The sequence below is a fragment of the Taudactylus pleione genome, unplaced genomic scaffold (genome assembly GCF_031769625.1).
Source record: "Taudactylus pleione unplaced genomic scaffold, aTauple2 ptg000225l, whole genome shotgun sequence".
NCBI lineage: Eukaryota > Metazoa > Chordata > Amphibia > Anura > Myobatrachidae > Taudactylus > Taudactylus pleione.
The window spans coordinates 6,534,248-6,606,336 of record NW_028284627.1 but is presented as its reverse complement, the minus strand read 5'-3'; the positions used below and the strand labels follow the sequence as shown (position 1 = coordinate 6,606,336).

Genomic DNA, 72,089 nt, shown 5'->3' with positions numbered 1-72,089 from the left:
GTGCTGTACGCAAAAACTCCCAGTTTGCAGCTGTGTACATGTACAGAGTTCCGGGTGACTCAGAAACAGAAACAAACTGCGTAAATGTCATTTGTTATACAGAAATTTTTTTTGCAGTTATGGGGGTTGAATACATTTGCAAGCTACTATATCTATGGAATGTAGTTATTATCCCAGCTGTCTGGATGCGGTGCTCAGAATGCCAGCGCCATATCCTGACACCAGTCAGAATCCCACCACTGCCATCCCGAAAGGTGGTATGCAGTGGGGTTAGGGGGAGGGTTAGGCACTAGGGGGAGGGTTAGGTTTAGGCACTAGGGAGGAGAGTTAGGGTTAGGCACTAGAGGGGATGGTTAGAGTTAGGCACTAGGGAGGAGGGTTAGGGTTAGGCACTAGGGAGGAGAGTTAGGGTTAGGCACTAGGGGGGGTTAGGGTTAGGCACTAGGGGAGAGAGTTAGGGTTAGACACTAGAAGGGAAGGTTAGGGTTAGGCACTAGAGGGGATGGTTAGGGTTAGGCACTAGATTGGAGGGGAGGGTTAGGTTTAGGCACTAGGGGGAGGGTTAGGGTTAGACACTAGAGTGAAGGGTTAGGAACTAGAGGGGAAGGTTAGGGTTAGGTACTAGGGGGAGGGTTAGGGTTAGGCACTAGAGGGGAGGGTTAGGGTTAGGCACTAGAGGGGAGGGTTAGGCACTAGGGGGAGGGTTAGGGTTAGGCACTACAGGGGAGGGTTAGGGTTAGGCACTAGAGGGGAGGGTTAGGCACTAGAGGGGAGGGTTAGACACTAGAGGGGAGGGTTAGGGTTAGACACTAGAGGGGAGGGTTAGGTTTAGGCACTAGAGGGGAGGGTTAGGTTTAGGCACTAGGGGGAGGTTTAGGTTCTAGGGGGAGGTTTAGGGTTAGGCATTAGAGGGGAGGTTTAGGTTTAGGCACTAGGGGGAGGGTTAGGGTTAGGCACTAGAGGGGAGGGTTAGGCATAGGCACTAGAGGGGAGGGTTATGTTTAGGCACTAGAGGGGAGGGTTATGTTTAGGCACTAGAGGGAAGGTTATGTTTAGGCACTAGAGGGGGGTTACGATTAGACACTAGAGGAGAAGGTTAGGGTTAGACACTAGAGGGGAAGGTTAGGGTTAGGCACTAGAGGGGAAGGTTAGGGTTAGGCACTAGAGGGGAGGGTTATGTTTAGGCACTAGAGGGGAGGGTTAGGTTTAGGCACTAGGGGGAGGGTTAGGCAGTAGGGAGGAGGGTTAGGTTTAGGCACTAGAGGGGAGGGTTAGGTTTAGACACTAAGGAGAGGGTTAGGGTTAGGCACTAGGGAGGAGGGTTAGGCACTAGAGGGGAGGGTTAGGATTAGGCACTAGGGAGGAGGGTTAGGCACTAGGGGGGGTTGGGTTTAGGCACTAGAGGAGAGGGTTAGGCACTAGGGAGGAGGGTTAGGTTTAGGCACTAGGGAGGAGGGTTAGGTTTAGGCACTAGGGGGAGGGTTAGGTTTAGGCTCTAGGGGGAGGGTTAGGGTTAGGCACTAGAGGGGGGTTAGGATTAGTCACTAGAGGGGAGGGTTAGGTTTAGGCACTAGAGGGGAGGGTTAGGGTTAGGCACTAGAGGGGGGGTGTTAGGATTAGACACTAGAGGGGAAGGTTAGGGTTAGACACTAGAAGGGAGGTTTAGGTTTAGGCACTAGAGGGAGGTTTAGGGTTTGGCACTAGAGGGGAGGGTTAGACACTAGAGGGGAGGGTTAGGCACTAGCGGGAGGGTTAGGGTTAGGCACTAGAGGGGAGGGTTAGGGTTAGGCACTAGGGGGGAGGGTGAGGGTTAGACACTAGAGCGGAGGTTTAGAGTTAGGCATTAGCAGGGAGTTTTAGGTACTAGGGGGAGGGTTATGGCTAGGCACTAGGGTGAGGACTAGGGTTATGCACTAGGGGGAGGGTTAGGGTTAGGCACTAGTGGGGAGGGTTAGGGTTAGGCACTAGCGGGGAGGGTTAGGGTTAGGCACTAGAGGGGAGGGTTAGGGTTAGGCACTAGGGATGAGGGTTAGGTTTAGGCACTAGGGGTGGAGGTTAGGTTTAGGATGCGGGAACAGAGGGTTAAGTTTAGGGGTAGGGTTAGGATACTTACTGACAGGTGTCGGTATATTAACCCTGTCGGGATGCCGGTGCCGGCATCCTGTACCCAACAAATATCTATACCTATATCTATCTGTCAATCTATATTTTCTTGTTCCATTTATTTTGCTAGTCGTTCACTGGTCACATGCGCTTTTCCATCCCGAGATCCTGTCACATCAAATGTTATACATCTGTCACATAATATTTTTTTCTGTTGAAATTGCTATTGCTCAAACCCCTCACTATCACAGCGATTACTATTCGTAGTCTCTTTCATTCATGAAACATTCCTTATGTGAAACAGTTTGCACTTCTCATATCACATCTGGAGGATTTAGGGAGACTAATGTATTTATTTCTCTTTCATTACCCCAGCAGCTTTCGGAGATGAAATATTACAGCACAGGAAATGGGTTTTGCGCATTATTTTTTTTTTATAGCCTATTAATATGACTTATTTAGCTTTAAAAGTAGTCTTTGGTTCCCATGACAACGAGCATTATAATTTTTTTTTACGGTGGACTAAATAACATAGTCAGAATATATTGTCAGCTTTGGTTTATTTGTTCTGTCATTTGACTATAATAAAAAAAACAAACATAAGGAGTTTAAGAATTTTATGAAAGTTTAAAATTAGTCATGCATTCCTAAGTGTGCAAGGTTTAATGGAAGCAAATTGCTGTTACTTTTGTCGAATTATATGTAGCATGGACCTTTGGCAGTGAATATTAGAAAAGCACTATAAGCTTGGATTAAAAAAATTTAATTTATAGCTTAACACCTGGAGCAATCTATAACTGATGTCAATCTGACTCTGACTGAACAAACACTTTATAGCTACATTTAGTGAGTTTGCAAACTAACTATTTTCCTGTAAGACAGTTAAGGGCAGAAGAGGAATCTTCTTTGTGTGAGGCGTTTTGCATCATTTAATTTATACGTTTGAAGAATTGTTATTGCTTTGTGCTTAGAAGGTGTGAGAAACAATGCAGGGATTTTTTTTCTACTTAATGCTGTATGTTGTCTGTTGCAGACTTGTGAGAAACAATATATTGTCAATAAACAAAACGAATGAGGGGGAAGTGATTACGGTAGAGGGAAAATGTAATTATTTCAGCAAAGGCATTGTCTATGAAAATATGGTGCTTACTTCCGAAATATGGTGCTGTAGCTATGCTGTAGTACAGGGGTGGCCAACCACAGGCAAAGAGCCAAAAAATATCTGTAGTTAAGTGAAAGAGCCGATAGCACGTGCACGGCGTAGGCGCACATGCAAAAATGGGGCATGGCCTAGCTGTCACAAGGCCACGCCCCATTTTTGTGCACACGCCTTTGATATGACATTCGCAGGAGCATGACCCTCGTTTTTAGTCACACTGGGGACGAGCCCAGCATATTGAAAATACACAATTCACATTATCTTCCCAATATAAGTTTTTCACTTTTGAAGTGAAAGAAAAAGCCAGAGCAATATAAAAAACATTGAAATAGCCACGTTCACATAAAATACACAGAAACAAGCCATATCCACATAAAATACACATCCACATAAAATACACATTGAAATTCAGAACCACATAAAACACTTTGAAAAAGCCAGTGCCCATTATGCTGCGGCCCCCTGTAGTTGTGCCCCATATGCAATGCCCCCTGCAGTTGTGTCCATTAAGCAATGCACCTAGTAGTTGTGCCCCGTCTGCAATGCCTCCTGTAGCTGTGCCCATTATGCAGAGCCCCCCAGTAGTTGTGTCACTTTTGCAATGCCCCCTGTAGTTGTGCCCATTAAGCAATGCCCCCATTAGTTGTGGCCCTTATGGCAATGCCCCCTGTAGCTGTGCCCATTATGCAGGGCCCCCCAGTAGTTGTGCCCCTTCTGCAATGCCCCCTGTAGCAGTGCCCTTTAAGCAATGTCCCCATTAGTTGTGACCCTTATGCAATGCCCCCAGTAGTTGTGCCCCTTCTGCAATGCCCCCTGTAGCTGTGCCCATTATGCTAGTTGTGGCCCTTATGCAATGCCCCCCAGTAGTTGTGCCCCTTCTGCAATGCCCCCTGTAGCTGTGCCCATTATGCTAGTTGTGGCCCTTATGCAATGTCCCCCAGTAGTAGTGCCCCTTCTGCAATGTCCCCTCTAGCTGTGCCCATTAAGCAATGCCCCCAGTAGTTGTGGCCCTTCTGCAATGCTCCCTGTAGTCGTGCCCCCTAATATAGTGCCCCCAGTACTAGCCCCCCTTCCCCACCCACACCCCTATTAAGAAACGTAGCTGTCTTCATGCTGGCACCGCTTCTCGCCGCCAGGGGTCCCGATTCCCGCCGTTGCTGCTGCTGCCACTGCCTGCTGGATCTAAGTGGATCCAGCAGGTGCGAGGGCTCCTCACATTGTGGGTGACGTCATGACGTCACCCGCGCACTGCATCACTGGGAATGTTGGCCTCTGAAGTGATTAGAGGCTTCTTTAGTCTCTAATAGCTTCAGAGACCAGTGTTCTCAGTACTAATGGGGGTCTGCCGAGCCGCGAGCCAGGAGCCGCATCGGAAACTCAGAAGAGCCTCATGCAGCTCGAGAGCCACGGGTTGGCCACCCCTGCTGTAGTATTTCCAAAGAGATCATCAGAACAAGAACATAAACAGCAGCAGGAGAAGGTGGCTGGAATATTAGCAGGGTATGCGGTGTGGGCCACACTGGACCCATGGGCACATGCGCACCCATTATATATATGCCAATTGCTGACAAGCTTTTAACCCTTACAGGAGCATTGCTGGCTCTCTCAGTGGTCCAGGAGGTTTTCTCTCATGCAGGAGTCATTGGTTGGATTATGCAGGACTTCCTGTACGCAATCAAAATAGCTGGTATTTCAATTCAACCAACTCCAGTGTATCTGTGTGCTGGCAACTTTGGCGTGGAGGACCTATGCCAACATGTAGCCAATCCAATAATCTAAAAGTTAATAACAGCCAGAGTGATGATGCTGTCGAAGCTGGATTATTGGCTGAGATAAGATCAGTTTAAAATTGAATCGCAGTGACACCATCTTGCGACTGGCTGCAAGACGCCATTTTGCGAATGGCCGCCTAAGCGCCATTTTAGATAAACTCACACTTTAGTACATGTGGCGATATTACTATTAGCATCATGCAAATGCATCTGTGACCATCGCCATAAGTTACGGCGATTCACCAAAAGCCCATTTCATGACTTTACGTAGTTTGGGTGCTCTGGATAAAGTGTATATTATTATAATTCCCCTAAAGGATATATTTCAGAAATGGCTTTACAGTATGTCAAAATTGGATTGCATTAGCAACAACAGAGCAAATGGCCACGTGACAACTAGCCTGTGTAGACAAGCTTCCTGGATATAACGTCTGCTCTCACTCCAGGTGGCCCTGCTCGAATACACACCTTACCTTCAAAGCCAAGAGTGTTATCTTGGTTTTGGGTCTTGTAGTTGTGCTAATTTGCATTTACACAAGAGCCTGGGAGAATAAAGGACTTTACTTTTGAGCCTGGGAATGGTGGGGGCTGCTGAGAGAGGGGGGCATGTGGAACTATAAGGGTCAGCATTCCACACTGCTAGGTGTTCACTTAGTTAAGTGAGATTTAAGTGCACCATTTCTCATACACACATTAATACGCACAATTGCGCTGGTAACTAATCGCATATTAGCAAATGCATAAGATCCTATATGAAAATGCTGTTCATTAGCTTTATGCGCATGCATCTGCTCCAAGTTAAGTAGCATCTTTATATCAAACCCCGCATACTCACACATTACATATCCACATACAAGGTTCCATAAGCTTTAAGGGATAAGATTTAAGTTCGTTCATTTAGTATAAATACTGTGAATTAAAGATTATTTGGTAACTATGGTTTTATACTAAGTAAGCCGTGTTTGGTTTTGTACAGATGCGTACTCTTTCAACAGAATTCCGGTATTATCGGTGTGGAGATCGCATCATGCATTCTCAACTTATGGACCGCAGAGACTTCAAGCAACAAAATGTATATTATATGAACAACTGTTAGGATGTTGCATGGGGCGGGAAACCAGAGACCCTCAGTTGTTGGAGGCTGGGTTGTGTCTATTTGAATCAGCCTGTTAAATGCTCTGTAACAGATGCATCCCCCTTGAGGACCAATGGCATCAGCAACAAACTTCTCTATTGTGTTGTCTATTTCTGGGGGGTATAAATATGTGTGCTCCAACACTGGGTTTTAGTCTTCTTGCTGAATGCTGACTGACGAGTGGTTTATTGCTGATGCCTAACATCTGGACCAGAGAGCGCTGCGTATGTATAATTGTACTTGGGTCTGTATAATCTCCTTGCGCTTAGATTATATGAGGATCATAGCGTGTAACTGCTGTACTTTTACTTGAATAATACTTTGTGCTTTGGAACCACAGATTCTAGGTCTGAAGTCTTTATTTACTGTATGACTGCGTACGCAAAATAGCGTCATCCTTAGAGGTTTATAGGTAGGATATTAGAAGGTATAGGCAGAGGTATATAGAGGTTCAAATATAGATTCCTTAATGCCAATTGGTATGGTTTTGCGATACTACTAAAATCACCTCAACACAGTACCAGATTAAGGTGCACATGGGCCTGGAGATGAAACTGATGAAGGGCCCATTGTGTGCTGCCGGAGGGGGTGTGACCAGTGCCGCAGGGGTGCGACTAGTGATGTGGTAGGCATGACCAATGCTGGGGGTGTGTGGCCTGGGCTGCGGGGTGTGGGTAGCACATAAATGGGATGGGGAAGTGTGGGAGGCAGACCAAGGTGACCCAGGTCTCTGTACTAGTGTGCGTATTGAAATACTAGTGGACAGGATCATAAGGAGGCCCGGGCCGACTTCACAGACTTTAGGCTGCTCAGCTACTCTGTCCCTTTAGGTGCTGAGGGGGCGCTGAGACCATATGTTGTGCATGAAGAGCTTGTGAATCCTTTGGCTGCGCTGTGGTGACCGCTGTAGCATGTCCTGGACCAGGGACGTATCTAATACTTTGTGGGCCCCTTCCCCCCATAGCTTTTAATAGAGACACATTTTTCTGCAGTGTTACACCACAGTGATATGGGGGATGTCCCGGCTGCTGCCTTTCATTTTTAATGCAAGCATACAGCTGACTTTTTTGAAACTTAATAACACCATTAGTTAATAAATTATATATATATTTATATATATTACAATTATAAATTGTGCCCCAAAACTCAGCATTTCTGGGCTCTATTTCCCAATGAGACATAACCCCTTCAGCACTCGTTAAAAGGATTTATGCTCTCTGATCAGTATTTAACAAACAGGAGTAAGTTTACCATATATGTATATATATATATATATATATATATATATATATACATATATATATATATTAGGGATGTGCAGGCTCGGATAGGTTCGAGTTTGCACGTTGAGTTCGGATTTTTCCCTCCAAAAAAACGGAACTCAGAAAGAGGCTAAACGTCATCTTACATGGACGAACATCATCATTCCTGGACAAAAGTCCAGGAATGATGATGTTCGTCCATGTAAGATGACGAACATCAATGTCTTCAGTTCCTGCTTGTTCTTGGGGCATTTTCCCTTCAGTTTTGTCTTCATCAAGTGAAATGCATGCTCAATCAGATTCAGGTCAGGGGATTGACTTGGCCATTGCATAACATTCCACTTTTTAGCCTTAAAAAACTCTTTGGTTGCTTTTGCAGTATGCTTCGGGTCATTGTCCATCTGCACTGTGAAGCGCCGTCAAATGAGTTCTGAAGCATTTGACTGAATATGAGCATATAATATTGCTCGAAACACTTCAGAATTAATTCTGCTGCTTTTGACACACATCATCAATAAATACAAGGGAACCAGTTCCATTGGCAGCCATACATGCCCATGCCATGACACTACCACCACCATGCTTCACTGATGAGGTGGTATGTTTTGGATCATGAGCAGTTCCTTTCCTTCTCCATACTCTTCTCTTCCCATCACTCTGGTACAAGTTGATCTTTTTCTCATCTGTCCATAGGATGTTGTTCCAGAACTGTAATGGCTTTTTTAGATGTTGTTTGGCAAACTAATCTGGTCTTCCTGTTTTTGTGGCTCAGCAATGGTTTACATCTTGTGGTGAACCCTCTATATTCACTCTTGTGAAGTCTTCTCTTGATTGTTGACTTTGACACAGATACACCTACCTCCTGGAGAGTGTTCTTGATTTGCCCAACTGTTGTGAAGGGGTTTTTCTTCACCAGGGAAATCATTCTGCTGTCATCCACCACAGTTGTTTTCCGAGTCTTTTGGTGTTGCTGAGCTCTCCGGTGCGTTCTTTCTTTTTAACAATGTTCCAAACAGTTGATTTGACCACACCTAATGTTTTTGCTATCTCTCTGATGGGTTTGTTTTGATTTTTCAGCCTAATAATGGCTTGCTTCACTGATAGTGACAGCTCTTTGGATATTGAGAGTCGACAGCAACTGATTCCAAATGCAAATGACACATCTAGAATCAACTCCAGACCTTAATTGATAATGAAATAATGAGGGAATAGCCCACACCTGTACATGAAATAGCTTTTGAGTTGAGTCCCATTACTTTTGGACCCTTAAAAAGTGGGAGGCACATATAGAAACCGTTGTAATTCCAACACCGTTCACCTAATTTGGATGTAATTACCCTCAAATTAAATCTGAAAGTCTGCAGTTAAAGCACATCTTGTTTGTTTCATTTCAAAGACATTGTGGTGGTGAATAGAGGCCAAAATATGAAAATTTTGTCAATGTCCCAATATTTATGCACCTGACTGTATATATACATATATATATACACACACACACATGCATCTCAACTGTCCCACTTTGAGCGGGTCGGTCCCGTTTTTCTGGGACTGTCCCGCCGTCCCACCCGCGGGCCGCAGTGTCCCGCGGTGTGGGGGGGAAGTTGCATACAGGCCACATCTGCATGCCCACTCTGCACTGTTGGAGACATTTTTGCTACCTAATGTTTGCTTCAGTGCAGTGGTGTATCTGTAATTGGTGCAGAGCATGTGGTGCACACCCATTCAATATACTTACCTCGTGCAGCTTCTAGCACGTTAGAGGAACCACCAGGAAAACAGCACCAGCCCAGTTTAAAGAGTCTACCTACCATGCACATGCACTGGCACAAGGGGGGAGGGGACCACTTGGACACCACACACGGGTCCCCTCCCCTCATAAGATGTCCCTGGTCTTGAGTGGATATGAGCCAGTTATGTGATTTGCGGACTATTCCGTAAGACCTTCAGTAGCCAGAGCTCTCACAATGGCATGCTCCCATCTGGATATTAGTGTGGACTACACCACTGGACAATCAGTAGCCAGAGCTCTCACAATGGCCTGCTCCCACTCGGATACTAGTGCGGACCATCCTCACTGAGCTTTCCATCTGCCAGGATATCAACCCAGTGTCTCTCTCACTGTACAATTTTGTGGTTATCCACCATGGACAGTGCCAGCTGTTTACACCTGATACAGGGCCAGCTCAAAGCTCATTCTTCCAGGGCAGCCACACAAGGGCACCACCCCATAGTGGGGTGAGTCACTGACACAGCTGCAACGCAAGCTGAGGTGCTGAGGGCACAGTGTGACTACGGCTGGCTTTGGTGAGGTGAAGACTCTGCGGTGCTGAGACAGCTGAGCATGTGATGGATGAAATACATTGATGTTAAATGCTTTTAATAATAATAATGAATGCAGGAGATTGCAGGTGGGAAATTAGTGTGAAAATCAGGAGCAGGATGTTCTCTTATTGTGAAAAGGATCCTGGTTAGAGGGGAGCCGGCATGTTATACAGTGTAGTTCTCGAGATAAGCAACATTTTCAGAACTGTTAAGTTGAGTACAGGGCGGGTTCTAGACAAAGTGGAGCCCAGGGCAGAAATTTCCTCTGGTGCTCCATACTAAAAATGTACATATGTCAGTTTAATATAACAATATGCAGCACAAGGCATGGCGCGGGTCACTTGTATCAGGCATCTGACCTTTGTAGTTTTTTTTTACCCAGATTACGTACTTTTTTCTTGTATTTTGAGTCTTACTATAATATGAGTGTAATATATTGTTGGTACAGAGACTTATTGTAGGCTTATTCTCAATATCCATTTTCTAATATAGTTTGAAGATTTACATTACTGCAAGACAGGTTGCACTTTACATGTAATGTAAGGTATCCATAATCTCTTTCACAGGGGCCTATTCATTAACACATAAAAATCGATGGAGGTAATTAGGTTTAGAACTCGCATGGAGTTCTACCTAATTATAGGAGGAATTCATCATTCCTCCTCTCCATAACTATCTATTCCGAAAAGCTGTCATTTTTGCGATGACAGCTTTTCGGGAAATAGATAGTTTTCCCTACCTACACTGCATTACCGCAGCTGGAATCCGTGCTTCGCATGCGCTGTTACATTCGCAAACCCAGCGCATGCGCAGCACTACTTAGAGCTGCGGTAATTTTGTGTACCCCCCAACCCCCCCTCTACCCTCCGCTCAACTCCCCACCCCCCTGTCCCGCACTTACCTGTCTGTGCAGCAGCCTCCAGCTCCATCCTGCTGGTCTGTCACATGGTCTCCCAGCAGACCACAGTACAGATTAGAAAAAAAAATGTTTTTTTTTCTAATCTTTATTGTGTTCTGCTGGGAGAACACAGTGTCCAACCAGCCTCCGGAGCCAGAGGACGCATCAGAGCGCCGGAGGGAGACGTCGGGGGACCTGTCCAGCTGTAAGCAGGTAAGTTTCACCTGCTATTCGCCACCTCACAGTGGCGGATAGTACCTCCATCAAATTCCGAAAATACATAATTTTTGGAATTTGATGAATACCATAATCTCCACATCCTCATACTAATGTATGGGGAGTGTGGAAATTAACACAGGGGAACTTAACCAGGAGATATCAGTGATATCTCCTGCGTTAAGATACTTCATGAATACTAAAATAACGTTATTTAAGGAAAATGTCCTTAAAAACGTTAATTTAGTGTTGATGAATAGGCCCCACAGGCTGCTAGTAGACCTATTGCCTACCCTGACCTGCCATTTATCCAAGCACCCTGCAGGATTTATTTGATAACAGGCACATTGTTATTTGATTTTTTGTTCAGTGTCCCTTATATACATTGGAGCTACAGTGCTTAATATACCACCACATTTTTATTCCATTTTATTGATATTGGTTCTAATATGATCTTAAGATGAAACCTGTATGATACTAATGCCTCCAACGCTGTTTGGAAATGTAATGATCTATGTTTAGGTGGTCTCATAGCGCTTGCATTTCTCTATATTGCACCTAAATAAAAGCTGTCATTGGAACCCTTACCACAGCCCAAAGTTATCACATCACACCTAAGGTGTCAGTAATCCATGTGGGCTTCATACAAAGATTTTATGCAATTCAGACTCTGAGTGTCAAAGTCTTAATATAGTTTTTTTTTTATTTATGTTTCTTTTCTCTTTGTCAGATACTGTTTTGTAATTATTAATGTGACTGGACCATCTTTTGACATTTTCCCCTCAGCTCACTTTGTAAAGGAGAAAAATGAATAATCCTCATTCTGTAAGCTGCAGATTTATGCAGTGAGTATCCTGTTAAATGCTATTCATTTTACCCTTGTAAGTATTATTTTCACGTATTGCTAATCACACATTGTAACCTATGAAGTGCACCCAAGATGGCTGCCTCGCCTTGTGCTCTCTTGTGTAGAATAAACAATGCATGGTTCTGATGATTTAGCAAGGATCTCTCTTAGTATTTTTTTATCTCTAGTGCGCCTAAAATGGCTGCCTCACCTGGATCCTTTGTGGGTAGGATGAATAATCCTTGGAAATGATGACCCAAAATGGCTGCTATTTGTATTTTATTCATGGTTTCTAAAATCTAAAGCTCTGTATTATGTTCATAGTATCTGTAAAGCGCCTTGAGTTCTATTGGAGAAAAGTGCTATATAAGTGTAATATTATTATTTTGTATTTTATTTATTATTGTTACTACTTAGCAGGAGTTTTTCACCCATTTATGGTATTGTTGACTTGCATTAGTCTCTCACATACAAATATAATGTTTCCCTACCAATTCTTGATCACATATTACTCAGAGGCATCGATCCATTCTCACAATTTCTCCATAAAGCCCTCTCATTTGCATTGTCACCTCAGTGTTTAGGCTCTAAGCCTGCAGATCTCACACCTTTACCTATACTTTATCTAAGCTGTGACTTCATCCCCTCAGCCTTCCCACCACCATACCATTACCATTCCATTCCATTACCAACTCTGCTCTCATTTACCTCGCCAGACCTCACTTTAGCTTCTTCACGTTGTGAGAGCATTTATTAATAAAAATAACGACAACTTCAAGCAAAATATGTTTAAAAAAATAATGTAAGCCTTTATTTAAAGTAAAATGTAAGCCTTTATTTAAAGTATTCTGCATTATAAAATAGAGAATTCTGGACCAATGTTGATCCAGAATTCCTAAGGTGATTATCCACTACACGAGTGTAGAATGACTGTACGATCACTACATTGTAATCATTTAATTGTTCATCATCCTGTGCAGTGGATAATGTGCCCACACTGGATGATATGTAATTCAGTGCAGGCTCCCTCCCTCATCCCCGAACATGCACAACCTGTCGATGACAGATTTCGACTATGACCAGCGGGAGCGCGCATCGCTGGTCATTGCCGGCATATTTACTGCATGATTAATGAACGATTGAATGATAACGATGTCATAATCGTTCAATCACTCAATTTTATCGTGTAGTGGATATGCACCTTTACACTCTTGTCCTATAAGAGGAACAAGATGGCGGAAACTTCATGACTCACAAAGAATCATCCTTCAGCACTCAGGAGAGGAAAAACCCCTTGTGGAGGAAACCTCTGGGGACCCATGGCTGAAGGACTGCCTGTCCCTCTAGGCATTAAGAGTCTACGCAGAGTTTGCCCAAATCACCCGCCCACCACTTTCCGTGAATAACCCGTCATCCCTTCGGTCACCTCAATCTGCTACTTTGACCTATTACCCGGCCAGTGATAAATGCATTTGCACATCGATGTTGAGCGCATGTCCACAGTGAGAGATAGAAAAGAGTGTGACAGACAGGGGAAGTGGGCATGGGAGGGGGAGAGACAAGACAGAGAGGTGAAGATGGGGGTGGGAAGAAAACACCCTAGCACCCCCTTAGTATTTAGAGCTCCATGTAAGAAAGAGTCATGACTCCTTTAGTACTCATTTCTGGTGCTAAAACGGGTGATGATTGCAATGCTATATTCAGCAAACAGCTCTAACGCTGTTTCTGAAGTCCCCACAGGGTTTGAGCTCTATGCGCATACACAGATGGTCATCACGTATGTACATTAGTCAGTGACCCATCGCCGGCAGCGTTAGGCTGCCAGCAACACAGCAGAGGATGCAGTGGAGGAGGAGGACACCGCTGGAGCTCTCTGGGCAGGTAAGTGATGGTAAATACCAGCCTAAGCTGCCCTTATCTTTGTCCAGTCACTAACCTTATGGAGTATCTCCTGCAGGTGTGTGGTGCAGTGTCAGTGATCTGGTAGCGTATGAGAGAGGCAGCAACAGCAAAGCCCTGATACAGGCAGTTACCATTATGACATCACAGCATGACCTCACAGACTCCAACAGACAGGCCAAGACTGGTTATTTCTGGTTTGAGGCCCCTGGTGTCTTTTGTATGACTGACCTAAGGGAAATGTGATGTCACTTCTTATTTACACCTATTACATTCACATCAGATTATTATTATTTTTATGGCAGGGTTTCCCTATTAATCTTTGGCTACTGTATATAGGGCTTTGTATAAACCCAATTTCACTGTGGTTATATTGTTTTTTAATGTTACAGTGATCACCTCAATTAAGGATTAATCACTGATTATGGCACTGACCTCCCTCAAAAGTGTTGTGATACTTTTAATTAAACATCATATTAGCCAGAAAACTCAACTCCCCATCCTCTCCCGTCCCCATTAAGATCTGCAGAGCAACTATGAAAAGTGTTGCAGAACTTTATTTAAAAAAAATATTATAATAATTAATAACAGTTGTCAAAAGCAGTACCACAGTAAGGTGCACATCGGCCTGGAGTTGAAATTTATGAAGGGCCTATTATTTGCTGCTGGGGGTGTGACCAGCGCCACAGGGGTTCAACTAGTGATGTGGTAGGCATGACCAATGCTGTGGGGGTGTGGCCTGTGCTGCGGGGTGTGGGTAGCACATAAATGGGATGGGGCAGTGAGGGAGGCAGACCGAGGTGACCCGGGTCTCTTTATTAGTGTGTGTATTGACACTCTAGTGGACAGGGGCATAAGGAGGCCCGGGCCGACTTCACAGACTTTAGGCTGCTCAGCCACTCTGTCTCTTTAGGTACTGAGGGGGCGCTGAGACCTTATGTTGCGCATGGAGAGCTTGTGAAGCCTTTCACTGCACCGCGGCAACATCTGTATTATGTCCCAGACAAGGGACGTTACTAGAAGTTTGTGGGCCCCTGCAGTGTTTGATCACAGTGATATGGGGGTGTGCTTATGTGATACCCCCAAACCTGCAGTGTTTTCTCCAGCATGGAAGGGGTTAATGGCCAGGAGTTGGGACCCTGCTGATCCCTTGGAGATGGTTCTGCCAGCCTTAAGGAGGAAAACTAGAGAGAGGCTGTTGGGGGTGGAGCTAGAGAAGCCCAGTGAGTTCTGCACAAGACTGAGAGAGGAGCGTGGCAGGAGCCATGGTGTGTGCTGGAGAGTGCTGTGACTGAGGGCACAGAGAGCAGGGATCAGCAGCTGATCGGGGTGACTGTGAGGAGAAGACCCCTCTCATGTAAGGCAGCAGGACAAGAGAAGCTGACAGGACACATATCTATTAAAGCTGCTGCAGCCCAAAGGAGAGGAGAGAGTGTGCATGCTGCAAAGACAAGTGCTGGCATCTGGACAGGTAGCCCAAGCATTACAGCACATGGCAAGTAAAAAGCACCCCAGTAAAGACTGAGATCAGTCAGCACATAGAAGTCAGTGATCTCAGGGCATCCAGCTTACTGCTGTACAGTGAGAGAAGCCTGCAGCAGGATATACAGCAGTAGTGCATAACACAGAACTGTGCAGGATATACAGCAGTAGTGCATAACACAGAACTGTGCAGGATATACAGCAGTAGTGCATAACACAGAACAGGCAGAGACAGTGACACCATTTTGGATACCAGTAATACAGTTCAGTATCATCTATAAAGTTTGTGCACCAACGAAAGGCTGTACAGTGAATTCTGAGTACTCACAGGGACATTGTGCTTTCTATCTATTGAATTTATAGTTGAACCATTTGAGATTCTGCCAACTACAACTGCAACTTGGTATATTTAGTTTAACTACCTCTAACACATAGAGGGAGCAGGTTGGCATTCATATGTTTAGCATGAGGTTTTATTAGAAGTACACAGTATGTATAGAGTGAACCTAAGCTTATTAATGTGATATCCTCAGGCTTGGACTGGCCCAGCGGGGAGCCGGGTAATTCCCCGGTGGGCCCGACTGCTCTGAGGCCACGCCCCTTTCAGTGAGGAGGCGGGGCTTAGCGGGCCGCGATCGCGGCAGCGGGGAAGGAGGGGGAGGCCGGGTGATGCTGCACAGCATGTGTCATGGACACTGTGTCAGAAGCGCAGCGGAGGTAAAATAATAGGCTGTATACATTGCTGCTTGTGTGTTTTAGTCCAATCAGCAGCAGAGATTAAAAACAGGCATGCCTGTCAACCATTTAGCACAGTAGGGGGAGTGGCCTCAGCACAGGATGGTGTGGGACGGGTCCTCTCCTCTGAGAACTGGCAGGCGGAGACAGAGACAGTTCATGTTGAGAAAAAAAGTATTTGTATGCAGAGTCCTAGCAACAGTGAAATTGCCCAATAACCTATTGGCAATAGGTGAATCACACACAGTGGACACATTAGAGGTTACCGCGTTAGACACATACTGAGGGCACTACAGGGGAGATTCCTGCTGCTCTCACATCAGCCCGTCCTGTCAGCATCAGTCCTAGCAGCCAGCAATATTGTCCTATAGCCCTCAGTGACCTGACTCCCTCTCACTGTGAGCACTACACTCACAGTGTCTTGTCTGTCTTGTCTCATGGCTGCTCCTCCTCCTCACAGCTGCGGGACCTGTTACCTCCTTCTGCCTGCTCAGTGACTGCAGATGAAAGATCCTTCTGCAAGAGGTGAGTGGGGGAAGGGGTGGGGGTTGAATTGAGGCATTAGGTACACTGTTATATATGTGTATGTGTGCTGGGTGATAAATATGCATTGCTATAGGTGTTTGTGTTCTGTATTGTCTAGTGTGATCTGTATATTGTTATATATGTTTATATTAGGGGTGTGCACCGGCCACTTTTCGTGTTTTGTGTTTTGGTTTTGGATCTGGATCTTTCTTCGTGTTTTGGATCTGGATTGGTTTTGCCAAAACCACCCTTCCGTGTTTTGGGTTCTGGGTTTTGTGTTTTGGATCTGTATTTTTTTTAAAAAAAGCATAAAAACAGCTAAAATCACAGAATTTGTTGGTTTCTCTGCTCCTATGCTATTATTAACCTCAATAACCTTAATTTCCACTCATTTCCAGTCTATTCTGAACACCTCACACCTCACAATAGTGTTTTCATGTCCAAAAGGTTGCACCGAGGTAGCTGGATGACTATGCTAAGCGACACGAGTGGGCGGCACAAACACGTGACCCATCTAGGAGTGACACTGCAGTGGCAGACAGGATGGCAGTTAGAAAAACTAGGCCCCAAACTGTACATAATGCAAAGAAAAAAAAGAAGTGCAAGATGGAATTGTCCTTGGGCCCTCCCACCCACCCTTATGTTGTATAAACAGGACATGCACACTTTAACAAATCAATAATTTCAGCACCAGGGTCTGCCACACAACTGTGGCTGAAATGATTGGTTCGTTTGGGCCCCCACAAAACAAGCTGGCAATTAATGTGTCCCTGCACAAACTGGCTCTACGGAGGCAAGATGTCATCCTCATCCTCCTCATCCACCGATTCCTCACCCTCTTCAGTGTGTACATCCTCATCCTCACAAAGTATTAACTCGTCCCCACTTGAATCCACCACCACAGGTCCCTCTGTACCTTCTGGAGGCTGGTCTCCCTGGAAGAGCTGATAATTCATTTTGATGAACATCATCTTCTCCACATTCTGTGGAAGCAACCTCCTACGCCTTTCGCTGACAAGGTTCCCGGCTGCACTAAACACTCTTTCGGAGTACACACTGGAGGGGGGGCAACTCAGGTAAAATAGAGCCAGCTTGTACAGGGGCCTCCAAATTGCCTCTTTTTCCTGCCAGTACAGGTATGGACTGTCTGACATGCCTACTTGGATGCTGTCACCGATGTAATCCTCCACCATTCTGTCAATGGTGACAGTATCATATGCAGTGACAGTAGACATGTCAGAAATTGTTGCCAGGTCCTTCAGTCCGGACCAGATGTCCAAACTTGGTCCTGCCTGCCCTGCATCACCGCCAGCGGGTTGCTTAGGATACCTAAGTTTTTTCCTGGCAGCCCCAGTTGCGGGAGAAAATGAAGAAGGAGCCGTTGACGTGTCACGTTCCGCTTCAGCTGACAGTGTGTTCACCAGCAGGTCTTTGCACCTCTGCAGGCTTGTGTCGGCCGGAAAGAGAGACACCACATAGGCTTTAAACCTAGGATCAAGCACGGTGGCCAAAATGTAGTGGTCTGATTTCAACAGATTGACCACCCTGGAATCCTGGCAAAGCGAATGAAGGGCTTCATCCACAAGTCCCACATGCCGAGCGGAATCGCTCCGTCTTAGCTCCTCCTTCACTTTCTCCAGCTGCTTCTGCAAAAGCCTGATGAGGGGAATGACCTGACTCAAGCTGGCTGTGTCTGAACTGACTTCACGTGTGGCAAGTTCGAAGGGCTGGAGAACCTTGCACAACACGGAAATCATTCTCCACTGCGCTTGAGTCAGGTGCATACCCCCTCCTTTGCCTATGTCATAGGTGGATGTATAGGCTTGTATGGCCTTTTGCTGCTCCTCCATCCTCTGAAGCATATAGAGGGTTGAGTTCCACCGCGTCACAACCTCTTGCTTCAGGTGATGGCGGGGCAGGTTCAAGAGTGTTTGCTGGCGCTCCAGTCTTCGGCACGCAGTCGCTGAATGGCGAAAGTGGCCAGAAATTTTTCGGGCCACCCAAAGCGTCTCCTGCACGCCCCTGTCGCTTTTCAGAAAATTCTGCACCACCAAGTTTATTGTGTGAGCAAAACATGGGACGTGCTGGAATTTGCCCAGATGTAATGCCCGCACAATATTGGTGGCGTTGTCAGATATCACAAATCCCCAGGAGAGTCTAAGTGGGGTAAGCCACTGGGCGATGATTTCCCTCAGTTTCTCTAAGAGGTTGTCGGCGGTGTGCCTCTTACTGAAACCGGTGATACACAGCGTAGCCTGCCTTGTAAAGAGCTGGCGTTTCTGAGATGCTGCTACTGGTGACGCTGCTGCTGTTGCTGCGTAAGGTGATACATCTACCCAGTGGGCTGTCACAGTCATATAGTCCTTAGTCTGCCCTGTTCCACTTGTCCACATGTCCGTGCTTAAGTGGACATTGTGTACAACGGCATTTTTCAGGACACTGAGGACACTTTTTCTGACGTTTCTGTACAGTCTCGGTATCGCCTGCCTAGTGAAGTGGAATCTAGACGGGATTTGGAACCGGGGACACACTACCTCCATCAATTGTCTAAATCCCACTGCACTAATGGCGGATACCGGACGCACGTCTAACACCAACATAGCAGTCAAGGCCTCAGTTATACGTTTTGCTTCAGGATGACTGCTGTCGTACTTCATCCTCCTCGCTAAGGACTGTTGGAGGGTCAATTGTTTAGTAAAAGTAGTGGTGTTCCTACTTCCTCTCTGGGATGATGAACGACTCCCAGCAGCAGCAACAGCAGCGGCAGCAGTAGGCGTAGCAATGCAGGATCCTCCAGAGGAATCCCGGATAGGAGAGTCAGTCATGCCAGTGACATGGCCTGCAGGACTACTTCTGATCCTGACTAAGGAGGAAATTGACGAGGAGGGAGTTGACGGTGTGGTTTGCAGGCGCTTGGATACAACAGGACAACGGGATTTAGGTGTCCCTGGACTGCTTACGGTCTTAGCCAAAGTTTCTGAACTTGACAGTAACTTTTTATGAACGCGCTGCAGGTGCCGTATAAGGGAGGATGTTCCTAGGTGGTTGACGTCCCTACCCCTACTTATTTCACCTTTACATATGGTACATATGGCAAGACAGTTGTTGTCCGGATTTGGATAGAAATATTGCCAGACCAAAGAGGTGGAATGTTTGGTCTTCTGCCCAGGCATGACCGTGATGGGCTTTTTCATCCCACGGACAACAACTGTCTCCCCCGGAGCCTGATTTAAACAAACCACATCACCATCAGAATCCTCCTCGCCAACTTCCTCCTCAGCGCCAGCTACACCAGTATCCTCATCCTGTTGTACTTCAACAGTGACATCTTCAATTTGCATATCAGCAAGTGGACTGTGGGTGCTCCTTTCAGCACTTGCAGGGGGCGTGCAAATGGTGGAAAGAGCCACCTCTTCCCGTCCAGTGCTGGGAAGGTCAGGCATCGCAACCACCACCACACTTGGACTCTCCTTGGGGATTTGTGATATCTTCTTAGAAAGCACAGTTCTTCGCTGTGCTTTTGCCAGCTTAACTCTTTTGATTTTTTTAGTGGGAGGAGGGCTTCCATCGTCATGTGAAGCTGAACCACTAGTCATGAACATACTAGGGATCGACCTTAGCCGTTCCTTGCCACTCCGTGTCGTAAATGGCATATTGGCAAGTTTACGTTTCTCTTCAGCTGATTTAAATGTCTTTTTCAAGGTCATTTTCCTGAACTTTGCCATTTGGGATTGTATGTGCCCTCTACTATGACATTGGGCATCGGCCTTGGCAGACGACGTTGATGGCATGTTATCGTCTATGTCATGACTAGTGGCAGCAGCTTCAGCACTAGGAGGAAGTGGTTCTTGATCTTTCTCTATTTTATTTTTATCGGAGAAAGTTTGGTCCTCCATTTATGTTATATCGATTTGATATATACGTGCGGCTAAACACAGAAAATAATTTTTTTTTTGGTTTGGACTGGAGTGTACTTTGGGGGTTACAGCACCCTTTAACAGTCAAGCCAGTCGGCCCTTTACTTATGACACAGGCGCACGCTTGGCACTACTTTGTTGATGCACGTGCGGCTACTGCGCACACAATTCACAAACACAGAAAATAATTTTTTTTTGGTTTGGACTGGAGTGTACTTTCGGGGGTTACAGCACCCTTTAACGGTCAAGCCAGCTGGCCCTTTACTTATGACACAGGCGCACGCTTGGCACTACTTTGTTGATGCACGTGCGGCTACTGCGCACACAATTCACAAACACAGAAAATAATTTTTTTTTTGGTTTGGACTGGAGTGTACTTTGGGGGTTACAGCACCCTTTAACGGTCAAGCCAGCCGGCCCTTTACTTATGACACAGGCGCACGCTTGGCACTACTTTGTTGATGCACGTGCGGCTACTGCGCACACAATTCACAAACACAGAAAATAATTTTTTTTTTGGTTTGGAGTGGAGTGTACTTTGGGGGTTACAGCACCCTTTAACGGTAAAGCCAGCCGGCCCTTTACTTATGACACAGGCGCACGCTTGGCACTACTTTGTTGATGCACGTGCGGCTACTGCGCACACAATTCACAAACACAGAAAATTATTTTTTTTTGGTTTGGACTGGAGTGTACTTTCGGGGGTTACAGCACCCTTTAACGGTCAAGCCAGCCGGCCCTTTACTTATGACACAGGCGCACGCTTGGCACTACTTTGTTGATGCACGTGCGGCTACTGCGCACACAATCACAAACACAGAAAATAATTTTTTTTTTGGTTTGGACTGGAGTGTACTTTGGGGGTTACAGCACCCTTTAACGGTCAAGCCAGCCGGCCCTTTACTTATGACACAGGCGCACGCTTGGCACTACTTTGTTGATGCACGTGCGGCTACTGCGCACACAATTCACAAACACAGAAAATATTTTTTTTTTGGTTTGGACTGGAGTGTACTTTCGGGGGTTACAGCACCCTTAACGGTCAAGCCAGCCGGCCCTTTACTTATGACACAGGCGCACGCTTGGCACTACTTTGTTGATGCACGTGCGGCTACTGCGCACACAATTCACAAACACAGAAAATATTTTTTTTTTTGGTTTGGACTGGAGTGTACTTTCGGGGGTTACAGCACCCTTAACGGTCAAGCCAGCCGGCCCTTTACTTATGACACAGGCGCACGCTTGGCACTACTTTGTTGATGCACGTTCGGCTACTGCGCACACAATTCACAAACACAGAAAATAATTTTTTTTTTGGTTTGGACTGGAGTGTACTTTCTGGGGTTACAGCACCCTTAACGGTCAAGCCAGCCGGCCCTTTACTTATGACACAGGTGCACGCTTGGCACTACTTTGTTGATGCACGTGCGGCTACTGCGCACACAATTCACAAACACAGAAAATATTTTTTTTTTTGGTTTGGACTGGAGTGTACTTTCGGGGGTTACAGCACCCTTAACGGTCAAGCCAGCCAGCCCTTTACTTATGACACAGGCGCACGCTTGGCACTACTTTGTTGATGCACGTGCGGCTACTGCGCACACAATTCACAAACACAGAAAATAATTTTTTTTTTGGTTTGGACTGGAGTGTACTTTCTGGGGTTACAGCACCCTTAACGGTCAAGCCAGCCGGCCCTTTACTTATGACACAGGCGCACGCTTGGCACTACTTTGTTGATGCACGTGCGGCTACTGCGCACACAATTCACAAACACAGAAAATAATTTTTTTTTGGTTTGGACTGGAGTGTACTTTCGGGGGTTACAGCACCCTTTAACGGTCAAGCCAGCCGGCCCTTTACTTATGACACAGGCGCACGCTTGGCACTACTTTGTTGATGCACGTGCGGCTACTGCGCACACAATTCACAAACACAGAAAATAATTTTTTTTTGGTTTGGACTGGAGTGTACTTTCGGGGGTTACAGCACCCTTTAACGGTCAAGCCAGCCGGCCCTTTACTTATGACACAGGCGCACGCTTGGCACTACTTTGTTGATGCACGTGCGGCTACTGCGCACACAATTCACAAACACAGAAAATAATTTTTTTTTTGGTTTGGACTGGAGTGTACTTTGGGGGTTACAGCACCCTTTAACGGTCAAGCCAGCCGGCCCTTTACTTATGACACAGGCGCACGCTTGGCACTACTTTGTTGATGCACGTGCGGCTACTGCGCACACAATTCACAAACACAGAAAATAATTTTTTTTTTGGTTTGGACTGGAGTGTACTTTGGGGGTTACAGCACCCTTTAACGGTCAAGCCAGCCGGCCCTTTACTTATGACACAGGCGCACGCTTGGCACTACTTTGTTGATGCACGTGCGGCTACTGCGCACACAATTCACAAACACAGAAAATAATTTTTTTTTTGGTTTGGACTGGAGTGTACTTTCGGGGGTTACAGCACCCTTAACGGTCAAGCCAGCCGGCCCTTTACTTATGACACAGGCGCACGCTTGGCACTACTTTGTTGATGCACGTGCGGCTACTGCGCACACAATTCACAAACACAGAAAATAATTTTTTTTTTGGTTTGGACTGGAGTGTACTTTCGGGGGTTACAGCACCCTTAACGGTCAAGCCAGCCGGCCCTTTACTTATGACACAGGCGCACGCTTGGCACTACTTTGTTGATGCACGTGCGGCTACTGCGCACACAATTCACAAACACAGAAAATAATTTTTTTTTTGGTTTGGACTGGAGTGTACTTTGGGGGTTACAGCACCCTTTAACGGTCAAGCCAGCCGGCCCTTTACTTATGACACAGGCGCACGCTTGGCACTACTTTGTTGATGCACGTGCGGCTACTGCGCACACAATTCACAAACACAGAAAATAATTTTTTTTTTGGTTTGGACTGGAGTGTACTTTGGGGGTTACAGCACCCTTTAACGGTAAAGCCAGCCGGCCCTTTACTTATGACACAGGCGCACGCTTGGCACTACTTTGTTGATGCACGTGCGGCTACTGCGCACACAATTCACAAACACAGAAAATAATTTTTTTTTTGGTTTGGACTGGAGTGTACTTTCGGGGGTTACAGCACCCTTAACGGTCAAGCCAGCCGGCTCTTTACTTATGACACAGGCGCACGCTTGGCACTACTTTGTTGATGCACGTGCGGCTACTGCGCACACAATTCACAAACACAGAAAATAATTTTTTTTTTGGTTTGGACTGGAGTGTATTTTCGGGGGTTACAGCACCCTTAACGGTCAAGCCAGCCGGCCCTTTACTTATGAAACAGGCGCACGCTTGGCACTACTTTGTTGATGCACGTGTTGCTACTGCGCACACAATTCACAAACACAGAAAATAATATTTTTTTTGGTTTGGACTGGAGTGTACTTTCGGGGGTTACAGCACCCTTAACGGTCAAGCCAGCCGGCTCTTTACTTATGACACAGGCGCACGCTTGGCACTACTTTGTTGATGCACGTGCGGCTACTGCGCACACAATTCACAAACACAGAAAATAATTTTTTTTTTGGTTTGGACTGGAGTGTACTTTCGGGGGTTACAGCACCCTTAACGGTCAAGCCAGCCGGCCCTTTACTTATGAAACAGGCGCACGCTTGGCACTACTTTGTTGATGCACGTTCGGCTACTGCGCACACAATTCACAAACACAGAAAATAATTTTTTTTTTGGTTTGGACTGGAGTGTACTTTCGGGGGTTACAGCACCCTTAACGGTCAAGCCAGCCGGCCCTTTACTTATGACACAGGCGCACGCTTGGCACTACTTTGTTGATGCACGTGCGGCTACTGCGCACACAATTCACAAACACAGGAAATAATTTTTTTTTGGTTTGGACTGGAGTGTACTTTCGGGGGTTACAGCACCCTTTAACGGTCAAGCCAGCCGGCCCTTTACTTATGACACAGGCGCACGCTTGGCACTACTTTGTTGATGCACGTGCGGCTACTGCGCACACAATTCACAAACACAGAAAATATATTATTTTTTTAGCACTTGGGGGGAGCACCCCTGATGGACAGAGCACCCCCTGGACAACACTACAGCACTCCTTTAGGACTGGGACACTGCACAGGACTTTGGAGTGGACACAGCCCCTATGGAAAACTGACTGCACAACACAGTCCAGCCAGCCCCTATGGACTTTGAAGTAGTGGACACAGCCCCTATTAACAACAGCAGCACAGCACAACACAGCCAGCCCCTATGGACTTTGAAGTAGTGGACAACAGCAGCACTACACTACACTACACTACACAGCCCTAACTCCCACCCTCCCTCTTCACTGTCCACAGCCGAGTGAGAAAATGGCGCCGACGCGGGTACCTTATATAGGATCCAAAACCTGCGAGACTCGGAAGGCGGGATGATGACGTTTTGCCTCGATTTCAGATCCAAGTCAGGCGGGAAAAGTCGAGCCTGACTCGGATCAGACTCGGATCGGGGGGGCTCGGGGGGGTTTGGATTTCAGAAATCCGAACCCGCTCACCCCTAGTTTATATGTATTGTACACTAGGACCTTTGCATTGTTATGTGATTGTGTAGTGTGACCTATACCTTGTTATACAGTATACTGTATGTCTATGTGTGTTTTACACTCTAGTGCAGGCTTGCTGACAATCTGGCTGCCTTTTCCGGGAGAGAGAGGCAGCTCGGCATAGTAAGCGGGGGAGTGACGCAGTTTTGTGGGTGGGACTGCAGGATTACATCATCGTGGCCCCCCCCCTGCTTCACAATGCTGAGATTACCGGCAATGTGTAGGCGGGAGCGGGGCCATGATGACGCGATTCTACACGAATCTCATCATCAGTTCCCACCGGACCGGTCACCTATGCAAGGTGAGAACGGTCGCCGGCAGGGGTTGCGGCCGGGAGACTTGCGCACTCTTCCGGGGGGCTGTGAGTGACACCCGATTTTCGGGAGGCTCCCGACAATTTCTGGAGAGTAGTCAAGTATGATCTAGTGATGCCTATGCATTGCTATAGGTGTTTATGTTGTGTACTGTCTCTAGTGTAACCTGTTTATTTGTATTGTACACTAGGACCTTTGCATTGTTATATATGTGATTGTGTAGTGTGACCTGCCTATTGCTATAGATGTGTGTTGCTGTACACTGTGTAGTGTGTCCTGTACAATTTATATATATATATATATATATATATATATATATATATATATAAAATATATACCTTTGTATTGTCTGTTGTGCACAGTCTATTGTGGCCTGTGCAGTATGTGCTATTTAGAGTGTAGTAGGGATGGACATCAAAATGCGGTGGTTGCAGACCATCAGTTATACCTGCTGTGCTCTGGCAGAGGGGAGGAGACTGGAGATGCTTGCAATGGACTGTACTATTATAGAACTGCTCTCCAATTGGCTGACTTGGTGATGCCACTCTGCCATTACACAGACGCAAGGCATGCTGGGAATTGTAGTGTTTCCGTATTCTGCCCACGGTTCTAGGAAGTAGTGTTGTCTGGGCGTAAAGCTCGCAAAGCTATGTGCATACACAGACAGCGACACAGTGCTTCATTCACACATGCTACTGCTGTCTGCCCAGAAATAACTGTGCTGTGGGAGTCTGACTGGGACCTGCGGGCAGCAACAGGCTCACAGTCACTGCTTTGGGCTGTGTGTGTGCGCATGGTGGTGGGGATTGTATTCATATCTGTGTTATATTATGGGTCACTGTTGGCATTTAACTGCATGCTCCCTGTATTATATGGCAATAACTGCTCTCTGGATAATATGATGGTCACTGCATTGTCTCTGTATTATATAACGGCCACTGCAATGCACTCTGTATAATACTGGCACTGTAACACTTTCTGCCACAACCCTCAGTTTGCTAGCCACACCTTAAGCTTTATGCCATCGCACCCCAGTGGGCCCTACCATTGCATTCTCCCTGTGGGCCCTTCATGACCCAGTCCGACACTGGATATCTGTATGTGAACCTTTTGCATTGCAACAATATTGCATGTTCTAATGTTCATTTAGAATTGTCCTAGTAGAATAGTGATTCAGAGTAATAAACCCCCATTTCTTTATATTGGTCTGGTTTCTGCGCTGGGTTCTGGGGGTTCTCCTGTCTCTCTGCTGTGATAGGAGGAGCCTGAAAGAGGAACTGCACTGATCTACGCCCAAGCAGGTTCCAGAAGAAAAGCAGGTACGATCCACTCAATGACATCCCACCAAATTGGGGGTGTTACATTTTGGCGTCTACGAACAGGATCGACCATGGAACTGCAAGAAGGCAACCCAGCTGCAGATGACAACAGGATCAGGGAAATGACTGACAGGGTTGCAGGACTCAACCAGTTGCTCACCGAGATGAGAAAGGAAATAAGAGACCTGAGACAGGAACGGGCTGTAACCAGACGTGAGGAGTGGTGTCCAGACTGCAGAGTGCGAAACCAACCCCAATGGGATGTTTACCAAGAGACCGGAAGACGAGTAATTAATCAGTTCGACGCTCGAGGGAGACCTATATGCCGACGATGCAAACGAAGCGGTCACATTGAGTGGAACTGCCGACAGCCCTCAAGAAGAGATGTAGGTCCAATTGCAGTAAGACAGGACCAAGTTACAGTGTCTAATGTACTGTATACTGGTGACGATCAGCGAGCCAGCCCAAGAAGATTTTCAGGTCAAGTCGTACGGTTCAATGTACCACGTGGCTACGGATTTATAAAGCGAATCGACACTAAAAGGAGAGTATACGTGCATTATACTGGCATTCAGAAGGCCAACCAGAAAAAGTGCTTCCGGAGCCTGGGAAGTGGTGAAATGGTCGAGTTTGAATTGGCGAATGGAAAGAAAGGCATAAAAGCCGTTAACGTGACTGCTCCAGGTGGTGTTCCGGTACGAGATAGCAAATTTGCAACAGATCGCAAGCAACATTGGCGTTATCCATGTCATGGAGTTACTGTACTTAATATTCAGCAACATGATCAAAACAGTGATGGTGGAGAAAGGACAAGAGCAGTTGAAAGTGCAACTGATAGATGGAACGATCATCTTCCACAGTCTCACCGGAGGTGTCGGCACCTACCATATCACCAGATGATACCAGCTGAACACAGACAGCAAGAACCCAAAGCCCCAGTGCAGAGTGAATCGTTGGGGAGAACCCCAGAGCAGAGTGAATGCTTGAGACGAACGGCATGTGAAGGAACCTAGTGAAATGGTGCAACTGAGCCTACAGGATGTAGTTAGGCTGCAACCCCCTTCAGAGCCGGAATATGAGAGCAGACTGAAAGTGAAAAATACAGATTCCAGTCTGGCTGACCCCAGTCAAGCAGATTCAAATACCACTGACCAGGAAAGAGACACTAAAGAAGTTATCCACATGGCCACGGCAGAGGGATCAAGACCCCTTAAACTCAATAGTCTAGATTTTCTAATGTCACAGTCTGAATCTAATGTCCCTGTAGAAACCCCTAGTGTAGCTAAAGAGGTTGTGACATATCTTTACCCAGAGAAACATGGCCCAGATAGTGAGTACACCACTATAAGCGGTGAGGAGTTCACTTTCATGTTGCAGCAGGCTATATATAGGTCCAGGAAGAGTCACAAAGGTGTGTTACCTGCTCATTGTAGAGTCTAAACTGCTGTTTTCAACTTTGATGTGAATGTTATGTTGTTGATTATGCAGTGATGTTCAAGAGACTATTCTTTGCTGGACTTTGCAAATGTGTTTATTGCGTGAGGACACGCAATATTTAAGCCGGGAGGCATGTGATACCCCCAAACCTGCAGTGTTTTCTCCAGCATGGAAGGGGTTAATGGCCAGGAGTTGGGACCCTGCTGATCCCCTGGAGATGGTTCTGCCAGCCTTAAGGAGGGAAACTAGAGAGAGGCTGTTGGGGGTGGAGCTAGAGAAGCCCAGTGAGTTCTGCACAAGACTGAGAGAGGAGCGTGGCAGGAGCCATGGTGTGTGCTGAAGAGTGCTGTGACTGAGGGCACAGAGAGCAGGGATCAGCAGCTGATCGGGGTGACTGTGAGGAGAAGACCCCTCTCATGTAAGGCAGCAGGACAAGAGAAGCTGACAGGACACAGATCTATTAAAGCTGCTGCAGCCCAAAGGAGAGGAGAGAGTGTGCATGCTGCAAAGACAAGTGCTGGCATCTGGACAGGTAGCCCAAGCATTACAGCACATGGCAAGTAAAAAGCACCCCAGTAAAGACTGAGATCAGTCAGCACATAGCAGTCTGTGATCTCAGGGCATCCAGCTTACTGCTGTACAGTGAGAGAAGCCTGCAGCAGGATATACAGCAGTAGTGCATAACACAGAACTGTGCAGGATATACAGCAGTAGTGCATAACACAGAACAGGCAGAGACAGTGACACCATTTTGGATACCAGTAGTACAGTTCAGTATCATCTATAAAGTTTGTGCACCAACGAAAGGCTGTACAGTGAATTCTGAGTACTCATAGGGACATTGTGCTTTCTATCTATTGAATTTATAGTTGAACCATTTGAGATTCTGCCAACTACAACTTGGTATATTTAGTTTAACTACCTCTAACACATAGAGGGAGCAGGTTGGCATTCATATGTTTAACATGAGGTTTTATTAGAAGTATACAGTATGTATAGAGTGAACCTAAGCTTATTAATGTGATATCCTGTATGTGTACCTTTTGCATTGCAACAATATTGCATGTTCTAATGTTCATTTAGAATTGTCCTAGTAGAATAGTGATTCAGAGTAATAAACCCCCATTTCTTTATATTGGTCTGGTTTCTGCACTGGGTTCTGGGGGTTCTCCTGCCTCTCTGCTGTGATAGGAGGAGCCTGAAAGAGGAACTGCACTGATCTACGCCCAAGCAGGTTCCAGAAGAAAAGCAGGTACGATCCACTCACTGACATCCCACCAAATTGGGGGTGTTACACTTACTGCTGCCTATCATTATTAATGCAAGCATCAAACCAGGCTTGGTTGAAACTGAATAACCCCATTAATTATAAATTTTGCCTCAAAAGAAACATTTCTAAATGTAATAATATTATAATAAATCACTCATATAGAGAAGCGCTAGCCCAGATCCTTTAGTACCTACCAAAGCCGGGCCTGTCTGCCACAAGGATTTCTGCAGTGCTCAGTCTCTCTCTGACTCTGGGCTCCATTTCCCAATGAGACATAACCCCTTTAGCACTCGTTACATGGGTTATGTTCTCCATTCAGTATTTATAAAACAACAGTAAGCTTACCTTACAGCTGTCTGTCACTGGATAAGGGGGAGATTTAATAAAGTTTGGAGAGAGATAAAATTGTGAGAGATAAAGCACCAGCCAATCAGATAGATAGATAGACAGATATGAAAGTTTCTGCATATATAGAGATTTCTTGGTACCTTATGCAAGTTGCTGGAGTTGCTTCCATAGGCATGATAATATCTTCAACATTATATTATAATGTCACTGCTGGGTTCAATCCACAGCCATTGTGCTCCTACAGTCAGAACCACAGTCAGGATGGCAGGCCGAGATAATGACATTCAGCGACCAGCAAAGTCTGAAACAACATCAAATGCAGGAAGTGCCCAGCCTGTCACTTACTGTGGGGGCCCTGCTGCTGATAAACCGTCACTGGGCAGTGGGTAGAGATCGCAGGGAGGCGGCCATCACACAGTGCCTCCCACAAGACTCAGGCAGTTGTGTTCTGTTTGATGACGTGACAGGGTGCAGAGGGGACGGCAGGCCTTGGAGGCAGTGCGGACCCAGTAAGCAGTAGTAATTGCACCCACGCCACGGTAGTTATGCCTAGAGCTCCCAAGTGAGATGACTGGACAGGATGGGGATAGCGATAGTGGCACAGCGGAGTCTCAGTGGGTCGGGCCATGGACACCACATAGCAGCTGGCAGGAAAAATAAAAATTCTTGTCAACACTGCCAGCAGATACTGTGGCCCTATTTCCAATATGGCCCTGGAGCTGCAGCTCCACCTGTCCCATTATTAATCAGGCCCTGCCTCAACATATCTATAATGTTTGTAAAATTCTGATTTAGGACATGGCCGCAGGGTCCATGCCTAGAGCTTTCAAAGTGGTACACTGTCCCAGCACTGTCTTCCTTCCCCTAAACTCATCTCTTCAATGCCACTGTAGCATATTTTGGAATAGAAAGAGCAAAAGTTGGGAACGTACCATTTTGCCTCATTATACATTATATTGCATCTATTGTAAACCCAGCACTCATGTTAAATGATTGCATATTGTAAGTCTCTTCTCTATAAGGATAGATGGACCTTATTGCAAATGTCATTTCACAGTGTGGTAGATGCAGCTTTGATAGAACAGGTACATAAGAGTTTGCATGACCTAAAAAGTACCTTAAGAAGAGCAAACAGTGAAGGTACAGGCCAAGATATACTGTAGACTTGGAACAGGTTATAAATTATATACACAGGGTGTCATCTACAGTACGTCAGTAATGTTCTACATAAAATGTAATTCCCTGTTGTTCTATCATGTTCCCATGAGGAGTTTGTGTAATGTCAGGCCAGGGACTGTATACTGATATCTAATAGGAGAGAACTATAGATGCTATGTCTAGCCACACTAGTGAACTGTGATTGACCAAACCTGGATTAAAGTGTTAAGTATGGACCATAACTCTTCAGCATAGGAACTGTGGCAAGTTATATTTTACGAGGAGCTTTAACTGTCAGTAAATGATCATCCACAAGTATGGCTGGGACTGCTAGACAAAAGGAAATGTTGATGAGACTGGTATACTCTATTCCCTGAGATTAGACCAGAACAAACCAAGACTATAGTTCTATCTTAGCTGTCTGAGTACTGAATAGATCTTCTCGTAAAGTAGCTGTGTTAATGATGACAATGAGAAAAGCCCCCAACACTTTTAATCTGACCCTAAAATATTGAGTAAAGTTATTGAACTTGAACAAAAGTGCCCTGTACCCTATTTATTATGCTCCTCATTATATTTTATTATTATTACCAGTTATTTATATAGCGCACACATATTACGCAGCGCTTTACAGAGCAGATTTGGCCATTCACATCAGTCCCTGCCTCAGTGGAGCTTACAATCTATGGACCTGCTCGATAGTATGCAATCGCATTGTGCCTGCGCAAACCACTGCGATCAGATCAGGAAGCACTCGCTCGCTCAGCATAGACAGCCGAGTTGAATGAGTGACAGGAGAGGCCATTTATGGGTGGAAACAGGGGCAGGCACTAGAAACGGGGGAGTGTGAACACAGGCGTGACTGTGTGTTTCAATGCCGTTTCATAGGCATGCATAATTAACAGGCAGCGTCATTGTAAACGTCACCTGCTTGTATTTCACACTGAAGGGATCGCAGTGCTTGCGGCCAGGTATAGTCAACCTCAAGCGCTGCGAGCACATCCGATGGTGCTCGATGTACCAATGTTTTCATGTACTTCCTGGAGATGACGTGCGCAAGTGGGCGTCTTATGAATGGGTGGTAGGCATCTGCATACACAAAGTGATCGCACGCCAAGACATAGTAGGCATGCTAATGCCTTGCCGTGTGATAGCCTGCCTCACTGGATGTGCGCTGGATTTGTATACGCTGGGAGCGAGCGGCCGCATCTCGCGAGCAGCCGCATCTCACGAGCGGCTCTGAATCAGGTCCTATATTTCCTACCACATGTTCACACACACAAACTAGGGTTAGTTTTTGTTGGGTGCCAATTAACCTACTAGTATATTTTTGGAGTCTGGGAGGAAACCCACGAGTACAGGGAGAATATACAAACTCTGCACAGTTAGGGCCATGGTAGGAATCGAACCCACGACCTCAGTGCTGTGAAGCAGTACTGCATTGCAAACCTTTGCACCATCTGTGCGGCCCATCAGTTGGGAACTCACTGATTGCCTACCTAAAAACGGTATACTTTCCCTGATACATTTCTGCTGCTTTTCTTTGCATGGTTTATACTGTGGTGATTATGCAGTTGGGAAGGCCATCGAAGGCTTAACCATCGATGGTCTCCATTGATGGTGCAATCGGTGCTTAGCATCGATGGCATGAAAGCATTGACAGCAAACTATTGATAGTTTCACCTGGGCAGCGGTCCAGTAAAGGAAGAGGGCTGGGCCATCGAACATTGGTGGCTAACTAATGATGGCCATCCCTATTATGCAAGACTGATATCCATTACCTATTGTTGATAAGGTTTTAAAGATAATATTCATGACATGATCATATCGTTTACATATCTGTAATTTCCCTGCAATACAGCAATCTATATAATATTGACAGATAAAAAATATGTAATCGCATTATTATGGAAGTCGTGTCAATATATTATGAAATATGGAAGGTGTTTCTGTACTGTACATGACATATAAAAGGTGTGTTTACTCTATTATGACTTAAGGAAGCAGAGTCTGTATATTATGACATATGGGGCCTGATTTAGAAGTCGACGTGAATGCACTGTACTGCTGGTAATATGCAAATGCCAATTTTAGCCTTCCACTTGTATGCTAGCGTACAACGGACTGTGCAATCTCTGAGAAACACACTTTCAATGCTCATGGACAGTGCATTTCTGATGGTAGAACCAAACATTCCAACATTGGTGCACCATCACTTGCACCATCAACACTTATGATGTCCTATGGCTGGCAATTTCTCCTGAAAATTCTCTAAACATGGTCTCTGTGGCTGTGGCTCTGTGTTTGGGACTGCAGCCACGTTCACTGACACGTTCGTGATCAGCACCTTATCTGGACGGCAGTGCGCCCTGTGCTGCACTGCTGCCCTTCTCGCCCTCCCCCTCCCCCTGAGCCCATACCATTACCGCCAGGGGGTGGGTGGAGGGATGAAATCTTAATCGGTTTTGCTCTGCGATCAGCAAGCAGCAGTGCAGGAGGTCTCTTTATGCAGACCTCTGGAGCCGGGCATTTTGCGGCCAGTGACCTTAGAGGATTCCGCACTGTGCGGAGGCACCGGCCGTACTGCCCTCCCTACTGCCCTGCTCGTGATACTCCCATAAAATACCCATTCCCTACAGGCCACCTCCCAGCCACCGACCAGGAACGCCCATGACTTTCCACCGCCAACTACAATCGGAGTTCCAGTAGCAAATAATAGCTCAACTGTGCAAACATCAGCACTGCGTCCACTTCTGAATCAGACCCATGTATAGGTGTGTCTGTATATTATGTCATACACTGAGCTGCGGACACCATTTCCAGGTGTTCGCAGCTAAAAAAAAACAGTCAGCCAGATGGGCATCGGAAAGCAGCATCCGAGGACTGGCAACCATTGAAAACACGGAATTCGATGAAAAAAGTACTTCCATCGGATCCGGAATATGGATGGTTGCTAATCAAAAGCTGATGTTGGACAAATGATGTGGGACAGGTATGTGGAGATGTATATGAGGTGGGGACAGGTATGTGGAGATGTAAATGATGTGGGACAGGTATGTGGAGGGGTAAATAATGTGGGACAGGTATGTGGAGGTGTATATGATGTGGGGACAAGTATGTGGAGGTGTAAATGATGTGGGACAGGTATGTGGAGGTGTAAATGATGTGGGACAGGTATGTGGAGGTGTAAATGATGTGGGACAGGTATGTGGAGGTGTAAATGATGTGGGACAGGTATGTGGATGTGTATATGATGTGGGGACAGGTATGTGGAGGTGTAAATGATGTGGGACAAGTATGTGGAGGTGTAAATGATGTGAGACAGGTATGTGGAGGTGTAAATGATGTGGGACAGATATTGGGAGGTGTAAATGGTATGGGGCAGGTATGTGGTGGTGTAAATGATGTGGGACAGGTAAGTGGAGGAGTAAATAATGAGGGACAGGTATGTGGAGGTGTAAATGACGCAGGACAGGTATGCAGAGGTGTAAATGATGTGGGGCAGGTATGTGAAGATGTAAATGATGTGGGACATGTATGTGGAGGTCTAAATTACATAGGCCAGATATGGGGAGGTGTAAATGATGTGGGACAGATATGTGGAGGTATAAATGATGTGGGACAGGCATGTGGAGGTGTAAATGATGTGGGACAGGTATGTGGAGGTGTAAATGATGTGGGGCAGGTATGGTGTGGTGCATGTGATGTGGGACAGGTATGGCGAGGTGTAGGTGATGTGGTGCAGTTATAGTGAGGTGTAAGTGATGTGGGACGGGTATGGTGAGGTGTTGTATTGATGGGAAATGGGTTTTTCCCCAACATTTTGCAAACTTTATAAAACTAGAGATGAGCAGGTTGGGATCCCAGATATCCAAACTCACCCGAACTTAGGGGATCCGAGTCAGATCCGAGTCGGCTCTGGTTTTCCTGTCTGACTCGGATCTCAAAACAAGGCAAAATGTCATCATCCCGCTGTCAGATTCTCGTGGGTTTTGGATTGTATAAAAGGTTTCGCGATCGCCGACATTTTTCATTCCGGCTGTGGAGAGTGAAGAGGGAGGGAGTTGTGCTGCTGTGCATAGGGGCTGGCTGCAATTGTCATTGTCAGTCACTCAGGGGCTGGCTGCATAATGTCCATAGGGGCTGGCTGTTGTCCATATAGGGGCTGGCTGATGTGAGGTTGTCCTGTCCATAGGGGCTGGCTGTTGTCCATAACATAATCGATATATAGGGGCTGGCTGGCTGTTGTCCTGTCCATAGGGGCTGGCTGTTCTGTTGTGTTGTCCAGGGGGTGCTCTGTCCATCAGGGGTGCTCTTCACCCCCAGTGTGAAAAAAATAAAAATATTTTTTTTTATTTCTGTGTGTGCGTTAGCCACACTTATTATTATCAGCAACGTAGGTGCGCTGGTATGCTGCCTGTGTCTCATTTATCAAGGGGCTGCTGCCTCATTCAGGGGTGCTTCCCCCCTCCCCCTCTAGTTTGAAAAAAATAAAACCAATGTTTTGTGTGTGCGTGTTAGCCACACCTGCCGTGTGTAAAAATAAAAACAATTTTTTGTGTGAGTGAGTGTGTAAAAATAAAACCAATTTTTAGTGTGTGTTAGCCCCACCTGCTGTGTGAAAAAATAAAACCAATTTTTTGTGTGTGCGTGTTAGCCACACCTCCAGTGTAAAAAATAAAACCAATGTTTTGTGTGTGCGTGTTAGCCACACCCGCCGTGTGAAAAAAATAAATACAATTTTTTGTGTGTGCATGTTAGCCACACTTATCAGCAACGTAGGTGCGCAGGAGTGCTGTGCTGCCTGTGTCATTTATCAAGAGGCTGCTACCTCATTCGGGTGCTCTCCCTCCCAAGTGCCCCCAAAAAATGTATTAAATCAATCAAACAATAAATGTGTTTTGTTTTGTGTGCGCATTAGCCACACTTATCTCCAGCAACGTAGCTGCGCAGGTGTGCTGCCTGTGTCATTTATCAAGAGGCTGGTGCCTCGTTCAGGAGCTAAAAATTAATTCAATCAATCAATCAATGTTTTTTTTTGTGAGTGTCTGCGCGTTAGCCACACTTATCACCAGCAATGTAGCTGCGCAGGGGTGCTGCCTGCGTTGTTCATCAAGAGGCTGCTGCCTCGTTCGGGTGTTAAAAATTAATTAAATCAATCAATCAAAATCAATCAATCAATGTGTTTTTTTTGTGTGTGTGTGAGCGTTAGCCACACTGATCACCAACAACGTAGCTGCACAGGGGTGCTGCCTGTGTCGTTTAACAAGAGGCTGCTGCCTTGCTCGGGTGCTCTCTCTCCCAAGTGCCCCCAAAAAATGATTTCAATCAATCTTTTTTTTTTGTGTGTGTGTGTGCGCGTTAGCCACATTTATCAGCAACGTAGCTGTGCAGGGGTGCTGTCTGTGTCGTTTATCAAGAGGCTGGTGCCTTGTTTCGGTGCTCTCCCTCCCAAGTGCCGCCCCCAAAAGAATTAATTAATCAATCAATCAATGTGTTTTTTTTTCTGTGTGTGTGCGCGTTAACCATGGCATCACAAAACGCCTCTGCTGAGATTTGCATAAACATTTTCAAAGGTGAAAATAGAGGATATGATTTAAAAAATGGAATAAAGCAGCTAAAACTGCGTTCTCTGATTATAGTGTCCCTACTCTCTACCCATGGCCCCTCTACCTGAATTTCAGTGAGTCAAAGGGGCAACTCCATGCAACTGTATTCCAGAGTGCAGCTGCTCCTCTTGTAGCCCAGGTCAGAAGATGTGTAGGGATGTGGTGATGATATGGACTAAACTGGAGCTCACATCCACCAAAGTGGACAATGAATCCCCAATCTAACAACACAGGATGGGATGACGATATAGGCTTGGGTGATGGTATAATATGGGGTGATGTATACATCATCTTCTTCGCACAATATTTATTTGCCCCGCTGGAATCCACCATTACAGGTGCCTCTGTAATTTTTGCACGTTATTGACCGTAAAGGTCTTTCTCGTAGAATTTGTAGTTCATTTTGATGGGCATCATCTTTTCCACATTTTGGGGAAGTAGTCTCAGGCCGATCACTGACAAAGTTCCTGGCTGTGCTGAAAACTCTTTCTGAGTACACACTGGAAGGTGGGCAGCTCAAGTAAAGCAAAGGCAGTTTTGTGTAAGGGCCTCCAAATTGCCTCTTTTTCCTGTCAGTAGTTATTTTACATCTCTTCAGATCTGTGTCTGTTGGGAAGAAAAAACAATGTCTTCATCCCTTCTGGGATGAAAATCCACTCCCAGCAGCAGGCATGGCGCTCAAGACACAGCGTAAGACTTAAACTTTAAATCTTAAATGTTGCATTTGCTACTCTGTTCCGCTTGTCCACAATATCTGCTCCAGTTAAGTGGACAGTGGGTACAACAGCAGTTTGAACTGAAGGCCACTAACTATGTTTTTTTAATGTCCCTGTACAGGTTGGGAAATGCTTTTTCGGAAGGTTTGCAAAGGATTATTTAATAGTCAATTGTTTTTGGAAAGCACTCTTCCTGGTCCCCTTCTGGGATGAAAATCCACTCCTAGCCACAGAAGCAGGTGCAGGATTCTCAAGAAAGACACAACGTAAGGCCTTAAATCAGGGGTAGCCAACCTTGGTCCTCGAGAGCTACTAACAGTTCACGTTTTCCAGACCACCTAGCTGGTGCACAGGTGTATTCATTACTCAGAAACATATTTGAAAAGATCCACAGCTGGAGTTAATTATTATACTTGAGATTCTATGAGGAGACCTGGAAAACATGCACTGTTGGTAGCTCTCGAGGACCAGGGTTGGCTACACTTACCTTAAATCATAGATCTTACGCTTGTCCACATATCTGTGCTGGTTAAGTGGCACTTTGAGGCCATTAACTACCTATGGTTTTTTTATGTCCCTGTACAGGTTGGGAAATGTTCAATGTGGATGCTTTGCAAAGGATTATTTTAAAGTCAATTGTTTTGGAAAGCAGTCTTCCTGTTCCCCTTCTGGGATGAAAAATCCACTCCTAGCAGCAGAAGTTGGTGCAGGTTTCTCAAGAAAGACACAACGTAAGACCTTAAGGAGTAAATTTAATTTACTTAAGTGAGTTTTTAGAAGTGAGTTTTAATAGTGATGTTGCTTGCCCATAGAAAATAATCAGATTTTAGCTATTATCTTCTTCAAAGTGCTAGGTAAATGATGTTAAGTAGAATCTGATTGGTTGCCATGGGCAACATAACTTCTAAAACGCACTTGTAAAAACTCTAACTTTAGTAAATTAAATTTACCCCTTAATATCTTTATGCTGGTTAAGTGGCAGTTTGGAGGCCACTAACTATGTTTATTGTAATAGGACTGATGTGAATGATTAAAATATTTTTTGTAAATGCCTCCTCCCCTCCCCTTCTCCCTCATAAATTTACTTCGGAATAAAAAAATTAAATTAAATTTACTACCAAACCCTTCCTGTCCCTGCCTTCAACTACATACATACTCTAACTCCCTCAGGCCTCTCTTGAATAATAAAAACATTTGTTTCCTGATGTGCCATGTTGGAAGTTGAACTGCCACGTTTTTGTGCCACCCACTGCTGCCGCATAGCTTAGTCAGCCAGCTAGCTGGGTGCTAATTTTGGGCCTAAACTGGATGAAAACAATATAGTGAGCTGTGAGGTAGTCAAAATTGACTGGAAACTAGTCGAAATAAATGTTATTGAGGTTAATAATACTGTAGGAACAAAAACAGGCCCATTTTATGTGATTTCAGCTGTTTTTATGATTTTTTAAGAAGAAATCCAGATCCAAAACCAAAACCGAAAAACAAAACACGGAGGTGAGGTTTTGGCAAAACCAATCCAGATTCAAACCAGGGGAGATTTAGATCCAAAACTAAAACATGGGAGTCGGCGCACATCTCTATATAAAACAACTGAAAAATCATATTAAACACATTTTAGTGTACCCCAAAATACTGTAAATACTTTCATTTCCTGAAAAACACTTGCTTTCTATCATTTTTCTACCATTTATAAAAACAATTTAAAAAATCAGCCATTTGACACCTTTTAAGAACCTCCATTATTATTTAGCTTATGACCACTTACAGCATTCTATATGGTCTTGTTATCTCAGTTGCCACTTTTTGGGGTTTCAGGATGATTCCCCCACTTTTTCATGCATTTCTTCCAGGCTGCTTGTCATATAATTTTGCATGTCTCGGGTGCGCTTATTGTTGTGATGAGTGCGCGGTTTTATGAAGCGAGTTCACTGATGCAAACTCGCATCTAATTGAACTGACCCCATGGAAGGATGGTCTTTAGGTTATGATATATTAAAGGAGTGTCAGATGGTATTTTCATTTAATACACTCAATTCCATATTGCTCATTGACTTTGAAAACGACCTTTTAACATTGGGGCAAAAATTGATCCAGCAGCAAAAGTGTTAATGAGAGACGATATAAACACTGATAAATGGCCGTTTGCTCTTACACACCTGCTTGAGCGTGATCTACGGGCGTGATATTTTTAGATTGGAGCACATCAATTGTGGCTTGCGAAACTTTTTAATTAAACAGTGTTGACAATATTGGATGCTGTGAAGTGGTAAATGAAACCGGCAGAGTGAATGTATTTAATAAAATCTCCAAGCTAGGGATCTAAAGTTATACTTAACTCTTTCGCTCAGAAGGGCACTTGCCAAAATGTGCACCACACAATTTATTTCCCATTTTTGCAACGTGTAATTTTTTTTTCCCTTTTCATATTTTCATACCAAATTTTATATATTATATATATAGTTTTCAGGTCAGCTAGAGCTTCCTTTCCCTACAATAGCCAAGTAGATGGGGCTTATGTAATAGGTTGCGAGCTGCAGTCGCTGCGGGAACTCCTGTGAGTTTTCCTATATTTTTAAAGCCAACACCAAGCCGCTTTATACAGTAAATACGGGAAGCTCGCAACCTGTTACATAAGCCCTGATATCTTTTTCATTTGTACAAAATACACTTGTCAGGTTTCCTTTGTTAGCTACTTTTATAACATGAATGAAATTCATGATATAAATGACCTATTTTATTCTATTTTACTCTATGACACGTGTATATCACATATATGCTCGTTATCGGAAGTTCAGTGTATATTTGTGTCAGGTTTTTTTTACATACATTTCTTTTTTATTCTTTTACATACTTTCACATTACTTTTTATTTTTATATTAAATTATTTTATATAATACGAGCTAACATGCAATACCGTGCAGTTGGACGTCATTGACAACAACTTAAACGCACCAGAACTGAGAGAACTGAATAATGTTGCTCCTGCTTTTCCCCTTGATCATGCAGAGTCACAGATCATATTTAGCCGCACTTTAGCAGAAATGTTAGGGAGGTTCCTGAACGGTGACTGGTAAGTAACAGGGCGTTAGCTAAAAAAGATCCACGTAGATGTTGCTTCTTATGGGAGTGTCGCAGGCGTGTCACTGAAAGCAGTTACGCATAGAGGTGCACAGCCACTCACATAGGAGGCCATACAGAGACTGAGAAACTGCACCTGCCATAGGACTGATACAAGTTTCGATAGTGTAACCGATGATGCGTTTAAAAGACACACCAGATGGTAATGCAGCGTCTATAGCCGCTGACAGTGGGCACATCAGTCCTTGCAGATTCGGACATACAAATGTACACCAAGAAAGGACTTTGTAGCGGCATTAGCATAGAGTTGCAGATGCAACTGCAACAAAAGATGCAAGGACGAGTGTGATTGTGTCCGACTCAGAATCAGGCCCTAATGCTGGAAACACACTATGCAATATGCAGTTCATACAGCCGATGAATGACATATCACATAATGCATCAGCAGGTGACATCGTTCACAGACCTATCAGGTGGGCCCTGCAGCACAGCTATTTAGGCTTCCTGGCCATCCACCAGTAAACCACAAGTCTACTGCGCTCAGCAGATAACATTATGTACTCACGTCTTGTGCAAAGATCACACGGGGTCATTCAGATCCGTTCGCGAGCAAAGGAAACTCGCTAACGGGTCGATGTTGCCCCACTGCGCATGCGCACGACGGAGGGAGCTCCGTCGTGCGCATGCGCGAGACCCGGATAGCGACGGGCTCTCCGTCGCTCCGGGTCTCGCACCAAAGGGGGCGTGCTGTCGATGTTGATTGACAGCACGCCCCCTTTGGTGGGCGTGCCGGGGGCGTAACTGCCAGACGGAGGCGTTCCCATGGGAACGCCTACCGTCTGAGGCCGGCCCCACTGACATCAGTAATGATGTCTGTGGAAGTGATTTTGGCTCTGATAGAGCCAAAATCACTCCTGGTCTTGCAGAAGCGAGACCCTACCGCAGGGTCTCGTCGCAAGCCCGATGGTCGCGATGGTCTTTGACCATCGCGACCATCTTTTTGGCCGCTCGCATAAGCTGTGGGTGGTCACCCACAGCTATGCGAGCGGCCAGGAGGCCGCTCCAAATTTAGCTGGGACGGCCCTGATTCAGAGTGAGCGCTTTGGTCAGAGTGTTCAGCTCTGAATCAGGCCCACAGTTCCAGCAACTAAACAGAATGCAAAGAGGGAAACAGTACTGATGAGATGTATTACATCATATCTGCCGGAGTGGAGGAGTGAAAACTTTCCTTTGGTAGTGCCCTCAGTATTCATGCCCCCAGTTGTAATGCCCCCTGCGGTAGTGTCCCCTGTGGTGGTGCCCCCAATACTAATGCCCCCTGTATAAATTCCCCTTGTAGTAGTGCCCCCAATAGTAATGCTCCCTGTAGTAGTGCCCCAGTAGTAATGCCCCAATAGTAATACCCCAGTAGTAATGCCCCCAATAGTAATGCCCCGCAGTAGTAGTGTCCCCAGTAGTAATGACGTCTCTCCCATATTGCACTGCGGGAGCCGGAAGCTGGAGCTCACGAGGGAGCCGTGCGGTCGCTGGTAACAAAAAGCGCCTGCTGACAGCGAATGGAGCCTCTCTTCGGTGTCGGGCTGAGGTGGCCCGGAGGAGGCGGAACTGGTTCAGTCTCATCCGGCCCACTTTAACCACGATAGGCGTGGGGGCCCTTTGAGTGTGGGGCTCCAGGGACGACCGCCCCTGTCGCCATAGACCTGGAAGTCCTCACTCGCATCGTGTTTATAGCTGGCATGCATGCGCCCCAAGGATTAATACACATGACACTGTAACCCTGGTTTTCAGTGGCAGTTCTGCTATCGCCAGTGATGCTCAAATTTCTGGTGACCGAAAAAACATGATGGAAATTGTTACTGTGTTACAGCTAGAGTACTGAGTATCACCAATCATGGTTTGTGCCAGGGTTTCTTAAGATTTGTTTTGTACCATATACCTTAATGTGTGTCGAGTATGCATTTCCGTACTGTGCACAAACACCAAAAATGTGTATGCATGCCTCATTGTATAGATTTTAGTGTATCCTGGACTTGCACATCCTTACATCTAGAGAGGTAGAACAGGTCCTAGAGGGGACACACAATGGCAAGGATTTCCATCAACAACAATACAGTATCTAACCCCCTCTGATTGGCTGCAGGAAAGGAGATTCCCATTTGATTTTTAAAGGATAAACAACAAATGTTTGTATTTCATTAAATGTCATTTGTGTTTATATTTTATTACATTCGTAAATTGAAAATGAAACTCACATATATTAATAACTGTCTAGACAATTGGCCTGATTCACTATGGATCGTTATTCTGCTTATACGCACACAATGCAGCGGGAATATGTCAATGTTTGCATTCGCATTGTGATCGCAGCCTGACATAAGGACGCCCACTTCCCCTTACTCACATCCATATAGTTTGGCAACAATCGGTAATATCGAGTAACATCGGACCCATATGCACAGTTAAGGCAGGTCAGACCTCAATCAGGAATTGCTTACTTCAGCGCACGCCATGAGGCCTCAGGCTGAGTATGGTATCGCAGTGGATAATTTATGCACGCCCCTGCAACGTCCTCCCTACGCACTGGCACGCCTGCATTTGTCCGGCCCACCCCCGCACGGCACTTCCTATCAATCACTCTGCATGGGTCTGCGTAGCCTCTGCGATCGCAGTGCCGACCGCAGTAGCTAGTTCATGCATGCGCAGTACGCAACAATTGGCCGATTGCGTGCGTATGAGCAACTGCAATCCTTGTTGAATCAGGCCCAATATTCTCTCTTGTCTAGTATAGGTCACTGTATTACATTATCTTACTGTGTACAAGTAGAGTAATGTGACTTTACAACTAACACTGGGCCTCAGTCAGATATCTACGCAATGCTGATATTAATGCAGATGAGCGATTATCGGCTGACTGAGCATGTGTCACGGTCGCATTACACACGCGCTAAGATAGCTTAGCGATGCTGCTCGCAGTGGGGATATTTTTGCAACGTGAGTGACATTGGAGAGTGGTGGGAAACGCCCAGGCGTGTTGCGTCCGTTTTCAGGGGCGTGTCTCAGGCTACAACTGCGATCCCATTTGCAGATAATGTAGTTCCGATATTGTAGTTCAAACGGCCATTCTGCTCGACCGTAGGGCTACTCAGATGGCCGATTATCAAATGATCTGTGATGGCGGCTGAGTATGTGTACGCAGTTGCTTGGATTTGCGATGGTCCCAGCGGGCGTCTCTACACATATCCCAGTGTCTGCAACATTTGCATATTTACGCCCAGCAGCTGCCTGTATGGCCACATTAGCATACATCTGAGTCAGGCCGCCTGCCATACCATGTCTCATCACTACACTTTTATCAGTTGTCTTCTCTAGTGAGTGCTCATCACTAAAGAACAACTCCGGACTCCTTGTGCTTCTTGTCTCAAGTCATAGAGGTCTATTTACAAAGCAGTGTTAGGAAAAGTGAAGAGTGAAAAGTGATAAGGTGCCAGCCAATCAGCTCCTAACTGCCATCTCACAGGCTGTGTTTGAAAAATGACAGTTGGGAGCTGATTGGCTGGCACCTTATCACTTATCACTCTTCACTTTTCACTTCTCCTGACACTGCTTAGTAAAGAGACCCCATAGCTACTCAATCTAAACTGTATTATTTGGCTGTAATGACAAAGAGCCACATGGATTTAGGGTTCAGACTGCTCCTAGGCATCATAGTATTGTCCGCCCCACCATAGCATAGTGTACTACGGACCTGATTCAGAAGGGATCGCAACTGCAACAGCGTATGCAGATCGGCTGATGGTGCATACTGCACATGCGTATGTATGCATCACAGTGCACGTGCGCATATTAGGATTGCGGTCGCACTGCGATCACGCACGCAGATACAAAGTCATTTCAGAGTGAGTGACGGGACGTCAGCATTTGGGGCTGGTGATGGGGGTGGTCAGAGAAACGCAGGCGTCTGTCCGGTTTAACGCCATTTCCTTGGCGTGCATAAATTAGCCACTGTGACAGCATACGCAGCTTGTGTACTCACTGCGTGCGGCGAGACTTGCAATTTCTAAGACAGGTCAGAGCTGCTGTAATTCTACGTGAGGGGCCGATGTTACTCGATGTTACCGATGTGTACGCAGGACTGCGAGGTATTACGGATGTGAGATAGCGGTAGTGGGCGTTTCTATGCTGGCTAAACAGTTGCTAACATTAGCATATTTTCGCAGCAGAACTGCGTACGGAATCACAGCTGCGATCGCAATAGCGATCAGTAATGAATCAGGCCCTATGTTACTTAGGAGTGCCTCATCATATTACACTATACTGTACTGGATGTTATATTATATTGTACATAACAATCTGATCATTATTAGACATGTTGGAAAGTACCTTAAAAAATCTACAAGTAACAAACTTACTAGTCAAAATGGCAGCTATTAAATTTACTAAACACCTTTCCTTGCAAAAAATAAAGGTGTAATTTGGAAATATCCTAAGATGTGAAAAAATCTTATCGCATATAATAAAGTCAGACTCCTATCCCTTGATTGTATGTTGTATTATTATACTAAATCTAAAATTTTTGTTGTCATCTTTAATCTTATATTATTACCTTATTATTACGGGATGTGGTGCCACCAAGCTCATTTGAATAAAGTGTCAGGGAGGCATATTCACATATGAATTAAAGCTGAATCATTAAAGGGCAGGGAATAAGGTGGAACCTTCAATGTAACAACAGATATTTAATATCAATATTAACTCACCTAACCCTAGCCTGAATGTTTAAACGCAAATAACCTAGCTGTAATATTAATTATGTTGGTCTGAGGGCTGGACACTTACTCTATAGCTATCATTTAAACACATGCCAGCTGTAAAGCTGGACACTGAATATTCCAGTCACAATAAACATACTATCTCTATTTAAGAAGTGATTTGTAGGATGATCTAACATATTGTATATGAATCCTTATAAGTCACCCATAGTTTTATTATTTTACCATACTTAAATTAAACTTATCACTAAAATAAAGACACTGACAACGATATAGATTGCAAAAAAGAGGTCGCAGCCAAATTTATTGAAATCAGATTATGAATTAAGGCCCTCATTCAGAGCCGTACGCTCTGAATGAGGGCCGCCCTCCATAAAAATGGAGCGTCCTCCTGGACGCTCGTATAGCTGTGGGTCACCACCCACAGCCTATATGAGCGTGCAGTTTGATGGCCACGATGGTCGTGACCATCGCGACCATCGAAACTGCGAGCCGGAGCCTGCGGTTGAGGTTTTCAACCGCAAGCCCCGGAGTGATTTTGGCTCTATCAGAGCAAAATCACTCCCACTGACATCACTAGTGATGTCAGTGGGCCGGCTTCTGGCGGGAGGCATTCCCATGGGAACGCCCCCGTCAGGGAGGCACTCCCACCAAAGGGGGCGTGTTGTCAATCAACATCGACAGCATGCCCCCTTTGATCAGACACAACGAGCGAAGGACTTTCCTTCGCTCGTCGCGTCTGGCGCATGCGCACGACGGAGCTCCCTGTGTCGTGCGCATGCTCAGTGCAGACCATCGACCCACTTGCGAGAGGACAGCCGCTTGCGAGTGGGTCTGAATCAGGGCCTAAGATTGTAATGATCGAGCATGGTGGCGAAAAAGCAGTGCTACCTCGGCTACAGCCCATCTAAGAGTATTACTAAGAATGAGGTGGAAAATCCACCACCTGATGTGAGCTGCCTTGAGTAGTACCATCCCCCCTTAATCTAGCACAGTGCTGATCCCTCCATAAGATGGAGACCTGGTCCTCCCCTAAGGCAGCAACCGACTCGCCTCTCTCAAAGGGGGGATGCTAGCCAAGTTCAGCTGCACTAAATTGAGCCACCGAGGAGCACTGCTTTCCGCCTGCTGCGCCTCCCCTGTTGGAAGAAAAACATATAAAACAACATTCCAACGAAACACATCGGCCCAAGCCGATTCAATAAACCTAGGGTGGGTGGGTGGGATCACAACTGGAAAAGAGAAAGGTGACTCCTCCCAGCGCCCTAATATTCATAAACAGAGCCCGCCCAAACAGGTCTCTGATAGGCTGACACAACTGATTGACCCACTAACCTATAACGAAACTGCAACCCCCCAAACCAGTTTTAACCAGTATTAGCACAATAAAAAACAGGGTGCTTATGTCCTCTCATGCCTATTCTAGCATTCGCGTGCTTTAAGTCACCCATAGTTTTATTATTTTACCATACTTAAATTAAACTTATCACTAAAATAAAGACACCGACAACGATATAGATTGCAAAAAAGAGGTCGCAGCCAAATTTATTGAAATCAGATTATGAATTAAGATTGTAATGATCGAGCATGGTGGCGAAAAAGCAGTGCTACCTCGGCTACAGCCCATCTAAGAGTATTACTAAGAAGGAGGTGGATAATCCACCACCCGATGTGAGCTGCCTTGAGTAGTACCATCCCCCCTTAATCTAGCACAGTGCTGATCCCTCCATAAAATGGAGACCTGGTCCTCCCCTAAGGCAGCAACCGACTCGCCTCTCTCAAAGGTTGGATGCTAGCCAAGTTCAGCTGCACTAAATTGAGCCGTCGAGGAGCACTGCTTTCCGCCAAACGGTGTCCCTAGACAACGAACCGCCACCAGATAACAGGACCACTAACTTCTAGCAATACCCGACAAAAGAGCCGAAACAAACAATGTCAAACCTTCCCCTGCCAAATGCACTCCATCATCCCTGTAAAAATCAACCTCGAAACGTATACGGGAGTGTTTAATGACGCGCCCCCCCAAACCCTCTACAAGACGAGACACTGCGGCATTCAATTTCCTCCTCACCCTATCCAAAGCCGCGCCACCCTGCTCCCCTCGCCAAAACCTACGAGGGATAACTTCCGACCACACCAAATGCACCTGCGGCCAACGTTCGGCAATTACTTGGAAATCTTTTTTAATGGCCAGGATAACCTCAACGCCCTTACAAGTGCCCAAATCATTGCCGCCTAGATGTATAACTAAGCAATCCGGGGCACCCCATTTCCTCTCTGAGTCCCAAAGAAGAGACAAAAGACCACTCCACCGAAGTCCTCGCACCCCTATCCAGCGCACATTACCGTGGCCAACACGAGCAAGGGGGTGCCTGCAAGCCCAAAAAACATACGAATGGCCTACTTTCCACACCCTATCAAACACCCTACCACCACCTGTAAGGGGAAATTATTAAAAGAACATTAGTATTTAAGTCGCATCTCAAATAACCAACAACAGGTCAGGGAAACTGAGTTATTTCAGTGACCCAGATGGAGGTGAACAACACCAAAACCTCAATGGAGGGCAAAAGGTGAAAAGAACTCCAATCCCCCCTAGCGGCGGGTAGCTTAAGGCACTGGGTTTCCCAAGCAACAAACTCGCCAGAAGCGCTGTCTAATTTGGCAGCATGTCGCCTCTCACATAACCTTTATAAGCGGAAGATCTCCAACGACCCAACCGTTTGATTGCGTCACTGGAAGAGCCCGCTGCTGCCGCACAAGTAGCCGCGCCAATCCTAAACGAGTGTGTGCCGTAAAGCTCAACCGGCAGATCCAACGCCACCAAACATCGCTTAAAAATTGCAGCAAACTGAAAACGCGTCAGTGGCGAAAGGTCCTTATGAACAAGCAATTGCAAACCGCCTTGCGGCCGCTGTAAGTTGTATCGCCTAGCTATGCTTACTGGACATATGCTCGGGTCCGGATGCGCAGGGATCGACAGCCAATGCCCCCTACCTAATTGGTCGATCTTTGATCTTTGAACTTTTAGCAAGATCAAATCCGACTTAACCATCACATTCTTAAGCAGAATCCCCGAGCCTGTTGCCCTCTTGCTAGCGGCCGCTAACTCGCCTACCCGCAGCGCTCCGAAGAAAGCCAAAACAAAAGCTAATTGAAACAAGAATGCCTCATACTGTCCTAAGGCTACTCCCGATACTGCCACCAGTAGATTTCCCAACAAACCGGTGTCAACCGGCCTCCGAGAATCACCTGGCCCTGCCTGTTCTCTAGCCCATCCTTTCAAAGCCTTGGTCAAAAGGAACGACTTAGTTGGATCTACCAAACCCCGCAAGCGCGAAAAATATGAGATGCCAGCTAATGCGCCGGACATTGAGGCCCTAGACCGGCCCCTCTCATGCCACATCCAAACAAATTGCAACATGCTATCGACAATATTCTTACCCCGATCTACTTCGGCTAAGAAAGCCAGCCACGAATCCCACGCTGCCGTATACGATTTTAAGGTGCTTGGTGCCAAAGCTCTCAATGCGAGTCCATCGATGCCAGCCCGATGATCTGCCAGACATGAGCGGGACAAGGTAAGCCATTAACGCTAGCTGCAGGCGCCAATAACCTAAACCTATTCCATTGAAAACGAGATAAAGCATCCGCTATCTCGTTGTCAACGCCCGGGACGTGCCGCGCCCTGAAATCGATGTTCCCCTGGAGACACAAGAGTATCAGATGCCTCAGTAAACTGAGAGCCTGAGGGCAGACTGACCTCTGATTGTTAATGGCCTGGACTACCCCCAAGTTATCGCACCAAAAACTTATGCTCCGATTGCTAAGCTGGGCAGCCCAAATCTCCACTGCCACCACAATCGGGAAAAGCTCCAAAAGGAGCATATTAGATATCCAACCGGCATCCTGCCAGCTTTTTGGCCATGGCTCGGCGCACCACTGCCCCTCGAAAAAGGCCCCAAAACCGCAAGCCCCGGACGCATCAGTATAAAGCTGGAGCTCGGAGTTGGCCACCAATTTGGGTAACCAAATCCTAACACCATTGAAATCCCGTAAAAAGGCACACCACAACCGTACGTCCTCCTTAAGCTCCCTGGTCAAACAAATTAAATGATGTGCCTTTTTAACGCCCGCCGTGGCCCTCTCCAACCGACGGCAGAATATCCTACCCATAGGGATCACTCGGCAAGAGAAATTAAGAAGGCCGAGCAATGACTGCAACTGCCTCAATTAAATTTTCTTTGCAGAGAGGCATAGCCCTAAGTACTCGCGCGACTTAATGACTTTATCCTGGGGCAACCGACATAAACCCGACGTGGTATCGATCTCGATACCTAAATAGGACAAAACTGTGGTAGGCCCCTCCGTCTTTTTCGACGCAATGGGTACGCCCATGACGCGAAAAAGAGCCTGCACCGATAAAAGCAGCTCTCCGCAAACAATGCTATCAGCTGGCCCAACTAACAAAAAATCATCTAAGTAATGGGCTATCCCAGTTTCTCCCGAACCCGCTCGAATGCACCATTGCAGGAATGAACTAAAGCATTCGAAAAAGGCACAGGAAATGGAACAACCCATTGGCAAACATTTGTCCACGAAATATGAACCCTCGAACTTAAAACCCATGAATCTAAAAGAGTCGGGGTGCAATGGAAGTAACCTGAAAGCCGCCTCTATATCTATTTTTGCCAATAGTGCTCCCCTACCAAACCCCTGCACCATCTGGAGGGCGTCCTCAAAAGACTGGTAAACGACGCTGCAGTCCTTTGGGTCCAAAGCGTCGTTAACCGATCCCCCCTCCGGGTAGGACAGGTGCTGAATCAACCGAAATTTGCCCACCTCCTTCTTGGGAACAACTCCCAAGGGAGCAATGCACAAATCCGCCAGAGGAGGAGATGAAAAAGGGCCGGCCATGCGGCCCAAGTCCACCTCCGCCATTACTTTGGCCCTCACGATATCAGGATAGTCCCTAGCCGATTTAAGGTTCCTTTTTGCCAACGCCGCAACTGTCCTAACTATTGGTAAACGAAAACCCTCCCGAAAACCTTGCAACAAAAAGCCTGCTTCCGTCCTAAACGGATAGCGGCCCAACCAACGCTCCAACACATCTAACTGTATTGGTGAAAGGGCTCTATTTAGTATTTCGCTGCTCGCCCTGCCCAGCTGCCTGTCCGCCCGTGCGCTTGCACTCTTTAACTGCGTGATTGCTTCCACACGACAGACAGATGTGCTTAAAACGGCAGTTGGCTCCTCTGTTACATTGCCCGTTATTAAAGGCAAAGCACTTTCCCTTTTCTGCCGTGTTAAAACCTGGACGGGCAACAAAGGGCTGCTTACGGCCCACTGGTGCTTCTGCGGTGGGTTTGTTCTGCTGAGTGACCTCAAGCCAGACCTCCACATCCTTAAAGCCGAGGCTAAGAATTTTCTGGCCATCCTGTTTTTTACGGAAAGCCTCGTCGTACTGACGCCACACGTTGTGCCTAGCGGACAACTGGATGCTGTGCACGAGGTGTAAATACTTTAGGATGTTCAGAAACTCGGCAGGCCTAGTTTCGGTATAGCAAGCCGCGAAAATATACATCCCGCAAAGCCAATTGGCGTAGCTGCGCCGCGCTTCCTCCGCTGCCGCCCCCCCGGATTTAGCTGTATCCAACGCTTTTTTGGCGTCATGCGTAATGGCAAACATGTCTACGTATTTGCCCTTTCTAATACGCTCCCTCACTTTCGACCTAACTCCTCTTAAAATGGCCGTGTTAGAGCAGTGGACTGGGTCACCCGTCGCGTCCGGAACCGAGCTGCTTGCAGAACTACACGTTCTATTCGGGCTTTTACGCTTCCCTTTCAACTGCTGAACGAAATAGCGCATTAGCTTACGCAGTTTATCAGCTGAACTGGAAGAGTCAGAGAAATCCTCCGAGTGTGACAACTCAATGTGGCTGTGGTGCAATGGTATCTCACCTGCTCCTGAAGTCGACGGGGTAGCTGACACCACGGCGGAAACCGCCTCCTGACTTGCGTTGCCCGTTCGATCCATCACGTTCGGGGTTGACGACTGCTGGCCATCCTCACCACAGCGTCACCAGCAATTACGGCCGAGGTAGATGAACCCTGTGGACTTGGGACGACAGCGTTAGACACAATGTTGAGCGCAACCGCGGCCGCTGCAGGGGCTTGGGTTGGGACCACAGCTAACGGGGAAGCCCTCGCCTGCGCGTGGTTTACGCAAGGGGGGGTGGGTGGCCTAACCGGAGGGGGGCCGCCGGCAGAGGGGGCTGCTGCATTGGTTCCCGCCGTACAACATAGTCCGGCGCCTGGTGTGAAACCGGATGTTGCAATTGGAACCATGAAGGGGCAGAATAAAAATGCTGCCCCGCATAGGGCGGCATCACCTGATGCGTGAACTGACCCACGGTCTGGGGCAGCCGCGGGTCGAAACCTTGCTGCGTAAACGCTGGCGGGATGGTTGGAAGCACCTGCTGCGCTAGGCCCTGAGCAAAGTAAGGGGACCACTGCGCCCCCAATGCCGTGCTGTGCAAAGTCAAATTATGCCGCGCCGGGCCATAAAACGCGACGCTGGGAGCCTGCGGCAATGGCGCAGCGAGAGGTAACCCATACTGCTTATTTATGGGGGTGCTGCGAGCGGAGACACCACCGCGTCCATCCGCCGCAGCACCACGCCTAATAGAAGGCGCCTGCAGCCCAGCCGGGCTGGAAAAAAGCACCATACCCGAGAGGGTTAGCGCTCTGCCAGGGGTGTTGTGCTCTGTCCTCCCTGCCCCTAAAGCAGTGGAGGTCGCGGAAAAAGGGCTGCGCAAATAATGTGGCTCCGCGGACGCTTGTGGACTAAAGCCTGCGGGGCCGGGTAGTGGGGTCAGCGATCCCGCCCTCCCCACATCCTGACAGCCGGCGGCCATTAACTGTGGGCTCTGCTGTCCCTGCCTATCTAAAATGGCCGCCGCTGTAATGTGGGCGGGGCCAACGACGGGAGCCGCGGCCACCGCGATTACGCTCCCGCCGCCAGCCCCTGGTGTGTTGATAACATGGGGGGGGAAGGGCCCTCCCGGCGGAACAGCCAACCATGTGGGCCCGGCGGTGAGGGCGCAAATCCCCCCATTCCGGCGCTGCCAGCCGGGTCCTGTCGGCCGGCGGCCATTAACGCAGGGCTCTGCGAACCCTGCGCACCTAAAATGGCCACCGCCGCCACCAGGGCGGGGCCAGCGACGGGAGCCGCGGCCGCCACAGCGACGCTCCCGCCGCCAACCCCTGATGCCTGGGATGGGCTCGGGGAAGGCTCCCCACCGCGGGCCAGCCATGCCTGCAGGCCCGACGGTGAGGGCGCCAAGACACCGCTGCCCTCGTTGATAGCTAGGCACGTTTCCATGGTGATACCCCGCCGCTAAGCTCTCATTCGGGAAGTACCGTTCTATAGAACGGTACTAAGTTCATTTTGTTTTTTTGCCAAGTCCGGGGATGCCTACTTTGGAACGAAGAGGACAGAACCTCGCATAGGAGATGGTGAGTATGTTTTTTTTCACAGGTCCCCTATGGATACTTTACCGGACAAGTGGACGATGTTACATAGGTGAGTATGTGTACGTACGTGTGTGTGTGTATGTATGTTTAATAAACTTATACTGTCACGGTGTGTGTGTCCTGTGTTTTTTTAAACATTTTTTTTACAGGTGAACTACAGGTACTAGTGGGCCCTTAATGCCCTGCATGCTGGTACTTGTGGTTCTCCAAGTACCAGCATGCGGGGCAGGCTAGCTGGGACTTGCAGTTCTACTTGTAAAGACAATGGCCCTCATTCAGAGCCGTACGCTCTGAGCAGAGCGCACGCTCTGAATGAGGGCCGGGCTCCATGAAAATGGAGCGTCCTCCTGGACACTCGTATAGCTGTGGGTCACCACCCACAGGCTATACGAGCGTGCATTGTGATGGCCGCGATGGTCGTGACCATCGCGACCATCGAAATTGCGAGCCGGAGCCTGCGGTTGAGGTTTTCAACCGCAAGCTCCGGAGTGATTTTGGCTCTATCAGAGCCAAAATCACTCCCACTGACATCACTAGTGATGTCAGTGGGCCGGCTTTTGACGGGAGGCGTTCCCGTGGGAACGCCCCCGTCAGGGAGGCACGCCCCCGGCACGCCCACCAAAGGGGGCGTGCTGTCAATCAACATTGATAGCATGCCCCCTTTGATCGGACACAACGAGCGAAGGACTTTCCTTCGCTCGTCGCGTCTGGCGCATGCGCACGACGGAGCTCCCTCCGTCGTGCGCATGCTCAGTCCATAACATCGACCCACTTGCGAGCGGACAGCCGCTCGCGAGTGGGTCTGAATCAGGCCCAATGTTTGTTATTCTTTATTTACACCACACCACACAATCAACCCGCCATCCACCGCCACCAGGGGTGGCGGGGATAGCCCCGGGCTATCAGCCTGGGCCTGGGGTGCCCTGGAGAGTGTGACCCCTTTATTGGGGGGGTCCCCAGCTCTCCAGGGATCCCCGGCCTGGGCTGACTAGCGGTCAGGGCTGATGCTGCGGCTGGGGGGCCCGGTGAAAGGGCTCCCCTGGCTGTGGCATCAGCCCCCCGCTAGAAAAAGTCCAGTGCTGGTTCTGGAACATACAGGGGAACCCTACAAATTTTTTTCCCCTGTATTTCCAGAACCAGGACCGGATCAGAGCCCAGAGCTGGTTGCGCAGAATACGGGGGACCCCTACGTCGTTTGTCCCCCGTATTTTGGCAACCAGCGCTGGTTCTGACTAGCCCGGTGCTGGTTGTGCTTAAGTACAGGGGACCCCTACGTCGTTTGTCCCCTGTATTTAAGCACACCCAGCACTGGGTCACTAATGCCCGGGGCTGGTTGCTCTTTTTTTGGGGGGGGGCACGCCATTTTTTTCTTTTTTTACACAGGTTTTTTTTTTTTTTTTACCACAGCAGCACAGACGGGTCTCACGGACCCGTCAGTGCTCTGTGTCAATGACACAGATGCAAGTAGCATGGATCTCCTGGTCCGTGCGTGCATCTGTGTCATTGAAATACACAGCAGCACAGACGGGTCTCACTGACCCATCTGTGCTCTGTGTCACTGTCAGTCACACAGATGCATGTAGCACGGATCTCACGAGTCCGTGCTACATGCAAATGAGCACCATAATGCTGATTGGCTGAGAGCCGTGACAGACGGCTCTGTCAGCCAATCAGCACTTTGCCCATTAAAGGCAAAGGCATTTTTTTTAAATGGCCGCTAGAGGCAAAACCTTCGAGATCCGACAGCAGATCTCGAGGTTTTGCCTCGGGAGAGGGATCCGGGGCAGACAGGGATATCCGAGCTTGGGCTCGGATCGCCCCGGATCCCCGAAGTTCGGGTGGGTTCGGTTCTCAGGGAACCGAACCCGCTCATCCCTAATAGGATAGCAAAGGAAGGTAAACAAAACAGTGGCAAGAATTACTAATAAATATTAAGACACTGAGGTACTTATCCAGAGGAGATCACAACTGGAAAAGAGAAAGCTGACTCCTCCCAGCGCCCTAATATTCATAAACAGAGCCCGCCCAAACAGGTCTCTGATAGGCTGACACAACTGATTGACCCACTAACCTATAACGAAACTGCAACCCCCCAAACCAGTTTTAACCAGTATTAGCACAATAAAAAACAGGGTGCTTATGTCCTCTCATGCTTATTCTAGCATTCGCGTGCTTTAAACAGATGACCTGGAGCGGGTTACAGCAAGCTTGCTGAATTTCAGAGAGTGTTCAATACAAAGTGTCAATTTCTCAGACACAAAGGCGTAAATTTACTAAGGGTCCAGTTTGTGCGAGTTTGCAAACTCACGTGAGTTTAGCCATTTTTTTTTTTTATTTCACAAATTTATTAAAGTCAAACTCGTTAAAACACATGTGAGTTTGCAAACTCGAAAAAAACTCACCATCGGCCAAAATAGGAAGTACTTTAGATGAAAAAGATCCAACTCGCAAATTTACTAAGATTCGAGTTTCCAATCTTGTGTGGGACAAAAGGTGAATATTGGATCTTTTTTTACAGGTACAACCATTGGATACTTTCTGTTGAGAAGGAGACATGAACATCTGGGAGCAGGTGAGTATGTATGTAATAAAACTATTTTCACGGTGTGTGTGTCTGTTTTTTTTAAAAACATTTAGTTACAGGTGAACTACAGGTACCAGTGGCCCCTTAATGCCCCGCATGCTGGTACTTGTGGTTCTCCAAGTACCAGTATGCGGGGGAGGCTTGCTGGGACCTGCTGTTCTACTGTAAAGACAATGTTGTTAACTACATTTTTAACACTACACCTACAATATCAACCAGCCACCCACCGCCCAGGGGTGGCGGGGATAGCCCCGGGCTATCAGCCTAGGCCAGGGGAGCCCTGGAGAGGGGCTCCCCTTTATTGGAGGGGTCCCCAACTCCCCAGGGATCCCTGGCCTGGGCTGACTAGCGGTCAGGGCTGATGTTGCGGCTGGGGGGGCCGCTGGTTTTAATTTTAGGGGTACCCCTATGCAAATTTTTTACCCCTATAATTAAAACCAGGACTGGCCCTGCAGCCTGGTGCTGGTACCTAATTTACTGTGGAACCCTATTCGTTTTGTTCCCCATAATTTTAGGCTGGCAAGTCCGGGGCTGGTTAAGCGTTAGGGGGACGGGGGGGGACTTACTGTATGTCTTTTTTTTTTTATTATTTAAACCATTTTTTACAAGTCTTAACACACAAGCAGCTTACACATATCTTACTGATATGTGCAGGCTGCTTGCTCGGGTGATTTTGTAAGAGAAAAAATACTGTAATCTCAGGTGAGTAATCTCCTCTAAACTCTCCTCTAAACTCTCAATTTGGAAGAAAAAACTAGATCTGCTTCACCATCGAAAAACTCACTTTCAGCTAAACTCACTTCTTAGTAAATTTGCGAGTTTGATAAGGGAAACTCACTCGAGTTTTGGTGAAGCAAAGTGAGTTTAAAAACTAAAAAACTCGACCAGACTCGAATCTTAGTAAATTTACCGCAAAGATTACGATTTTGAACAATATGCTACATATATCTTTGAACACACTATTTTAGATTGTAGCTAATCATCTGATACATAAAAGATCAGCACATCCATTCAGCCAGCAATACAGTGCACTGTAATAGCAACAACAGGATTAATTATATATCACCAATATAGGTACTCATTAACAAAAGACACAAACACACAGTGGATAAGAAATAAATTGTTTAATATAATTTAATTCACATTTTTTCTCAATCTTTTTTCGCTTTCTTTATAATTTTATTAAAGTTTGCCAACAATGATTAATAAAAGGCCTTCTTTTTTAACCAAACACCAATATTAAAGGTTATATTTTAAAATAATACAATACATTATTACCATCATCATTTATTTATATGGCGCCACAAGTGTTCCGCAGCGCCTTACATAGTACATGGGGCCTGATTCAGAGCCGTTCGCTATTTGCGGTCGTTCGTTCAAAAACAAGGGGTGGCTATTCAAATGATCAGTTCGCAAATTGCAGTCTGTTCACACCTCTAAGTCTGAATGAGCGAGCAAAACATACGCTCGTTTATTTGTTAAAAACGCCCCCTGGCCGCACGCACCATACGTCATGTCCGCTATTTATTAGATTAATCGAGTACATCGACCAGCGTATGAACTGCTCGCTATTCTTGTGGTTGGTTTTTGCTACCACAATCTTGCGAGCAGTTCTGGCTATAAAATAACCCAGTGACGTGGTCAATGACGCTGCTGTATTAATTATGCACACCCATAAAACGCCCGTTTTGACCTTTAAGCACGCCTGCGTTCGGATCTCCACTCCCCATTTTCAAGCACCTTCCCCTGTTACCACCCACATACGCCTCATTCTGTCACTCAAAATAGCAGGCATTCGCTATATTGCGAGCACATGAATTTCGGCTGCACTGACTGGTTCGCTCATGCGTATAACGATCCATGCGCAGATGTGCGAACATCGCTCGGAACGAGCGTACTGCCGCTAGCGAGTGGCTCTGAATGAGGGCCATAGACAACTAAGTAACCATTGACTTACAATACAGGACATGGATAAACATTGCTATATTAGCGACCTTTACGCCCGCATAAGCAGCCAAGTATTAGTTGCCCTAGTGGGGAGTAAGAGATAAATGAAATTACAGTAGGGAGAAGCACAAGAGGGTAGAGGGCCCTGCTCGAAAGAGCTTACATTCTTTAAGGGAGGGGAAGACAAACAGGAGCGACACAGAATGGGGCAGGCGGAGAGGAAGGAAGATGTAGCAGCAAGTTAGGATGAGAGCTGGAAGGCTTTAATGAAGTAGTGGGTCTTAAGAGCTCATTTAAAACACTGTAGAGAGGTGCTGCAGAGTCTGATGGGGAGAGGGAGGGAGTTCCAAAGGTGAGGAGCAGCACGGGCAAAATCTTGGAGGCGGGAGTGGGAGGAATTAATCAATTGGCATGAAAGGCGGCGTGTATTAAGTGAACAAAGAGAGCGGACAGAAGAGTGAAGGGAGATGAGATCAGAGATGTAAATGGGAGAGGGATGGGTGAGGGCTTTGTAAGTGAGTGTGAGAGCCTTGAATTGGGTTCTGAAAGGGAATGGGAGCCAGTGGAGGGCTTGCAAAAGAGGGGAGGCAGATGTAGAGCGTTTGGAGAGGAAGATGAGCCAAGCAGCAGCATTGAGCACAGACTGGAGAGGGGAGAGATGGGAGTTGGGGAGGCCAGCTAGGAGAAGGTTACAGTAGTCCAATCTGGACATGACCAGTGAATGTACAAGGATTTTGGTAGCATCCTGGGTGAGAAAGGGTCTGATCTTGGAAATATTCTTGAGATGAAAACGACAGGACTGCGAGAGGTTCTAAATGTGTGGTTTGAAGGAGAGGGAAGAGTCCAGGATGACTCCAAGACAACGCACTTTCAAAAATATATCATTCAAAAATAAAATTGGCAGAACAACTCCTAGAGTGCACCAAATAATCTAGTTTCTTTTCTTTTTGTATCTGCTAATTTGGAAATAAAAAGTTCAGTGGCACTTATGAATGCTGGAAATTGTAAAAAATATGTGTAGAATATGCTCTATGAGTTCTGTATAAATACAGTAAATATTTATTAAACAGTATTTATCGTTCATGTCACTGCCGGCTCTGCCCAATTTATGTCGGACCTGATGCCTCTGGACAGCCATGGTAGTCCCAATCCCACCCCTCCACCACCATAATTTGTCACCTGCAACCCCTCCCCCCTTGCCCAGTTGTGATGTCAGCCACTGGCGGCCTCTGCAGCAAGTGTGCAAGCGGTCGGCTGACTGCCCATACACAGCATGTTGTGGCCAATATATCTGCATATATATCACCCAGCTGGCGTGATATGTCTGTGAATCAGGGGCAGGACTATGGAAGACAATGGATGCGCCTGCCGCCGGGTGTCAGCACTGAAGAGGCACCTTCTCCGTTTCCCACAATATAATCACCCCACTTAAGGCTGTAAATATGTTCCTGGAGTGTGCCGTCATGGCCACCCAATATATGGCACCTCTTCCCGGCACTTCCGTCTATCTATAGCCTGTTCCCGCTCATTGGTGTCACTGCTCCTCAGCAGCTTCTTATGCTAGTGTGATACATCCGGTGCCCCCCTCACCCACAACTCCCCGTCCCACTCCTTGGCAGAAGCTCTAGGTGCAGACCTGTGCTGCCAAGACAAGCATAAGCACGGCTGCAGATCTTCTAGGAGCTGGATGTCAAGAAGGATGAACCAAACGGGCATAGGAGGTGGGGTCCTGTGGCACCAGTGACTGAATCTGGTGACAGATCTTTGGTGTAGCAACTTCCCGGCATGTGAAGCAGTAGACAGTATACTAGGCATTTTGTGATTTGTAGCCCCACCACTGTCTTACAGTATCTTGACTCAAACTCAGTCCTCAAAGCCCCCACATCAGGTGGCTTTCACCTGCATCAGGAGGAATCTGAGCCTCATGCTAATTGATATGAGATAGATAGATAGATAGAGTGCCAGGGAGGGATGTTAGCCCATAAGCAACAGCAGCTAACGTCACCTTGAGATAAATATGAGATAGATAGATAAATAGATCGATATGAGAGAGATAGAACGATAGATATGAGATAGATAGATATGAGATAGACAGATCGATATGACATAGATAGCTCGATATGACATAGATCGATATGAGACAGATCGATATGAGATAGATCGATATGAGACAGATCGATATGAGATAGATAGATAGATCGATAGATAGATAGTGAACACGACCAGATTTGGGGTCCCTCTCCTGGGGTAGATGGACTCCCTCTTCAAACACACAGCAGCAGGAAAAATAGTACATCAATCTGGAGTCTCGGGCCAACTGGTCAGCACCAGTCTTTATTGTGCAATGAAAAAGGAAAACAAAACATTAAAGTAAACGCTAGCCCGTCTGGGTTCTAAATAAACAAGAGGTTCCCTCTCTAAGGAAATAGTGGGGCCTACTGCCTCCACTATCAACACAAGCGCATGAACAAAACTTACAGGTATTTTTCACCAAGTGCCTCTGAGCCAGCCTGCTTGCTCTCCCAGGTATGAGACACCAGCTTACAATCAGACACAGCCTATATCAGCTGGTTCCAGGTGCAGAGCCTAATGAGCCTGCTAACAGGCCAAAAACCAAAACCTGGAGTGGGTTGTGGATGGAGCCCTCCCTCTCCTCACATCCACACCCCCAGGTCCCAAACCAGCTTTTCTAAAAGCCAATACTCAAATCTACTTCACTGCAGACTTTCTCCTGGGGGTTTTAGAACACATAGGTCAAAAACCTAGGACAAATGTATCTACCACTGACCACTTTACCAGTGATCCTATCACATATCCCCCCCTTTGTTTCGACCTGTGGGCCTGAACAACTGAAGCCCCCAAGCAATGAACGCATGGCAATGCATCTGCATTGGCCAGCTGGCTTCCTGGCCTGTGCTCTACTGAAAATTTAAAGGTTTGTAGCGCCAAGAACCATCTCATTATTCTTGTGTTACTGTCCTTTTTTTCGGACATCCATTTTAGAGGGGCATGGTCAGTAATCAATTTAAAATTTCTTCCCACGAAGTAGTACCTGAGAGTTTCTAATGCCCATTTTATGGCCAAAGCTTCCTTTTCCATTATGGCATAGTTTCTCTCATGGATATTCAATTTCCTGCTCAAGTAAAAAATAGGGTGTTCCTCACCCTCTCTGCCTACACCGGACGCATCAGTTTGTACCACAAACTCTTTGTCAAAATCAGGGGTTACCAGAACAGGTTGGGTACATAAGGTTAATTTTAATTCTTGGAAAGCTTTCTCCTCTTCCAGACCCCATTCCACCATGGTTTTTTGTTTGCCCTTGGTAAGGTCAGTAAGTGGGACCGCAATGGTGGCAAAACTGGGTATGAACCTCCTATAGTATCCAGTGATCCCTAAGAAGGCTGTCACCTGCTTCTTATTGAGGGGTCGTGGCCAGTTCTGTATTGCCTCAATCTTATTGAGCTGTGGTTTTATCAAACCTCTGCCAATGGTGTATCCCAGCTATTTTACTTCCTCCATCCCTAGACAACACTTTTTCGGGTTGGCCGTCAGACCTGCCTTAAAGATGGAGTGTAACACTGCCTGTACTCTGGGTAAGTGAGACTGCCAATCAGGACTATGTATGATCACATCATCCAGATAAGCCGCAGCATATCGTCTATGGGGTCTTGGAATCCTATCCATCATTCTTTGGAAGGTAGCAGGAGCCCCATGTAGCCCAAAGGGTAACATATTGTAATGAAATAACCCTTCTGGCACTTTTTTCTTTGGCGTTTTCGGTTAATGGCACTTGCCAATACCCTTTGCTTAGGTCCAGAGTGCTTAAATACCTTGCTGTCCACAGCCTTTCAATTAGTTCATCCACCCTTGGCATTGGGTAGGCATCAAATTTTGAAACACTGTTCAGCTTTCGGAAGTCATTACAAAAATGAACACTCCCATCGGGCTTTGGAATTAATACAATGGGACTGGACTGGACTATGTGACTCTTCAATTACCCCCAATTCTAGCATTTTTAAAATTTCCTTTGACACAGATTCCCTTTGGGCTTCAGGCAACCTATAGGGTTTTAGGTTAACCTTAACCCCCGGGTCAGTGACTATGTCATGTTTGATGACCGTGGTTTTTCCTGGCAGGTCAGAAAACAGTACCCTATTTCGGATCAAAATTCCTTGACCTCCTGCTGTTGATTTGCTGACAGGGTTTTTGTCACAGTCACTTCGGGTACCAGGGAACCAGGTTTTCATGGAGGGGCTGGGACAGCTGACAGTGCTGCTCTATCCTTCCAGGGTTTTATCAGGTTCACATGATATATTTGTTCTGGTTTTCTTTTCCCCCGGCTGGTAAACTTTATAGTTGACCTTTCCCACTTTTTCTAAGATCTTAAAGGGCCCTTGCCACTTAGCCAACAGTTTATTTTCTACCGTGGGAACCAACACCCTGTCCTCAGGAGCAAAGTTTCTTAACTGTGCATTGTGGTTATATACCCTCTGCTGTGCTAGTTGGGCCTGTTCCAAGTGCTCCTTAACTATCGGCAATACAGCCGCAATTCTCTCTTGCATCTGGGAAACATGTTCAATCACTGTTTAATAAGGACTGGACTGCCCTTCTCACGTCTCCTTGGCAATGTCTAGTAACCCTCTTGGATGCCTCCCAAATAACAGGTCGAAAGGTGAAAACCCGGTGGAGGATTGGGGAACTTCTCTTATGGTCAACAGCAGATAAGGCAACAAATAATCCCAATTTTTACCATCTTTGTCGACTACTTTTCCTTAACATATGTTTTAAGCTTGTTAAACCTCTCGACCAGTCCATCGGTTTGGGGGTGATAAACCGAGGTCCTTAACTGGTTAATCTTAAACAGGCGGCATAACTCCTTCATAACTTTTGACATGAACGGGGTACCCTGATCGGCTAGCATTTCTTTAGGTATTCCCAACCTGCTAAAAACATGGACCAGCTCTCTAGCAATGGACTTGGTAGAAGTATTGCGTAGCGGTATCACTTCCGGGTATCTGGTAGCGTACTCCAGAATTACTAGAATATTTGAGTCCATAGCTATCCGAATTGTGGTCAGTGTCTCGGGCTTTAGCCACTTGGTGGATAGATGGGCGAGGTCGTGCATCTGCGAGCGTGGAGGTCTGTCCATTTGGAACTCCCAGCGGTGGACTCGTGGGGCACGAACACAGGTGGTGTCCCCCAAGCGAGTTAGGATCTTCCATTTCAACTTCACATAGTCTTTAGCATCGGCCAGGCATAAATCAGAATAGGCCTTTTGTGGCTCCCCAGACAGAAAAGGTGCCACTAGACTTGCCCATTGCTCCTTGGGCTAACTCTCCCTTTCGGCCGTTCTCTCAAAAGCGGTAAGATATGCCTCCACATCATCGCCCGTAGTCATCTTTTGGAGCAAGTGACTGGCTCGTATGTAGTGAGTGGTGGTGGAAGGACCAGTATTAGCATCTCCTGGCTGGACTACTAACTGTTGTACGTGTCTTTTAAGGTCTGGCGGGTTTCCTCTATGGCAACTTGTTTTTGCCTCAGGGCTTCCTCCATGGTGACTTGTTGTTTTCTCTGGGCTGCCTCCATGGCCATTAATTGCACATTGGTAGATTCCTGCTGCGCACCGGTAGCTTCCTGCTGGGCTCTGGTAGCCTCTTGCAGAGTTTATTGGATTGGAGCAAGGCCTTAACGATGTCCTCCATTTTACCTCCAGGTGCTGGTTGGAAGCTGAACCTTGCTTCTCTGAGCATTGGCTGACGCCACCTTCAGGGATTCAACAATCACATGTCTGCCCCTTTAAATTTTAAAGGACAAATTTTCCTTGCTGCATTTTCCAGTGTGTGCTTGCCCGCATTTTCCACCAAATTATAACACGACCAGATTAGGGGTCCCTCTCCTGGGGTAGATGGACTCCCTCTTCAAACACACAGCAGCAGGAAAAATAGTACACCAGTCTGGAGTCTCTTGCCAACTGGTCAGCGCCAGTCTTTATTGATAGATAGATAGATAGATAGATAGATAGATATGCACCATATCTATTTTCCCTTTTTTTTGGGGGGGGGGAGGTGGTGGTGTCACCAAATTATAACTTGCCTCCGGGCTTCTGGGATGAACTTACGTTACTGTTGTGAATGACATCATTCACAGACATATTGCTGGTACAGAGAATTGAAAGGCTGATGTACCCATCTATGTTTAGATCAAGGAAAATGCTTAAAAGTTTCTTTTGGTACATGCAGGGCCGGATTATCAATGGGCCGGGTGGAGCTGCAGCTCAAGGCCGCCCATCAAAATAGGCCCACAGCAGAATCGGCTGTGCTGCTGAAGCCAGGTTTTTTTATTTTTTTCTACTGCCGCACCAGCCTGCCTTGCCAGCGGCCGACCAAATTTCTGCCCACTGAGATCCCGCCACCCGCTATTCAAACGCCAGTGAACCAGAGATGAGACGCGGAGGAAGGCATCACTAACTGTCCCTCAATGCTTCCTCCGCGGCGCGCGATTTTGTGAGTGCCGCTCCCACCACCACATCCCCGCTAAGCAGGAACTTATCTCTGGGAAGGGGACAGGGCCAGCTGACTGGGTTCCTGATACTGTCTCTCCAGTATTAATCTTGCAGTGCAGCTGAGACGCTGACTGCTGATCAGAAATGTCCTGCTGGTTGCTGATCACTGAGCCTCAGTCAGTGCTTCTGTAAGGTATGCAACCTCTCACAAAAATTATTGTTCTTTTTATCTAGTTTTATAAATGTGTGGATAATGTGTTGTGTATGTACATAGAGAGAGATACTGTTTGTGTGTGTGTATATATATATATATATATATATAATATGTATATATATATATATATATATATATATATTTATATTAGTTTGACTGCCAAGCCAGCTCTGTCTCCCCCCCGCTCAGCCCCACCATCTTTCTGCTGGCCTCCTCCAGAACTCCCCCCCTCTTCACTGTGACTCCATGCATCCCACTCCCTGCCATGGCTCCATCCTGATCCCCCATCTACCCCTTCGCGGCTCCTCCACAACACACCCCGGGCTCCCTTAGTTACTCCAGCACAGGCCCTATCCAAAGGCTGGGAACAGTTGGGGTTTGTGCATTAAGAACATGTGATAGCCTTGTGGAAGGCTGTGCTGGGATCACGTGTTTGATCCCAGCATCAGCCGAGGTGCAGGGGCAGGCAGGGGGGATGTGTCCTCTGCGGGACACATCCGTTGCCGGCGCTGGGACAGTAATGTCCCTAGCGTCGGTGCAGATACCGCGGGCACCTGGTGAAGGGACCACCTGGTCCCTTTCACCAGTGCCAACAGTACTTTGGCGCCGGGAGAAGCTTGGCTCCGGGCGCAAGCTCAGCGGAGCTTGGTGCCCGGCAGCCAAGAAGCGGCGGGTAGCCGGCGCTGGGAGAGAGTACCTGCTCCCAGCGCCGGTCAGGCGTTGGGCGCGGCGGGCGTTTGGCTCTGGCCGCGAGCCAAACCTGGCTCGCGGGCCAGCAGCCAATCAGAGGCGGACGCGACGAGCCAATCGCGGCTCGCCGCATCATAGCCCCGCCCACTCGCGCCGTCTTGTATTAGACGGCGCCGAGCGGGAAAGTGCAGTTCGGCGGCGGAGAGGGAGGAGAGAAGACCTCCTGAAGAGCGGAAGATCGGCGCGGCAACAGGGGCGGCGGCCGCGGAAGAGGCCAGAAGACGCCGCTGTCAAGAGAGAAGACAGGCAGCGCCGGCTGGAGGAAAAGAAGAAGAGGCGGCGCTGCTGGCCAGGACGGGCCAGCGGCAGAAGAATGCGGCTGAGGACCGGAGAGGACGAGCATGAGCTTCGAGATTGTCCGTGGGACGAAGACCGGATGATCTTGGATGGCAGAGCCCAGAAGTGGATAGAAGAAGCCAGGGAAGTGGTGCAGAAGAGCCTGCTGGAAGTACGTTCGCAGGTGCCCATTGTTCCTGAGCAGGAGCCAAAGGGTAGAGACCCCTTTGTGATGAAGATGGCAACAGCACCCCCGTGCTGGAAGTGTCGGCGGCAGGGACACTTGGCCCATGAGTGTCCCTGGGAAGATGCAGTGGCACTGTTATGCCCCGAAGAGGTCCCAGTGAAGAAGAATCCTTGCCCGCAGAGGACGGATGTGGATGACTGGGAGGTGAAGATGCCACGCTATAAGGAAGAGCGTGAAGACCCAGTGGCAAAGAAGTCTAGGATCTCCCCATGCTAGGAGAGTCCGAGACCTGGATACCCGGAGATGTCAGCGGAAGAGATGGAGTATGCTGAAGAAGGAAAGTGTCGCTTGCTGCAGGAGTCTGTGGAGAAGAGTCCAGACTCATGGAAAATGTCGGCGGAGACCCGGGAGGAAGAGGATGCCCCAGAGGAATCGACTATTGGGTGGTGGTTAGTGCCACACCCTGAATTCAGTGAAGATGCCCCAGACAAGTTGGAAGAAGAGTGGGTGGCTGCGGCACCCTTAGAAGAAAATTCCCCATGGTGGCCCATCGTGAGTGGCACTTCCGAGTTGCCACTCCCACAGAGGATCCGCAGAGTGAAGTCAGGAGGTACGAAGATGGAGAGCCCGGAGCCAGTGGAGAAGGAATGTGGGGTTATGGTCGGTCCCGGCTGGGCCCTTGAACAGATCCTCGCTGGAGGGACCATAGAATACCCTGACCCGCGGACGATGGAGATGGAAGAAGACTTTGTAGGGACTACAAAGGAAAAAGGGGGGGGAAATGTGGAAGGCTGTGCTGGGATCACATGTTTGATCCCAGCATCAGCCGAGGTGCAGGGGCAGGCAGGGGGGATGTGTCCTCTGCGGGACACATCCGTTGCTGGCGCTGGGACAGTAATGTCCCTAGCGTCGGTGCAGATACCGCGGGCACCTGGTGAAGGGACTGCCTGGTCCCTTTCACCAGTGCCGGCGGTACTTTGGCGCCGGGAGAAGCTTGGCTCCGGGCGCAAGCTCAGCGGAGCTTGGTGCCCGGCAGCCAAGAAGCGGCGGGTAGCCGGCGCTGGGAGAGAGTACCTGCTCCCAGCGCCGGTCAGGCGTTGGGCGCGGCGGGCGTTTGGCTCTGGCCGCGAGCCAAACATGGCTCGCGGGCCAGCAGCCAATCAGAGGCGGACGCGATGAGCCAATCGCGGCTCGCCGCATCATAGCCCCGCCCACTCGCGCCGTCTTGTATTAGACGGCGCCGAGCGGGAAAGTGCAGTTCGGCGGTGGAGAGGGAGGAGAGAAGACCTCCCGAAGAGCGGAAGATCGGCGCGGCAACAGGGGTGGCGGCCGCAGAAGAGGCCAGAAGACGCCGCTGTCAAGAGAGAAGACAGGCGGCGCCGGCTGGAGGAAGAGAAGAAGAGGCGGCGCCGCTGGCCGGGACGGGCCAGCGGCAGAAGAATGCGGCTGAGGACCGGAGAGGACTGCGGGGGAGGGAAGTAAAAGAGCGTCACAAAGCTTCCCCCCGCAGCCTCTTCCAACGTAGCAGGTAGGCCCTCCGTGAGGCCCACCATATACCCCCCTCCCTAGACCGCCAGGGTTGTCGGGCGCTAGGCCCGTGGAGCATTGTCGGGCACTAGGCCCGTGGGCAATTAGTCGGGCACAAGGCCCGGGGGACAGTAGCGGGCATTAGGCCCCATAAAAGGATTGGCCCGTAATAAGGTGTGAGTGGCCTGGGTACTAGGCCCAGGCCACTAAATGATCGAGTAGGCGGGCACCAGGCCCGTGGCCATAAATCAGGCGTAGGCCTGTACCCATACAGGAGGGCACTAAGCCCTATATCTGAGCCCCAATAAAAGTGGTCTGGACATTAGGCTCAGGCCACTACCAGAGCCCACCGTTAGGCAGGCCACTAGGCCTGAGCTGCAAAATAGAGCGGGACTCTGGGCAGTAGGCCCAAGTCCCTTGAGTACCCTGCAGTAGGCAGGCATAAGCCCTGAGCCGCTGGTAAGACCCTGGGCGTTAGGTCCAGGGCCCTGAGCCCATTAGGTAGCCCCCGCATAGATGATTAGAGGTGTGAGCAGTGGTGGAGAGCTGTACGGCTTCCACCCATGAGGTAGTGGTTTCCCCAGTCACCGAGAAGAGGAGCTGGCCAGCTCTAGGTAGGTAGCAGACATTTAAAGAGACAGTACCGTGTTTTGCTCTTGTATATTTGGTCTGTGATTGGTGTTCCGTGCAGGGTAAAAGTTTAGTTGTTGTTATATCTGTCGCACTACACACACCGTAGGTTGAGGGTGATGCCGTTTAGTATGTGTAGTTGCTTGACATAGGTTTAGGCCCTGCACGGCTGTGTTGTGTATCTCCTTACAGGGACCTGTAGGCGAGTGAGCGGACGAAGAGCAAGAGTGGACACGGTGAGAAATAGCTGTGTGTACTGTCTCTCCCTGTTTGTTTGTCACTATCTATCTCTCCTTCCTTCTGGGCGGACGGTGAACCTTGCAACCCGGTGCAAGGACGGATCTTCACCTGGTGCGTGAGTACCGATAGGTGAAAATTCGGGATCTGAGGCCAAAAGTGCCAATGATGATCTTCACTTAAAACCTGAATTTATCCCCCGGTTCGGTAGGGCGCGTCGGTCGACGTGAGGAAGTACGGTACTCACCTCGTCTCCTTCCCCCTAGGTCATCGTGTCCGTGTTCTATTCGGAGGTTCCAGGACCGTCTGCTCAACACACGGCCTGAAGGTGAGAGGGTGCGACGCAAGGTAAGTAACAGATGTACACCTGCACGGCAGCAGGCATTGCACCGCACCCGCCTCTCACAGCCTTACACAACTATTATGTATATATGCATAAATTAATATATATATGTATAGTATATATGTGTGTGTGTTCACCATTACGTGCTATAGCCCATCTTTTAAACTATAGGGGGTAGTGACTTATTCAAAATGAACAGGTTCCATAGAAAACACTATAGCCAATAGATCTTGCTGTGTTAAGGTCACGATGTAGCTAGGGGATCAGAAACGCTGATCCGCCGGTCGGAAATGCTGACCGCCGTTCATTGATGTTCCACGATCCGTCACAGGATCGATGAATATCTGCATGTTATATTTCACCGATCTATCATTTTTTGATCGCGATCGGCATATCTGTGAAATCCAACATGTTGGATTTCAGCGATCCTGCGATGCCGGGTTGCAGGATCGCTATAACTCGATGGTTTGTCGCAGATGTATGGGGCCCTTGAGTTTCTGTTCTTTGGCACAAACACTGGCAGGTCTGTGAGCAGAGAGGATGTTGCTGTGCTGGCAGGGTGAACCTCGCTGACACAGAGCAGGGACAAGCCTGTTGGACCATGCCTACCCCTGCCATATTCAGTCAGACTCTAGATGTCCTTGCTCTGTGAAGCGGCACAGATAGGGCTGCTTTGTCCTACCCCTTTCTGCTCCTCACTCGCGCCCCAGTTGTGAACGTTCTCTGGCTCCATCCTGTCATGGATTTAAAGTAAGTATGGCGAGTGTGGTACCCTCAGGGGCACATACTTGGGCAAATTTTTACACTTTTATCCTCCACCACCCTGTTTACCCTCACTCACTGCTGTCAGTGAGCCACAAGCTGGCATTGCATTTGATGCCCTGCAAAACTGTTGTTCCACAACAGCTGTGAGTGGGTGGGGGTTCTAACTTGGATTGAGATAGAAAATCCCCTGATAAAATGGGTTTCATTGTGGCATAATGTGTATTAGTGACACTACAATGTGGCATAATGTGTGTTGTGGGGGCACCACAATGTGGCATTGTGTATTGGGGACATTACAATGTGGCATAATGTATATCGGTGGGCTCTATAATCTGCATCGGGGGCACTAGGATGTAAAACAATGTGACATAGTGTGTTCCGGGGGTACTAAACTGTGGTATAAGGCCTGATTCTGAGTCAGATGGAGAAGCGCATGCAGCAGCGTCTATTGGTGGTCACCCACATGCCACTTTATACAAATGTCACTACAAACTGTTTCCCTTGTCTACATTCGTGCTGCCGAATGCAATATCAAGCGCCCGTGCACGCTGTAATACAGAGTGGTGCATCCATATACGCCACCATCAGTCGCAACACCCCTACGGCAGTTGCAGTTTCTCCGTCTGACCATGGCCTCCTGTGCATCTGCGTACACAGCCAATCTCACTGACACTCGCGTAACACGCCCGTTACACAAACCGGTTTGTGTGCATTTCTTTCCACCTCCCAGTCACCACACAGGATCACCCATCACTTTTCCCTGATACTGTGGGTCTCAATCACAAAAGCACCATTTGTATGCATACACACAGTGTGCCGCATGACAGTAGGCAGCTGGTGCTAGCCACACCCCCTGTGTAGACCACACACCCACAGCACTGGTCACCCCCGCTCTCCACATGGTAGTCACACCCCCTGCCGTGCTGGCCACACCTTCTGCGGCAGCACAAATAGGACCATCAGAAAGGTCAGCTCTAGGCCCATGTGGACCTTAATCTGGCACTGGGTACATGGTCCCTTTAATGAAGAATATTATCATCCACCAGTCCTGAAAACTAAGTTAGAGCAGGGCTTGACAAATCACGGTCACCAGGTCGACATTGCGACCAAGTTTTCAGACCTGGCAACTGGATTTTGCAAAGCCTTGCTGGGATCAAGTTGCTGATCCCAGCATTGACACAGGTGCAGGGGCAGGCAAAGGAGATGTATCCCCTGCTGGACACATTCCTGGCTGGCGCTGGGATGCTGTTTCTGCTCCCAGCGCCGGGTAAGCAGAAGCGGCTGGTACCTGCTGAAGGCTCGCTGTGTCATAGCCCCGCCCACTCACGGCATTTGTATTAGACGCTGCTGAGTGGGAAAGAGCAGTTCGGCAGCAGAGTGGGAGGAGACAAGACCTCCCGAAGAAGAGTGAAGCGTTCCGGCAGCCACGGAAGAGGCCAGAAGACGGCATGAACAAAAGAGAAGACAGGAGGCGCCAGCTGAAAGAAGAAAAGAAGAGGCAGCGTTGCTGGCCAGGACAGGCCAGCGGCAGAAGAATGCGGCTGAGGACCGGAGAGGACTGCAGGGGTGGAAAGTGAAAGAGCTAATGAAGCTCCCCCCCGCAGCCTCTTCCACCGTAGCAAGTAGGCCCTCTGTGAGGCCTAGTATTAACCCCTCCCTAGACCACCAGGGCTGTAGGGCACTAGGCCCGTGGGGTAAATCAGGCAATAAGCCTGTGTGCATATAGGCTGGCACAAGGCCCGGCTACATAGGGGGCATTAGGCCCAATATAAGGTATCTGCCCCCAAAATAGGTGTGAGCGACCTGGGCGTTAGGACCAAGTCACTAAAAGGCAAATAGGTGGGCCACCCCAAGCATGTGGAGTAGTGTATGCAAGGTTTTGGTTTGGGACGATGGTCTGGCTCCTATATTTTTAAGCTGGCTACTAGATTTTAGAAATATTTGTCAAGCCCTGAGTTAGATGAATAATTACAAGGTGTGCACTTTGGTACAGGCACGCTAGGCTTGCCCAATAATGGTTGCATATTGGTACTCTGGATCATTATTAGTACAATCCTTAACAACCCATCCTATAATGTTCTCACCCGCTTGATACCAGCAAGTGTCAATCCCAACAACAAGTTGATCAAGCCTATTATCAGTGTAGCTAATTGACAAATTACATCTGCACAGAAGGTCCTCAATCCCTCATCAATGTCTATGGTGATTCACAGTGTATGGTGTGTCTTTACCATGCAGCATACAACAAGCATACTACTCAACTCCACATTCTTTCATGTTACTGTATATCTTTTTCTTGACTATCTCATTATAATGGGCAGATGATTAACTGACAAGATACAAATTATGAATAATTTATATGGTTCCACAATGTTCTGCTGCACTGTACAATGGGGAAATACAGCATAGTACAAAGATGTAAGAGAACCAAAAGGCAAAATAATAGCAAGCAAAGGAAATACTACATATCATTAAGAAGCATTACTGCAAGATTAGCATTAATATAGGCATAATATTTTAAGTAACACTTAATAGTTACTGTATATATAAAATTAGAGGCATAAAGAAAATGCAGGAAGCTTGAAACATACACAAGAAGAACATGGTTAGAGCAGAAAGATAGAGAGTGCTTTGCTTATGAGATCTTGCAATCTAGAAGGGGCTGGTGGGGGGGAAGGGGGGGACGACACCTGGAATGAGAAAATGGGCAGAGGCAGGCTGGGCTTGCAACAGTGGAGTTAGGTGGGAGATTGGTAGGCTCTGATATGGATTTTAAAGAGCACTTAAAACTTTGGAGGGACTGATTAAGTGTAGACGTGTGCATAGAACATGTATTTGAATATGGTTATCAGGGGGATGATGAGGTTCTAGCCTTTGGCAGAGCGGAGAGTGCAGGTTGGATTGTGGAGTGAAATGAAGTCAGATATGTAAGGAGAATATGTTGTGGAGCAGCATAGGGCAGGATGCAGTTAGGACGCAATGCCGACCGCCGGCTTCCCGACTGTCTAATGCCGACAGGGGACTAATGACAGGCATCGAAATACCGACGCATGTCATTATCCCTACGCCAGGAGCCCGACAAGCGGCATACCAAATGAAGGTAAGCCGGGCACCGGACGCGGACAGCCACGAGGGAGGGAGGGTTAGGTTTTAGGGCTCCTGGGGGGACTTAGGGTTAGGCACCCCCCCGGGGATGTTAGGGTTAGGCTAGGGGAAGGGTGAGTTAGGGTTAGGCACCCCCCCGGGAGACTTAGGTTTAGGCTGCGGCGTAGCGGGGGGTTAAGTTTAGGCACTTACAGGGAGGATTAGGGTTAAGCACTAGGGGGGCGGAGGTTATATTCAGGCACTCCTAAGGGAGGGTTAGCGTTAGGAGGGGAGAGGGTTAGGGATAGGTTGCATTCTTACCTTGTCGGATCTCCTCCGTCAGGCATCCACTGTCTGTATTTGAACCGCCGGGCATAGGTCCGGCTGTCATTCATTCCAATTCCCATAGGGCATTGTGGTGAGAGTGTGGAGTTTCAACAAGGTTGGGTAGGGAACTGGGAACCAATGAGTAGACAGGACAGCAGAAGTGGGTCAGCTGGAGAGGAAATTCTTGCTGTGGCTTGTTGATGGATTGAAGGGGGAGAGAATAATGAGAGTCCAGACAGTTGGAGGTTGTAATGTACTCAGTCGTCTGATTCTCTCTGTTCCTGCGAGTTTGTGCTTACAAACTACT

At 47.4% G+C, this 72,089-nt stretch overlaps 1 pseudogene; it reads left to right on the top strand.

Moving 5' to 3' along the window:
* Positions 1-26,559: 26,559 nt before the first annotated feature.
* LOC148517229 (uncharacterized) lies at positions 26,560-27,928 on the top strand (annotated as a pseudogene).
* Positions 27,929-72,089: the final 44,161 nt, after the last annotated feature.